This window comes from Camelus dromedarius, chromosome 1, assembly GCF_036321535.1.
Source record: "Camelus dromedarius isolate mCamDro1 chromosome 1, mCamDro1.pat, whole genome shotgun sequence".
Classification (NCBI taxonomy): Eukaryota; Metazoa; Chordata; class Mammalia; order Artiodactyla; family Camelidae; genus Camelus; species Camelus dromedarius.
Window position 1 is genome coordinate 120940418 of NC_087436.1, and position 69795 is coordinate 121010212.

At 59.5% G+C, this 69795-nt stretch overlaps 1 protein-coding gene and 1 long non-coding RNA gene across 2 annotated transcripts; both read right to left on the reverse strand.

Annotated features, from left to right (window-relative positions):
- Nucleotides 1-319: 319 nt before the first annotated feature.
- ADRA2C (adrenoceptor alpha 2C) lies at nucleotides 320-2685 on the reverse strand. Its single transcript, XM_031462847.2, has one exon. The coding sequence runs from the start codon at nucleotides 2249-2251 to the stop codon at nucleotides 872-874; it is 1380 nt and encodes a 459-aa protein (XP_031318707.2). The 5' UTR covers nucleotides 2252-2685; the 3' UTR covers nucleotides 320-871.
- Nucleotides 2686-26621: 23936 nt separating this feature from the next.
- LOC135321847 (uncharacterized) lies at nucleotides 26622-31926 on the reverse strand. The gene is made up of 3 exons (XR_010382003.1): nucleotides 31711-31926; nucleotides 28799-31087; nucleotides 26622-28492 (listed from the first exon to the last, which is right to left on the reverse strand). It is a non-coding gene; the product is annotated as an uncharacterized LOC135321847 (long non-coding RNA).
- Between the last annotated feature and the right edge of the window lie 37869 nt (nucleotides 31927-69795).

Sequence of the window (69795 nt, forward strand, 5' to 3'; positions counted from 1 at the left end):
GGCAAGGCTGGGCTGCACCGGGGGAAACCTAGACTCAGAGGTGGGGAGAGAATTACGAAGGAGGGCAGTCCCCCAGGATCTAAATTTGGCGTCAGTTTGGGGTCTCTTGATTTCTTTCGCCTCTTGGCCAGTTACAGCACAAAAAATTTGACTGTATTTTTTGTATGTGAAACAGTTTTCAACAAAGACCCCATCCAAGAGGGGTTGAATCTGGCAGCCCGGAGTGCCCTCCTCCCACACTCAGGGGAGGTCAGGTGGGGCGAGGGGCGGGAAGGTACCCCACCCCGGCGCTGACGGGCAGGCAATAGAACCCGACACGTAGGTTACAAAGGTTTATTTAGAAAAGAGTTTGGTTGTTTTGGCTGTCAGTCATTTTTGGCAAACATTTAAATACTTTCCGTAATCAAAGGTTGTCAGTGCCCTTTTTCTTCTCCCTGGGAAGCTGCCCCACTGGTCCCCAGAAGTCAGCCCTTGCTCAGCGGTGGATGGGGTGGTGGCACATGTTGGGGGAGGGGGCAGGCTCCGTTCTCACACACCTGGGAGGATGCATACCACTGCGGTCCACGGCCCTGACCTCACAGCCACACCTTGGCAGGACCCCCGGAGTGGGACCCAGGCCTGGAGCCCCAGAAGCAGCCCCTTGCTGAGGTGGGAAGGCAGAGGGGTCTCCCCTTTCTCCTTCCCCCTCCCCGGGGCCCCTGTGTTTCTCAGCCCTCGCTCCAGTCCTGCCGCACCCTCCCCTGCTCCCTGGAGGCCAATCCGTCCCTGGGTCTCTGGGAAAGCTGCTCCCACTTTCTCCTCGGGCGCCACGCCTGCCCGCCCCCTCCGCCCGGAGCTGTCCAGGGTCTCGGCGCCAGGCAGGGTGCGCGGGTCACTGCCTGAAGCCCCTTCGCCTCCGTCGGAAGAGGATGTGTTTGAAAGAGCGCCGGAAGTCCTGATTGAAGACAGTGTAGATGACCGGGTTGAGCGAGCTGTTGCAGTAACCGATCCAGAAGAAGAACTTGAAGAGCGGGACGGGCACCTGGCAGGCCTCGCGGCAGATGCCGTACAGGCTGTAGCTGAAGAAGAAGGGGAACCAGCAGAGCACGAACACGCCCATGACCACCGCCAGCACGAAGGTGAAGCGCTTCTCGCGCGCCTGGGCCACCTTGCGGCGGCACACGCTGCTGCGCGCCCGGCGCCGCCGCGACAGGAAGAATTCGACGGAGCGCGAGCTGGCGCGCGAAAGGCGCCCGCTGGGGCCTGGGGACCTCTCGGCCGCCAGCGCGCCCTGCTCGGCCGTCCCCGACCCGGGGCCCGCCCCGTCGGCACCCGAGGCTCCCTCGCCGCCCGCGCGCCGCCGCCCGCCCCGCCGCAGCGCGCCCCGGCGCCGGCGCCTCTTGGCTGCCGCGCTACTGTCCTCCGGATCCACGTCGGCCCGCGGGCGGCGCGGGAGCGCGCAGTGCCCGTTCTCGCCCGCGCCCAAACCGTTCTCCGTGGTCGGGGACGCGCCGTCGGGGCCCGCGGGCTCGCGCTTCTCGCTAAGCGTGCGCGTGCGCAACTTGGCCACGCGGTAGATGCGTGCGTAGACCAGGCCCATGATGAGGCAGGGGGCGAAGAAGGAGCCGATGCAGGAGGACAGGATGTACCAGGTCTCATCGTTGAGGCCACACTGCGGGTAGGCGGCGCCGTCGGGCTGGCGGTAGAGCGAGACCAGCGGCGGGAAGGAGATGACGGCCGAGATGAGCCACACAGCCACGATGGTGGCCTTGACGCGGCGCGGGGTGCGCTTCAGGTTGTACTCGACGGCCTGCGTTACGGACCAGTAGCGGTCCAGGCTGATGGCGCACAGGTGAACGATGGACGAGGTGCAGAAGAGCACGTCGAGCGCCAGGTACACGCCGCACCACACCTGCCCAAAGTACCAGTAGGCCATGAGCTCGTTGGCCAGAGAAAAAGGCATGACCAGCGTGGCCACCAGGATGTCAGCCGAGGCCAGCGACACCAGGAAGAGGTTCTGCGGCGCACGCAGCGCTCGGCTGGTCAGCACGGCGATCACCACCAGCACGTTGCCCACCACGGTAAAGACGATGAGGAAGCCCACCAGGGCCGCCAGCCCCGCCACGGCAGCCGCCGAGTACTGGCCCGGGGGCGGCCCCCAGGTGGACCCCGAGGCGTTGGCGGCCCTGCCGCTGCCCCCCTCGCCGGCGCCGCTCGCGTTGTGACCCGCCGCCGCCGCCGCCAGCGCCGCCGCCAGCGCCGGGGACGCCATGGTCCTCCCGCAAGCTACGCGGTCCCGCCTGGAGCCGGGGCGCAGCCGCGGCAGCTTGGGCGCCCCGCAGCCCGGGTCGGCGCCCGCATCGCCACCTGTTCGGGCGCGCCCGCCAGGGACCGCGGCGCCCAACAGCTGGCCCTCGGCCGTGGTGGCTCGGCGGGCGGGCGAGCGGCGCGCCGGAGAGCGTGGCTGCCGGGCTCTCCGCCGCTGCCGCACGCGTAAGTGCAGAGCAGGAGGCGCCCGGAGCGAGCGGCGACGCGGCGGCGGCGGGGGGGAGGGGGCAGGTCCCGGGGTCCTCGCGCGGCCCCGCCCTCGGCCCGGCTCACGGGGAGAGCCCCGGCCGCGAGCCCACGGCAACGCGGCGCCCGAGCGGGCGTGCCTGAGCTGCCCCGCGGCCCCGGCGCCCAGCCGGGGCGCAGGCTGCAGGCGGCGGCGGCCCGGGCGCTCCGCCTCCCATCCGGCCGGCTAGGGCTCGGCGGGCCGCTGTTCCTTTGGGCCCCCGCGCCCGCACGCCGCCTCTGGCTCCAACTTTACTTTCCCGGGCAGGGCGCCGGCGCCGCCGCGCGTCCTCCTGCTCCTCCTCCTGCTGCTCCAGGCAGGGCGCCCCCCGCGGTCTTCGCTCGGCCGTGCGGGCGCCGCCTCGCCTGCCTTGGCTCGCCCGAGCTGCGCCGCCGCCGCCGCCGCCGCCTCTTCCTCCGCCGCCGCCGCCGCCGCCGCCGCCGCCACCGGGCGCTCGGCGCGAGTGTCGCCGCCCGGGCTCGGCTTCCAACTTGGGTAGAGTTGCGCAGCGGGGCGGGGCGCGGGTGGGCGGGGGCGGCCCGGCGAGCAGGCCAGGGCCGCCGGCCCGGGTAGGGGGAGCGGGCCCGGGAGCCGGAGCCCGCGGCCGCCTCGGCGAACCTGCCTGCGCGGCGCCGGGGAGGAGCCCGGGGCGGTGGCGCGGGGCGCGCGCTCGGCGAGGGCGCCCCCTCCAGGGCCGCCTGCAGTCTGCGGGACGGGGCTGAGTGCCGACTGGCCTGGGCGGTGAGTTCCAGAAGCTTGCTCTAAGACGGGAGCTTCCTCGCCTCCCCCGGGCACACGCACCCGCGGGCGCGCACACTCGTACGCGCAACACCGGCGGGCTCGGGGTCCGCGGCCTGATTGGAGAGCCAGCCACTCGCAGCCTGGTGGAGGACGCGACGCTGCCTGGGTGCGCACGGGTGCTGCGGAGGGCCAGGGCCGGCTCCGACTCCCATCTCTGGTCGGTGCTCCGGGGCAGAACCATCTCCCCACCCCCGGCCGCAGTTCCCTCCTCTGCCCGCTTCCAAGCGCTGCTGAAGCATGAATCATGACGGCGGTGCCCGTGGAAGCCCTGGGCAGGCTCCCAAGCTCTGCACCCATGTTGGCAATATTTGAAGTTTAATTCTTATGCTCCGTGGCCCAGCTTTTAAAGAATGGGGGATGTTTAACCTAACCGTTTCTGACAAACGCCCCAAACTGAATTGCCCGGATGAGAGGCGGTTTTGCGTGGGTGCCTCGTTTCTGCTTAGGGGCGAGCTTCTGAGGTCACCCCCGCTTACCCAGGTCCCACGTCCCTGTGCATTCGTTCCGCAGATGCGCACTGCTGCTCCGACCCCGTGTCAGGTGCTGGTCCCCACCTCCAGGCAGCCTGAGGTCTTAGGAAGACAGACCGTGGGAAGGAAGTTGGAGTTCCCAGGCCTGGCATTTCTCACTAGGATGAACAGGAGCATCTTTTCTCCCAGCAGAGCAGAAACGCACCTAGGCCAGCGGGTAGCTCTCTGCATCCTCAGATAGGGGGTGCGGTGGGGGTTGAGGCTGGGGGAGGGAGTGGGATGCCTCTGGGTAATAGGAGGGTGACTCCGGGAGGGGTCAGAACTTCCCACCTCCCCGGGGACGCCTAGAAATGTGCCTGGCTTGAGGGCTGCACCTCTCTTTCCTGAGCTCAGAGGCCTTCCCGGGAGAGCACGCTATCTTAGCAGAGATGCCAACGTGGAGCTCCAGCACCCTTGTTAAGCAGTTACACTGAGGAAGAGGGGCTCAGGCCGGCGCTGGGCTGGAAATCAGACACTCCAGATGGCAGACCTGTCCAAGAAGGTTAAAGCTCCCAGGCCAGTCCTTGGCATTGATGCCCTTTGGGGAGCAAAGCCATGACCGTATGTGACCCAGGGAGGGTAGAGGCACCATATTTGTGAAAGACCCCCCTGGTCCTGGAGGCCTAAGAGACCCCACTGACTGGGGCGCCTGGGGGAGCATTTCGCAGGGAAGACACACACAGCTGACCCTCCCTCATTGGCACACGCTGGCCTTGTCTGTATCAGGCCTCCTACCTGAGTGCTTGTTTTCTGGGGCAGATGGTGTCACACACTGAGATGGGGGCAGTGAATGTCATCGGTGCCCTGCAGCTCCTCCCCTCCAAGCCTGGCAGTGGGGTTGTCAAAGAAGGCTTCCTGGAGGAGGTGACCTCTGAGCTGCATTTGGAGAGTGACAGAAGTTTTTAGGAAGTGAGAGGCCCCTGTTGGTTGTGCTCCCTGGGGTGGGGGTGGACTTGTCCTGGAGGCATGGGGAGCCAGAGGAAGACCCAAAACCGGGACGTGGCGGTGGTCGGATGTAGATTTTTGAGAGATCTGTCTTTCTCCCAGCAGCTGCACAGCCATGTGGGTCTCCTCCTGACCACAAGGGGTTCTCATCTTTTGAGGAGCACTTTGGGGGATGCATCCAGCGTCCTGGCTCCACTCAACACTTCATGTGTTCACAAGCAAGGCCAGCCAGCATGAGGGATTTGGAAGAAGAGGACCCAGAGCTCCTGGGGGCCCAATGCACACAGGACGTCCCACTGCCCAGGCCACAGCTCTTCAGCCAGGCCAGGCAGGAGACATCTAGAGCGCCTGGCGGGCCAAGTGACTCAGGCCCCTGGGGATGTTTGGCCCGCCTTTTGACCTCAGGCAGCAGGCATCACACTGCCGGCATAACCCAGGAGGAGGAAGGAGGAAGCGCCTCTCCCGTGGGTCCTGGGCCCAGAGCTGAGGGCGGCGGAGGGCTGGGTCCCTGCGGAGTCCTTGGGGTAGAGAGCCCGGGCTTCAAGGCGCACTGAATGCAGTCCTGCTTGTGTGCACCAGAGGCCCCAGGGATGGAGCTGTTTGCAAAGAGCTGGAGAGGCCTCTCACCCCAACACTGAAAATTAAGCTTGACAAACTGCTCCCAACTGTCCCGTAACAGGCAGAACAGCACACGCCCGGAAAGACTGCCTAGCGGGTGAGCCGCTGACGGCCAGGCCTGGCTCAGCGGGACCAGGAGGGGTGACGGGAGGGCACTGTGGGGAGCCAGGCGGTCCTGATGGGGGATGCGGGCATGGGGGAGGGGTGGGGCGTCTCAGAAGGGAAGCCACGTGGAAGCAGAGCATCCTGGGGCTGCCGAGGTGTACTTGCCGTCGTCCCACCCACAATGAGCAGGGTCCAGAGGGAAAGCTTGGTCCGGCCAGGGCCACAACCACAGGCCGTTGGGTCCTAGGACCCCTGTCATAAGGAGGAATTTGGGTGCACACCTGCTGGGCGAGGTGCTCTGTGCTCCACCAGTGGCCTCAGCTCAGGTAGATGGTTGCCTGTCTCTTTGAACCAGCTCCCTGCATACACAAATATGCGTGCACATGCACACGAATCCATACATGCACACACACGTCCATGTACACACATATCCATGTGCATCTATGCCTGCACACTCACATCCGCACACAGACATCCACAAATCTGTACTGTTCGGGCACACACCCACATACATGACACAGCACACGCACACAAGTACCATCTGTACACAGGATGTGTGTGCGTGCACGTATGTGCACCTGCAAGCAGACACATGGGCACACCCCACACACTATGCACATGCATGTATCTGCCCACATATACTAAGCACTCACACACCCATACACATGCGCACAATCACACACACAGGCTATGTGCACACGTGTGTGAATCTGTGCGCACACCTCACTTCTGCATGTCGCTGCGCACACCCACTCGTGCACCCGCACGCATGCACACACCCACACGTGCGCACGTGCCTGGGGCCGCGCTCAGCCTCCCAGGCTGCAGGGAGGTGGGGTTTCTGCCAGCCCATGGTGGGCAGCTCTTCCCAGGTTTCAGGCTGGGTTCTGCCTTGGCCTGCTCACCTCCACTGGGTCTCCTGTGTGCCCCTCAGGGTGGGCCGTCACTGGACCATGTCTCTGTCTGCTGTGGGCTCTTGGGGACAAGCCATTTCTCTGTCCCATTGTCTGGTGCGGGCCTGGCTCACAGCTCACAGTAGGGGCTCAGTCAAAGTGTGGTGGAGGGATGGGTGGCTAGCAACCCTGCAAAGGGCCTGCTGTCTTCCATCCTCCCCAGCTACGCTGATGCCAGCGGTGTAGCTGGTGCAGGCGGGGCCCGGCAGAGCACGGCGGTGCCTGAATGAGCCACTCTTGCTAGACCCAGCATCCTCTTTTGCTTCTGTTCTGTGGAGGTTGTGGACTTAAACTCCCACTTATTCCCTTACTTGCCGTCTGGCAGCCTTAGAACCTCCTGCCTCCCTGGGCCTCAGTTTTTCCATCTGTCAAGTGGGGCTATTGACTAGATTGTTCTAAGATCTGTGCTGGCTTTGCCCCCACTTGGCTTGGAGCTCCTGGAGCTGGGCTTCATGTCCACCTGCTGTCTTTGCCCTCAGTCTGTCCCTGGAGGGAGGGAAGGGCCTGGAGTCCCAGGAAGAGCCCTCCACTTGGTTGGCTGGTGTGGGAACAGAGGCAGGCAGGCCTGGCTTGCCAGACTCCACACCAAGGGACTTGTTTTCTCAGCTGGGCTGAAGGTATTTTTTTTCCTGAAATTTATTTGAAATTTCATTTTTAAAGATGGGGCAGGGAAAAATGAGGCTTGCTCCTCTCCCTCCCCCTGTGCCCCAAAGACTTCTAGAACCACTGTGTCTTGCCAGAGTGTGGCTGGGATCCACCGGCCCAGGCCTGGCTCTCCTGGACCAACCCGCAGACTGAATCCATTGCAGTATTGATCACACTGATGGGTTTGCACGGCTGAGTTCTTCCAGAGCTGCCGGAAGTCCCTCTGGGCAAAGCAGGGCTTGGGGGATGGTCCTGGACTGGCAGTGAGTGTAGTGGGTTAAAGCAGCGGGCCTTATTGAGCACCAGCTGCGAACCCCGCTCAGCCCAGGGCCCTCTGGGGTTCAGGCTTGCACCCACCCTCCACCTGTCCCGGCTGCCTTCTCATGGGTCCCCTCTGCCTGCCCAGCTCTGGGCCTGACTGGTCCTCCCTCAGGGGCTTGCTGCTGCCCAGATGCCTGAGCCTGGCATTTGAGGCCCCTCGGGGCCTGGCCTTGACCTGGACTCTGGGCTCGGGCTGACCAGGTGTCCCCACATGACCTCAGGAAGCCGCCTTCACCCTCTGAGCCAGCATGGCCTGTGGATGGGGATAACGGAGCCCCTTCCGTATGGCAGACGTGCAGGTTCTCCAGGATGATGTGTGCAGAACTCGTAGCCTGGGGTGTCCAGACATGCTTCTGCCTCCGTTGTCACCCCCTGGGCCTGGAACACCTGCTCCTGCCTCTGCCTGTCACCCACCTGAGCAGGTGGGAGGCTCGGCTCCATGCCCCTCCGTGCCCCTCCGTGCCAGGCTCATCCTCGGAACCCCACGCAGGGTTCCACGGCCCCAGGCAGCCATGTGGCGTCTCCTGGAGTCACTTCCCTGAGAAGTGTCACCTTGCAGCTTCTCCTCTGGTCACCCGCCGGCCCTTGGCACCCCTGCCCATCAGCAGTGCTCATGAGAGCCACCATTAGGCCAGGTCCTGTCCTTCACAGTCCGTGGGTGGTGGGCCCGCCTCACTCTTTGTGTCCCTTCCGGGTGTGTGCTGTGTGGTTGTCCCATCCTGTAGATGCGGGTGGAGGCCTGGGTTGCTGAAGATCCCATGTGGGTACGAGCCCAGGCCAGCGTGGTCCCCTGTCCCACTGTTGTCACGCTGCCTCCTGTCTCCTCCCGGTAACATGAGGACTCAGCTTTCATCCGGCAGACATCTGGGGGGCACCTCCTCTGTGCTGAGTGTGGACAGTGCCTGGCACCGCTCAGGCCCAGCCGAGGGTGTGAGGCACAGGCCCTGACCTCCAGGGAGATGCCAAGAGATGGAAGAAGGGGCTTCTGACCTGCTTGGAGGCTCAGGGAGAACTTTCTAGAAGGAGTAGGGGCTCTGCTCAGACTGGAGGGTATGGAGGCAGCAGCCTGTCCAAAAGGTTCCACACCAGCCATGTGCCCAGCGGCCAGCACTCACCTCCTCCTTGCCCCCTGAGGTAGGGGAGACTCTCAGGTGGCCCCCAGTTTCCTGGCCCTTGGATAGCCCCTCCTCCTGAGTCTGAATACCGTGGGGGCATCACTGCCCTGACAAGGTCCCTAACCAGTTGGCTTTGAGTTAATCAAAGGAGATTATCCAGGGTGGGCCTGACCCGATCAGGTGACCCTTTAGAAGGTGATGAAGCATCAGAAGTGCCTTCCTGCTGGCCATGAAAATGCAGCATTGATGTGAGTGGCAGCTGCAGGGGAAGGACCTGAATGACCTGAATGTGGTCTTTAGAAGTGGCGAGTGGTCCCTGGCTTCAGCCACACAGCCTCAGGGAACTGAATGCTACTGACAGCTGTGTGAGCCTAGAGGGGGTCCCTGGGCCTCAGATGAGAACATGGCCTCAGCTGACACCTTCATTTCAGCCTCCACACCATGAGTATAGGGGTCAGTTCACCTGCACAGGACTCCTGGTCCGTGGAAACTGAGGTAGTAAATGTGTGTTGTTTTATGCTGGTAAAGTTGTGGTACTTTGTTATGCAGCCTAGGTGACTGATACACCCGCATGCCTGGTTTGTTCTGGTGGAGGAGCAGTGATGTGCCCAGGAAAGGGGGACCCCTTCCCAACCCTGGGGGAAGATCATGATGCCTCTAAGCCTATTTTAAGGTGGACCCATTTCCCTTCCCCAGTGGCTGGAGGAGAGGTCACATGACCAAGTCCCAACCAATAAAACCTCTGTGATGAAAAGTGAGAAATGTGCGAGAAGACTCACTGGCTGCCTTCCTGTTTGGTCATCTGTGTGTGAGGATGTGACATCTGGAGCTGCAGCAGCTCTCTTAGGGTTAGGAGGAGCTGAAGATGAAGACAACAGGAGGAAAGAGTCTGTGTCCCTAATGCTGTTGTCCTTGAGCTTCCAAAGGAACCCACGCTGGAGCCAGCCTTTTGCCAGACTTCCCGCCAAGGGGGACACCAGTGACCTCATCGTTTAAGGCCTTTGGGGAGGAGGGTTCCGTAACTCACAACCGGACACATCCTAGCTGATTTGCTGTCCTCAGCCCTGTCCTGCACCCTTGGAGAATCATTGTGCCAGTCTGTGGTGGGAAAAATCACACACACACACAGACATCCAGACCCTGTGGCTGGGCAGCCTTACATCACAAAAGGGACTTCACTGATGGGATTAAGCTAAGGATTTGAGATGGGGGATTATCCTGGATTCTGAATGAACCCTCAGTGCAACCACAAGGGTCCTTCTAGGTGAGAGAGACTAGGGGGTCAGAGTTAAAGGAGATGTGATAACGGAAGCAGGGGGCAGGGTAATGCACAGAGCGGGCCACAAGCTCGGGATGTGGGCGCCTCTAGAAGCTGGAAAAGATGAGAGAGAGTCTCTCCCAGAGCCCCCAAGGGGAACCAACCCTGCTAGGCCGTTTTACACCTCTGGACTCGGAACTGTAAGATAATAAATTTGTTGTTAGAAGCTACTAAGTTTGTGATCATTTGTCACAACAGCAATGGGAAACGAATGCAGAGCCTGTGGGCATTTGGGGGACGAATGAAGGAGTGAATGGCTGTGGTAGACATGGTGGGACTTCATAAACTGTCAGGTTAGACACGAGGGGTCGCCACACCACAGTCCCATCTCGGTCGCGAGTCACTGTGTGATGTTGGACGAGTCACCTGCCCTTTCTGAGCTTCAGTTTCCCCACCTGTGAACTGAGGAACAGGACTCGGTGGTCTTCCTGGGCCCTTGCAGGCCCCCTGAGTCTAGGAGGGCTCTGTTGGAGCCGGGGAGTCTGGTGGAAGGAGATCCAACTGCCAGCCAGCCCTGCCAAGTCCGAGCTGGAAGGTGGGGGCTGGTGTGTGGCCACGGGGGCTGGTCAGCCCTGGCTTGGGTGGACTGGTCCAGGAGTCTCAGGCCATTTGGTGGGGAGGATGTGTGCCTCCTGCAGGCCAGCAGGTGCTGCCAGGGAGGAGAGGGGAGCCAGTCTGGGCCAGGGGGACTCAGGGCTCCTAGGAGGGCTCAGAGGTGCAGCTGACACCTGCTTGGCTTGTGCCTCTAACCAGCGGGGGGACTTGGAGCAAACGGCTTTACCTCTCTGAGCCTCCTAGTAGCATCTGAAGGATTAAGTGGGATTCTGTCAGGTGCCTAAGAAGGGTAACACCTTCGCCTGTCAGCTCTCGGGACCGGGCTCGTGGGAGGGAAGAGGCCTCAGAGCAGGGCTGATGTTAGGATTTCTTTATATATCTATGTATTGTTTAGCTTGCTCCAAGAGCTCGAGTTACTTAGGCAAATAAAAAAATTCTAACAAAAGAGAACCAGGGTCTTAACCACCGCCACACTCAGCAAGCTCTCGGCGTATCACGGGTGACATTATCATCGTGATGCTCACTGCTACCTTGTGTCCCCGCCGAGTGAGTCACTTTGCAGTGTCCCTTCAGGCTGGACCCCAACCCCGCTGGCACACCCCAGGCCGCAGGAGTGCACTGCCTTCTGAGCAGCCCAGTGCACCCCAGGAGAGCTTTGGTAGTTTGCGACATTGACAAATGGCCCCAGTGCCCCTCTGTGCCAGGCTCCATCCTGGCCGTGGGGACATAGGGCCTGCTGCGGGGGCTCCAGGCTGCCTTCCTAGGGATGTGCGAGGCCACTGGAGGGGCCGAGCAGCGGGAGGGGCTCCCTGGAGAGGGGGCTTCTACACACAGCTTTGACAGTAGTGGAGAGACTTCCTTGGACGAGCAGATTCCTTCCTGGAAACGTCCCCCACGGCCCCCAGAGGTGCCCCTTCCCCCTCAGCCAGGCTGCTCCAGCCCCCAGCATGACCCTGGACTTGGCACTGAGCCTCCCGCAGGGGCCAGGCCTCCAGGTCACCCCATCTAAGGTTCTCATCTCTGGAGAGCTCTGGGAAGTTGTCAGGATGTTCATCAGATTTGAAAGCCTCACATTTTATTTCACTCTCACAGGACCTCTGAGAGTTGGTTGCTCTCAACACCCCCACTTTGCAGATGAGCACACGGGGGCGTCTGGGGGCAGATACAACAGCCCAGGTCCCCAGGGAGCATTCCAGTCCACTGGGGCCCAGGCTCAGGCCCCCACCCCATCCAGCCTCGCTGCCACGTGGACGCCTCCACTGTGAGCACCCGCTCCAGCAGACCCCCATGGGGGCCCTGGCTCCACGCAGGGTCTTCTCTCCCCAAAGCATGCTCCCTGGGGACTCCCAGTTAACCTTGTCTGGCCGGCTGCTGGGGGCTGCTCAGGATGGGCACCCTTACTCCCAGCACCCAGAATGGTGAACGAATGAGTGAATGAATGAATGAGTGGATCGGACTTGCACAGAACCCCTCCACGAGGAAGGCTCTTGTGTTCCCACTTCGCGGTTGAGGCAGTCCAGGCCTGGGGGCCGCCTAGTCTGGCTTCTCACCTAAAGTCAAGTTCTTTCCCCTCTGTTTCTGCCTCTCAATCGCCGAGCACCAGTTACATGCTGGCATCAGAAGGGGAGACAGAGTGACGCAGATCATATCCCTAACTGTCGCCAGAGGGGACGGTACCCTAGGACGCCGCCTGCCTTGTGCAAGAGGAGCATCCAGGTTCCGCGTGCGGCGCCACGTGCTCATCGGGGGCGGCCCTCTCCATCCTGACGCCGCCCACCTCCCCTCGCGTTGCCCCCTCCTCCAATCCAGGAACGTGCCTGGTGGGAATGGTTAGGTAAACAAGAGCTATTTCATACCCATGATTTGTGAATCCGACCACAGCGGGCACGCGTTCCAAAGCTGGAGGGGGTTCAGAGAGTTTTTCTGTTTTGTTTGGCTTTGATTTTTTTCAGATAGGAAAATGCAGAAGAGCCCTTGACATGTTTGGGAAAATAAGCTAAGAATGCTCACATCCACCCTGGCCCCGTGCAGCTTCTCCAGCCTCCTATGCTGACCCCATCTCCAGATATTTCTGGAAAGCGGGGTCTTGGGCCCAGCAATGCTTGCCACTGCCGAGAGCACTGGAATGTTTGTGTTGGAACCTGGACACCGTGGGCTCGAACTCAGCGAGATCTGCTGTTTTCTTCTCAAGTTTTTCCTTCCCAGAAGGCTCTGATTAAAACCAGAAATTCGTCATGGGAGAGAACAGGGTTGGCCTGGGATTTAGGACTGTGAGTGAGTCAGGGTACAGCGGAGGCTGCTGTAACAGGGTGACCCCAAAACACAGAGGCTTGAACAAGATAGGGGTTGATTTCTCTCCACACAAGGTCTGGGCAGAGCCAGCATGACGGCCTGGCGGAGCTGAGGATCCCGGTGGCTTCCACTCCTCCTCGGCCATCCCCAGCAGGCAGCTCCCACCTTGAGGTCTCAGTTGGCTGCTCTGGGTCCAGCCACCGCCATCATTTCCACCGTCGGTCTACTCAGTGGGTGGGAGGGTGTGGTTGGCCAAACACAGGGCATCCTCAAATGGAGGTTGCACATAGTCCTTATGCTGACATCCCATTGGTTAGAATGTGGTCACATAGCCATACCTACTGCAAAGGAGGCTGGGAAATGTAGTCTTTAACAGAGCAGCCTTGTGCCAAGATGATCGTATTGAGGGTTTCCCAACCTGGGCGTCAATGACGTTTGGGGCTGGGCACCTCTTTGTTGTGGGGCTGGCCTGTGAATTGCAGGATGTCTTGCAGCACCCCGGCCTCTACCCACTAATGCCGATAGCATCCCTCAGCTGTGACAACTACAACTGTCCTCAGACATTGCCAGGTGTCCCGGCGCAAAACCACTCCTCGCTAAGAACCACTGGTCCAGATCAAGGGCCCCAGTCTGCAGTGTCCACAGCCCCGAGGCAGGAGGGGCCGCTAAGTCCGCTTCCCATGCTGCCGGTTCTCACACTGGAAGAGGACAGAGGGTTCGATTTTCACATGCAGTATCCTAATTGCTTCCTGAGACACCTGATCAAAAACACAAGAAGCGGTATGGTCGCTACGGGTTGACTTGTGCCCCCCTCCCCGCAAAAAGACATGTTCCGTCCTGACCCCTGGCGCCTGTGAAGGTGACCTTATTTGGAAATAGCGTCTTTGCAGATGTGATCAGGTTCAATGATGTCACTGGAATGGGGTGGGCCCTGATTCAACGTGGCTGGTGTCCCTGCCAGAAGAGATACAAGAAGCAGCTGCCACCTGGAGATGGAGGCAGAGACAGAGGCAGAGATGGAGATGATGCGGCCGTAAGCCAAGGAACGCCTGGGGCCCCTGGAAGCTGGAAGAAGCAGGAAGGATCCTCCAAGAGAGCCTCCGGAGGGAGGCAGCCCTGCAGACACCTTGATTTCGGACCTCCAGCCTCCGGAACTGGGAGAATTCCTCTTGCTTTAAGCTGCCCAGCCTGTGGTGCGTTATGCACCGGCCGCGGGGAACTGAAAGGTGGTCCAATGCCTGTCTGTGCGTCTGGGCTGGAGGCTTCCCAGAGCCCCCGCCCACACCCCCAGCTTGATGGGCTGTTCTGTGGTGTGGCTTCAGCGTGCCGTTTGAGCCTGCTGCACCAAGTGGATGCAGAGCGGTCAGACCCTCACATCTGGGGTCACGGAGACAGCGATGCTGGCTGGATGGACACATCCGGTCACAAACCACCACCATCGGAGCTCGTGGCCCCTCAGAGCCTGGCCTGGGGCAGGACTGGAGCTGGGAACACACAGTGGGAGGTCCCTCCTGCCTTGCTGCAGCCTCCATGCAGTAATGTCGGGTCCTCTCAGACCCTCAGTTTCCTTGTCTAGCAAAAAGGGAAAGTCAGTTTTTCCAGGGACGAGACAAACGCTGCCCCAGTGGGTGCGGCTGAGCGGGTGTGGGCGTCAAGTGGCCGCTGATGTGCTGCTTGTCCACTCAGGTGACCTGGTGACTACCTTGTCGGGCCCTGTCTTGGCCCCGGAGAGACACCCCTGAACAAAATGGGCTCATGAACCAGAAAACTATGACAGCCCTCGGGTAAATGCACAGCTCGCTTCCTCTGCTTTCCTCTGGTGTGAAGGTGGCTGGGAGGGTTGGGGTTGGCATTAGGCTGGAATTAAGATCTAGTTAGGGTTTAGGGTTAGCAGGGAGGCCGCGTTTGGACTGGAGTTTAGCTGGGGTTTAGGGGGGACTGGGGCTAAGTTTATGAACAGAATCTGTGTTGGGGGTTGTGGTTGATTTTGAGGTTTGCTCTGGTATTTAAGACCCGGTTCAGATCAGGATCAGGATTAGGGTCAGAAGGGGGTCAGGCCTGGGGTGGGATGGGCGAAGGCACAGCTGGGGTTTGAGCCGGGCCTGCCGCATCGTGCCACCACCTTGCAGAGACCAGCTCTTGTCTCCATGGGTGTCTCTGTCCGTCGGACCGCTGAGCTCCCGGGTCTCCCCTTAATCAAAGGCTCTGTAAGCTTGGTGCCTTGCCATGTCCCGGGGCTCAGTTTGCCCTCCTGAATGAGAGGCTTGGTTCTGATTTTCTCAAGGTTCTCCTAGCTCTAAAAATTCTAATTAGGTAGGGTCCTCTTTAGAAGAGCTGGCATCACGAGCGATCGTTATGCAGGAACTCATGAGTACAAAGATCAAAAATGGAGCAGAACAACAGATTAAGCAGACAGCACCGGCTCTGGCGTTACACTCAGAGGAGCTATGTGAAACCCAAAGCCTTCTGACTGCAGCGCTCATAGGAATTGCCCTGGGAGACCGCGTGTGGCTTTCACAAAAGGTCTGTGTCTGCAGGACGTGCTATTGTTCGATTTCCAGGAAACAGGAGTAATTAGATGCCTCATCCCAGATACCGTTCCAATTACAGCAGAAAAGAAAACATACAAATCCCCTGAGGAAGCAAATACCTCCTCTTGGTCCCGAGAAGGTGCACTTCCCGGTGCCACAGCAGCCCCACAATCACAGGAAGCCGAGTGCGGCCCCAGGGACGGGCGGCCTCTGCCCTTCGCCCTGGAGGAGGGGAAGGAAATCAGGTGCATTTTGGAAATTTAAAGCATCACCCCTTGGTGTGGTTGCAAAGGGAGCTGGTGTCCAGGAGGGGGTGACATTCGAGGCCCTGCCCCTCCAGGGGGGTCCCACACCTTGAAGCCTGAGGGGAACAGGACAATCGCTGGCTCCCAGGCCCTAGACTGGGGTGACATCCTCAGCCCCGAGTGACGGCCCGGCCATTCATTCTTACCTGCCTTCCGTCGTCCACCCGCGGGAGCTGCCCTGAGCCCAGACCAGACTGGGGCCTGGCCTCCTGGCTGCCCCCGGGGAGATCCTTCCCAGTGGAACTCTGAGCATGCTCTCCCTGCTGTCCTCACGGGCAGGAGAGAGTACCTAGAATTCACCTGGCAGTGCGCTTGGGCCCTGGCCCCTCCCTCACCCCTCCTGGCCTCGCACACTTCACTCCGGGAACGCCGATCGCCTGCTCGTCCCTGACAGCCCGGTGCCTCCCCACCTCCACGAGGGGTGCGGTTCATATCCACTCCTTGGGCAGAGGTGACAGACTCTTGGGTTTGTTTAGACCGTGGATCCGCCTTCCGGGTGATGCCAGCCGCAGCCAGGACCTGTGTGTTCCGACAGCCTCCTGACCCTGACCGTCCAATTCACGCAGCCTGGTGTCAGCTGGGAGCCTGGCAGAGAAGGCAAGACCGGCCAGCCTGGGAAGCCAGAGCAGGCCAAGGACACAGTCAGAGCAGGACTGATGGCAATGACCAGCGTTTCAACGACCTCTCAGACCCCGTGCCCAGGGCGCGGGATGGGACATCTCCACCCACATACCCGAACACCTGGCTCTGGGGCGCTGGGGCGCTGGCAGCGGGAGGCCTGGGCTCTGGGCTCACAGGGGAGCCCACCACAAGGGGAAGGGGGGGCAGGACGGGTGGCGTCTAGGATGGCGCAGGTGCTGGCTCCCAGGGACTCAGTGCCGGCGCTGGGTCTGACGCAAACATTACCAAAGTGACATAAGATGGGGACCGATTTCTCTGTGTTTCATCTCCACTTCAGCACTCGGGGCCCCGCCCCCCACCCCATGTCTGATGTTTCCAGAGAGAAGTCAGCAGGGACGGCCCCGTGGGACGGGGACGCCCATAGCTGTCCTGGTGTCCGTGCGGGCCTTGGAAAGCCCGCGCCCTTGTCTGCTTAAACCACCAGGAGCGGGTCTCCGTGGAAACCACTGTGCTCGGGTGTTAGCAGGGCACGGGGTGCTGGGGGAAGCTCGGCTTCCTGCTTGACTGTCGTGGGGGCTTCTGGGGGAGTGAGTCACTTTTCGGAGCACACACACCGAGGCCTGGACCTTTCACCCACATGATCTAGTCCTCGTCGCCCCCACTGTACGGAAGAAACAAAGGCTCGGGGGTGTGATGCCTCCCCCACAAGCCCAGAGGCAGAACACGAGGCCCAGAGGGTCTGGCTGGACCTGCCGCTGTTTCCCCCGGGAGGCAGGGGAGCACCCGTCCACAGCCTGGGCCCGCTGCCTGCACAGGACTGCCGAGCGGCCTTGAGCCATCACGTGCGCAGCCCGTGCCCCGTGGGTCCTCCGTGAAGGGGCGTGGTCGTGGTGCCCATCTCGGTCTGTCCCGGCAGCTCCAACGAAATCCACAGCCCTGGCGGCTCATGAACAGCAGACATTACTGTGCACAGTGCTGGGGGCTGGCAGCACAGGCCGGGAGTCAGCGCATGAGGTCATGGCCTGGGGACGTCCCTCTTCCCGGTTCGTAGCTCACAGCTTCTCACTGAGTCCTCGCCAGATGGCAGGGGCGAGGGGGCTCTGTGGAGTCTCTTCCATAGAGACACGAGTACCCCTCACAATTAGCGAATGAGAGCGCCTCCCAGGCCCTGTCACCTTGGGGGCTAGGATGTCAGCATATGAATTTGGGAGGACAAACATTCAGAGCATGGCAGGACCTCCTCAGGCTGCCGGGGGACGTCCAGTGCCAGGCACGGCGCTCCTGAAAGGCCGAGGGGAGCCCGGCCACAGCCCCACGGCAGCCGCACACCCTTCCCAGAGGCTCCTCCCCGTGGCGCGTGGAGGTGAGGGGCGCACGCCACCCGATCCGGACTTTCCGGACTTTCCAGACTTAATGCACACCGCCTGCAGTCTGTGTCTGGGGTGCGTTTTGTACAGGGTGTCCTGCAGGGTCCCAGCCTGGGGCCCAGGTGGTGGTCAGGGGGCCGGGACCTGTTGTCAGAGGCTCCAGGGAGAACGCCCCCTCTTGCCACCACACCATGTGAGGCCCGCTGGAGGCAGGAACTGGGCCGGGGGCTGGGCTGTGTGCCCGGGGCCCTGCTGCGTCCCAGGTGCCGTTCAGACACTACGGGGGTGTGTGAGCGTGCGTGTGTGTCCACGTGAGCACACGCGCCCCGCTGAGGGCGGGTCCCGGCCGCCCGCCCCGGCAGAGAGAGGGCCGCTCTCCTTCCCAGGAAGCAGGCCGACTGCCCACGGTCTGACCCCTGGGTCCCGAGAGGACCCTGCGTGACAGGTGAGGGGCGGCCCCTCTCCAGCCATGCCCGTTCCCAGCGACAAGGGGCTCCCTGCACTGGACCTTGTCCGAGGTTACTTTAAAGGAAAATGCGTCCATTTTAACTGTTGTTGCTCGCCAACAGGAAGGTGGTGTTTGGCAACTAAAAGTCACCCAGAATTGGGGATGGGAAGCAGACTTTGGTGGTGGCAGGTGCAGGGCCCCGGGTACGTACCCTTCATTTATTCGAATGCTGTCTTAGAAGCCCTCCGAGCAGAATTTGGGGTCCCTGGGCAGAGACTGGGTCCTGACTCTACCACTTCATGGCCCAAAGCCTAGGCCTCCTCACCTATATGGAGGGTGGGGGTGGGGACGCCCCCATCACAGTGCAGGCGGCACCTCATTTCCACATGAAGCCTGAGTAGGGCCCTGCACGGTGCTGTGTGCAGGAGGCCAGGAAAAGCGGTCCCCTTCCGTGTGCGCGCGCGCGTGTGTGTGTGTGTGTGTGTGTGTGTGTGTGTCTGCATCTCTCCACATGCCCGTGGAGCTGTGCCCGCAGTGCCGGAGGCGGGTGGCTCCTGGTTAGACCCACCTTCTTCCCGGCCGGGTCCCAACCCCACAGCAGCTGCTCTGAGCCTCAGTGAAGGAACGAAATCACCCACATCTCCTTATTCACTCTCTTCCTGCTGTCACCCCCAGCATTGTTGCTTGGGACAAAAGCAAACCCCCGGGATGGACACATGGTTAGAGGGATGGGTGCGAACTCTCCTGTCCATACACTTTTTGGATAAAACTCAGGCAAAACCAGCCAGTGCCTTCTCTCCCTGCCTCTGGGGTTCAAGCACCACCTGTCTGTCTCAGTTCTCAGCTGCCCTTTCGAGGGATGGTTCAAAGGCAGGGAGGCTGCAGAAGAATTCAGAACCGAGGCGTGGTTTTCTCTCCAAAAGGCTGGGTCCACTGTCTCTGGGAGACACTAACGGCTGTGTGACCCTCGTTCCGCCTCGGTCCCAGGCACCAGAGCCCCCAGCACGCTGGCCCTGTGCGGCCAGAGCCTCCCTCCCATGTCCTCGTCCCTGTGCGTCTCCGGCTCCCCAGCCACGCCGACGGCTTCACACTCTCACGCCCCCTCGTCTGGGCAGAGGGGCCTCTTCCTGCAACGCTGTTGGCTTGCTGGGGCCGCTGTAACAAACCCCACAGATGGGGGAGGGGGCTGAGCCTTGGAGATGCCGCGACCAAGGTGAAGGTACTTAAGGCCACGGGGCTGGACACTTAAGAATGGCTAAAATGACAAATTTTATGTGTACTTTATTACAATTAAAGGGAAAGGCCTTCTGCATCTCAGGTGAGAACTGGCCGACATGAACATCCTCTCTGACAGCCAGCCTCCACCAGGGACACCAGGGTCCTGGGCCCTGGCAGGGGGGACCCGCAGCTGGGCACTGTGAGTGAGCAGGCGGGTGTGAGGGGTCCCAGCTGGCTGCCCACACGTCCTCAGTGGAGAAATCTGGTAATGACCTATGTGCACAGTGCCCGGCCCCTCGCAGGAGGGAGTGCAGGGCGTGTGGCCCTCCTCCCTGGCTGTGCTCCCAGGCCCTGCTCCCAGGCTGTGCTCTGATCCAGGGGACTGGCCAGGCTCTGTGGGGGGAAGCAGGGGCACCCCAAGTCTGCCTGCCTTTCCCACAACTCCACTTAGGACCAACATCCCCTGGGAAGCCCCACCCCGAGATCCAGGGATGGCACCCAGGAGTCTGCATTTCACAAGCGCCCTGGCAGATCCCAGCTGGACTGAGGGACCACAGCTGGAGAAACTGCTTTAGAACCCCCACAGCTGGCGCGTCACCCTCACCACAGCCCAGCAGAGCAAACGCTATGAGCCCCGCCTTTAAAACATGTACAACTTTACTGAAGCGTGACTTACATAACACAAATCTTACCCATTATAAGTGCATCTCAGAACCGCTGTGAAGATGCACAGGGTCTGGTAAGTGCTTCATAAACTGCTAAGCACTGTGCACACACTGGGATTTATCATTACGGCGGATTACTGCTGTTTTTACTGCACGAGCCTTGCTATTATTACGGCGGGGCGTTCTGGCATCATTCGTCTGAAGGGCTCCTGGAGGGGCTGCTGGGGAGCAGTGCGCCTGGCTGCAGGCAGCAGAGATTTATGCGCGGGCAGTATCCGGGCGCCTCACCTTGACACAGGTGGAGAGCAGGTTGTTGCTTTATTATTATTATTTAAATTTTATTTGGAAATAAGCTCACACTGCAGCAAAATTAGGAGAATAAAAGTAGTGCAACAAACACCACACACCGTCTGCCTGGAGCCCATCGCGGCTAACACTGTATCCTGTTTGTTTTGTCCTTTGTTTCCTGCCCCCGCTTTCTCTCCCCCCTCCTTCTCGCTCCCCGTGCGGCTGCGTGGCCTCCCCCAGCCGTCCGAGCCCGGCTGCCGGCGTCGGGGCCCTCCGCCTGCAGCAGCAGAGCAGCTCTCTTACGTAACCCGGCAAGACGATCACCGCGGCGCTGGCACCTTTCTCTAATCTGCCATCAGATTCCCATTTTGCCAATCGACCTGACAACGTCCTTTCTCGCCCTCTCTCTCCAGCTAGAATCACTCTAGGATCAGAGATCGAGGTTTCTGTCTCTCGCTTTCGTCTCCTCTCGTCTGGTTCATTTCCGCGGTCTGTCTTTGTCTCTCACGTCACGGGTGCTTCGGAAGACTGCGCTGTTGCTGGGTTTTTTTTTAACAGAACAGTGCTCCTCGGGGTTTGCCTGCCGGTTCCTCCTGATGAGGTTCTCTGCTGCCGCGCCGCACGGAAGACGTGTCTTGCCCAAACTCCGTATCCGGAGCACACGGCCTCCACCTGCCTCTCGCCGGCGACGCGTGTTTGATGAGCTGGTCGAGGAGCTGTGAGCTCTGCCCGCTGCAGGAATGCTCTGTATTTCCTTGCAACTCATAAGCAGCCTGGGAAGGAGACAGTTTAAGACCATGGAAACAGTCTGCTTTTCATCAAGACCTCCCCCTGCATGTTGCCTGCATTAATGACTTGCTGATCCAATCTGAAGTTGCCAAATGTTGATTTTCCATCCCAGCGCTGCGTGCACATTTACCACTTGGCATCCAGTATCCTAGTAAAGCGACAGCTCTTCTGTCTTGTCTGTCTGTCACCCACCCGTCTACCTACCCACCCACCTGTCCCGCTGCCTGCCGTGTGTGCACGCGGGTTTGTAGGGACGGACGGATGGATCTCTGCAGCTACCCGCGTCCCTGTCTGCCTGTGTATTGTGTACGTGCGTAGGTAGGTAGGTAGGTATGTTTCTATCATCAGTATGAGCATCTGTCATCCACTGGGATCCTTATTTTGATGCTCAGATCACTCCAGACCCTGGCCACTGAGCACCCTGTCAAGCCGGCTCCTGGGTCTGGGTGACATGCCACCTTTTCCCCGCACTTCCTTACTTTCTGGCATAACAGGATGTTCTGGGCTATGTAGTGCTTTCCTGCACCAGACCTAAACGCAGCCATTTCTCCGAGAAGCCTGGTTCCTTTCTGGGGGCGATGTCTTCGAAACCAGGGTCCGGGTGCCAGGGGTCATCAACACAGGCTCTCAGACCTAGCAGCAGCAGACCCAGGAACCGTGCGTACATGTGGTCTGCAGACAGGCAGGCACACGTGCGTGCAAACACGCTCCACAGGCACGTGCAGAGACGGTGACGTCACACTGAGAACGCAGACTCGCTCCCTCCCCGCGAGGAGCTCCTGCTTCTCCCTCCCGTCCCGGGGTCCTGTCTCCCTTCTTCCAGCTACAGTGACGCCGAGGGACGTGCCCTCCCCCAGACGTGGTCCACTTCAAGGCCCCGCTGCCTGCCCCACCCCGCCCCCGGACCCGCCCCCGGTGCAGGGCGCCCAGACCAGCCCTCGGCCCAAAACCTTGGGTTTGTCTTTACCTTCTGGTGTCTCACGTGCCTGTGTCCTTTATACAGGATACAACTGAGTTTGGTTTTTTCCAGTTTCCTTTTAAGTTTATCTTCCCCTTTCTCATCCTCGCTCATTGAATAAAGTTGAGTTAATGTGTAGAACATTCACCTGCTTCCACAGGCAAACTGCACAGCGAGAGGGTACAGCGCAAGTGACAGAGCGCGTGCTCAGCACGCATGAGGGCCTGGGTTCAACCCTGGGGACCTCTATTAAAAAATAATTAAATAAATAAACCCAATTACCCCCCCCAAAAAAAAACTAAACTAAAAAAATAAAAATTAAATTTTAAAAACTGCACAGGTGTCATCAGAGGAGCGCCACACCCCACCCGCAACCTGGCAGGGGACGGATCTCATCTGCTCCTTGCTTGCTTGCCCCGAGCGTCTTCCTATAAAGACAGGCAGTCGTGTGTGCAGTTTCCTGTTCCCCTTCTTTGTTGAGCACAAGGGAGCACGCTTTTGGGCTGCTTCGCACTCAGATTTTTTTGCTTCGTAATCCCCCCTGGAAATCACCCCACGGCGCTTCTGGGACACCGCCCTCCTCCAGGCCACAGCGCCCTCCTTGGGTTCCTGTAACCTCCACCGTTTTGTAATTACAAACATGGCTGTGATGAACACCTGTGCGCCTCTGTATGTTGTGTTGTTGGGGACATAGCTTCGGGGTGAGTGCCCAGAAGTGGGGCTGCCGGGTCGGAGGACAAACCGCACGTGGATTTGTCAGACGCGGTCCACCCATCAGGGGGCACCCGCCTGCGTCCGGCTGGCAGTGTCCGAGCCTGCCTGCCTCCCCACAGCTCACCAGCAGGGCGTGGTGTCAAACTTGCGAGCTTCCGCCCGCCTAACGGGGGAGCAGTGCTACCTCAGCCTGGCTTCCGTTTGCGTCTCTCTTCATGAGAGGGCCATTTTCACATCGCCTAGGGGGGCTATCTTTCTTCCAGTTTGCCCCTTTGTCTCTATGATTTTTGTGCTTTTGTTTCTCAACTTTTAAAAGTTTTTTATACACCAGAGACATTCATCTTTTACCTATGAATTAAGTTCCAAATATTTTCTCCTTTTTTTTTTAATTGACGTTAGTCAGTTTAAAATGTTGTGTCACCTTCTGGTGTACAATGTGATGTTTCAATCGTACCTGTACACACGTACATTTGTTCTCACATTCTGTTTCGTTATAGGTCACTGCAGCTACTGAACAGAGTTCCCTGTGCTGTACAGAGAACCCTGCTGTTCATCTGTTTTATATACAGTAGTTAGTGTCTGCAAATCTCTATCTCCCAATTTATCCCTCCCCACCCACAGCGCCCCCAGGAACCTTAAGTTTGTTTTCTAAGTCTGTGAGTCTGTTTCTGTTTTGTAAATAAGTTCATTTGTGTCTTTTTTTTTTTTTTTTTTTTTTGAAGATCCCATGGGCAAACGGTCTCCTAGGGTAGCTTCCTTCTCTTTGGACTGAGCTCACTTAACGCCACTCTCCAGGTCCCGCCACACTGTGCAAGTGTCTCCTAGCTTGTCTTTTATTTTGCTTATTTTTTTCATGCAAAATTTTTTTTTTTTTGGCAGACAAATCTATCGCTATTTTCTTTGTTGGAGCTGGGTTTCAGCCACAGCTAGGCAGCCTCTCTACACTCTGCTTGCAGAAGGCTTCGCCCGCGTTTGCTCCTGGTATTTGTATATTCAAGCCGCGTACACTTTGATCTCTGCTCCTGAGTTCTTCTTGCTCCTGGTGTGAGGAATGGATGTCATTTTATCTTCTGCCAAACGATTGTCTACTTGTCCCAGCACCGCTTTGCCTGGCGGATCGTGATCGCTGTGGGGAACTGAAACACATCCTTCATCACACGCCGGACTCCCCTGCGGCGGGTCGGCCCCCTCCCCGGCCCCGTGGCCCCGGGGCGCGTGGGTCTGTGCCTGGGCCATCACGGCACCGTCTTCAGGAGGCGTCTGTGCGGCCCCGCCGCCCTGGCTCCTCGCTGCGCGCTTAGCTGTCCTTGCCTGTTTATTTTTCTACAGGAACTTTCTATCAAGCCTTAGCTTCGTGGAAAAAAAGCTCGTTGGAATTTTTATTAGGATCACATCAAATTTATGCCCCAAACCAGGGAGAACTGACATCTTGATGATGTTGGAACGCCCTGACTTTCTATTTTGGGTCTTTTTTGTGTCTTGCAGGAGGGTTTTATGGCTTCTTTCACACAGACTGTGCCCAGTTCTCGGTCAGCAGCCTGCTGAGGGCTGGGCAGCAGGGCTCCGTTCTCCGCCCAGCCCTCCCCATCTCCCTCCCATCCCTGCCCTCTGACCTGTGTGTCCACTTTGAGGGGCCTCTTGCCTCCAGCTTCTCTTTGTGTTTGGCTGATAGGAAGGCCCTCGGAGAGCACAGGATGAGGTGAGACATTGGGCTTTATCGCCTGGCTTGCTGCCTGCCAGCCCCGGTGCCTCACTGTCCATGGTTCATTTTCTTTGACTCCCTGAAGACACCTGCAGTTTCACCCTCTTCATCACCTGCTGGTGTGGGCTTCCCCCCCCCCCCCGCCTGCCTGCCCCAACCCCCAGGGTGACTGGCCCTAATAGAGCTCATCAGGATCTCCCCACGGGCATCTCTCCAGAGCCACAGGGCTGCTGAGCTGCGGGTGACGTGGTGACCGCCACATGTGCCCTTAGTGGACAGCAGCCTGCACTGGGGCAGAGAGGCTGGCCCAGCTGCACCCGGGCTCCAGCTGTACCTGGGTCTGTCCTGTCCCCGGATCCTCAGTGACCCGAGCTCATGACATCTCAGGCTGTGTTTGGTCTCAGCATCCGTAGCTGAGAGGTTGCGGTGGACTCAGACTCAGGGACACCCCTTCTTGGGGGGACCACACGTCCTCCCCATCTTTGACAAGAGCCCCTCGTGCCCGGGCTGTGACCATCCAGTCTTCAGGCACCTGCCTGCATAGGACAGATAAATGATGGCGTGGTCACCCGTGGCCACCCGTGGCCATTTGAGGGTCTGCACCGTGGGAACTGGAGTGGCCTCCCACAGCCGACCTCCAGTGTGGCTGTGGGCGAGGATGGAGGACACCTGGCTCGCGGGGCACTTGCTCCGCGGCCAGTGCCTCACACACTTCATCTTAGCTGATTCCTGAAGCCCCTCAGGATGCCCACGGCCCCCTCTCCGCCTTACTTCACAGGTTGGACAGGTGAGGAACTCGCCTTGCAGGCAGGGCCGGATTTGAGCCCAGATGGTTCTCTCCGCTGGCGTCTCTACCTGTGGGTTTGTCTCCGACATCCGCCTGTGAGGCTGAGAAGGGGGCTGGTTTTCATCTGGATATGGGGTGATGAAACTTGCGAGGTGTCCTGAAGACACCAAGTGCTGGTTAGAGCAGGTCGCTGTGCTCCGATCGAGGGCTGGAGAACTGGCCCACCACCTCCCTCCCAGCCTGTCCCGGTGACAGTCCTCGGCCCCAGGCTCCTGGTTTTCATTACTTGGCAAGGTGGCTCCAGAGGCACACGAAATGCTTGAACTGCTGAATTTCCTCCCCAGAGTCACACTTCTGGAGCTTTTAGAAAGAACAAGCATCTTACTTTTAAAACTGTGATTGTCTTTATTTTCTTTAATCTACACCCTGCCACCAGTGTTTAACATCATTGCTGCCCAGAGACCCTACCAAGGGACCATCTCAGGAGGGCAGGTGACAGCCAGGAGGTCAGGTGTCCCCAAAGAGGGCAGGTGTTCCTCAAAAGTGCAAGTGTCCCCCCAGGAGGGCAGAAGTCCTCCTTCCCTGAACAAACACTGTGCACCTACTATACACTGTGCATGCACCATGAGGGTACTTTGTAAGCCTCCCCACCCAAAAGCGGCAAATGTCTCATTCAGTTAATATCTACTGAGAGTTTATTCTAAACCAGGGGCTGTAGTGTACATCCAGTAACTCATTTGGTCTTCAAACCAACCCTCTGGGGTAGATACTATGATCATCTCGATTCCACAGATGAGGAGCAGAAGCCCAGAGAGGTTCAGAAAGTTGCCTGGAGACACACAGCGAGGAAGCATCAGAGCTGACTTTTATCCTTTTTACTGACAGTCTGCTTCCTGGGTCACACTGTCTACTGTGCTGTGTAAACTGGCAGTTGCACACTCAGGCCCAGCGATGCCCTTTGGAGAGGACCCCGGCTCCCTCAGACCAGGCGTGGCCGCCCCTCCCAGCAGGCAGCCCCGCCCCGCCCCGCCCTCTGCTGCTGCACCAGCTGGGTCACCGCAGCCCCCCTCTAGCTTGCGCCCGCCCGCCCGTCAGGCCGGAGGCGGGCAGTCCAGCCTGTCTAGGTTCCGTGCGGCCGCCCCTCTGTCCGCAGCAAGCCCAGGGAGGAGGCTCGGTGGCGAACACAGCGCACTGACGCTGGGAGAAGCGCCGGCAAAGCGTCCGTGGAAGCGACAGCTGCTCTCCTGGGTGCTGGGGGCGCCGGGCCCCCAGCAGCTCCGGGCCCCGCCTGCCCACCCAGCTGCAGAGGCCCTTCGCGCTGGGCCGGGGCTGCGCAAGGAGGTGTTTGGTCCGAGCCCCTGTGTGAGGCTAGTCCAGCTCGGCAAGGGGCGGGCGGGCCCCTTCCTGCACATGGCTGTTTGCAGGAACCCAGGGCGTCCCCTCATCCGATACCAGAGGCCCGTCCTGAGCGCTGTTCCCGCAAACTCACGCGGGATCCAGGAAGGGGTGCGGGCGGGATCCAGGAAGGGGTGCGGGCAGGATCCAGGGCCTGTCCCTCTCACGGGGAGCTTACTGTCCAGCAGAGAGTCACGGGGAGGGGACGTGGGACCGCGAATCCCAGGACACAGCTCAGTGCCAACGACTGCCCGGAGGACCCAGAGCCAGCTCGCAGGCCGGGGCCCGCGGCCACCCTGCCGGAGCGCTCCTGAGGGAGCGGCAAGCCGGGGGCTGTGCCCGCGCGGGGAGCTGGCGCCTGGTTGGGTCATCCACCTCCGAACAGAGAACTCGCTGCTCTTGGGGGCTGCTCTGCTGACCCCCTGGTTCTCCAAAGCCCCTTGCCCCATCCCTGTTGGGGCCAGGAGGGGCCAGGGACAGGCCAGGCGCCCCGGCCCCGCTGCAACGGAGGCCGGCCAGGGCCAGGAGCCAGGCGTGGGGAAAGCAGCTCCACACGAGGATTTGATTTCTTAGCTGTAATTGCCTCGTTCCCCCAAAGCAAAGGGTGGAAACCTGACTCTTGAACCTGGCCCTGTGGGCGGAGGAGGCACTGGGAGCCTCCAGATGGGGGCTGGTGACCTCGTGGCCGTGAGCCCACTTTCTCCCTGAGATCAGGACCGCCTGCAGCCGCCTGGGAAGAGCCCGCAGGGGGAGGGCCAGGCCCTACCCCGCTCCCGACGCCACGGGCAGCCGGTCGTCCCCAGGGCTCCCTTTCCTGTAGGTGAAGGGACGGTGGGACCCCAAGAGTCGTGTCTCTGGGACCTGGGGCCTCAGCCCTCACCCCGTGCCCCTGCCCCGGGCGCTGCACTACGGATGCCCTCGGGTGCAGGGGGCTAGGTGTGGCCCCGGGGTTCTGCCTCAGGCGGGCTGTGGCCTGAAGCATGTGACACTCCCTCTGCTGCGTGGCTGTGGGAGGAAATGCCCTGGTGAAGGGGAGAGGCGCCGCGGGGCTGAGGCTGGTGCTGGTCGTGCACTGACGTGGCCGCGGACGGACGTCAGTTTCCAGAGCACTTTGAGGCTCACAGCAGAAGCCTCCCTGACGTTAACCCCGCCCCTGGCACCATGCTTTCTAAATCCCTCTCACGTCCATCTCTCCAGCATCAGTGCAGATGGAAATGTAAAGCTGACTGACTGTATTCCGAACCCCAAGAAGCCAAGATAGAGGACCGACGAGGGGTTCGGGTGGTTCCGTCAAGTCCCAGCGTGCTGGAGCACCTGGGCAGAGGATGCATGAGCACCCCTCAGGGACGAGGGGGAGCAGGAACAGCCCAGTGCCCAGGACCACCCCGGGGTCATGGAGCACAGGGTAAGGGCGGGGCTGAAGACCCACAAGAACTAGGGCCCCTGACCTCCCCAATCTTTCTCTTGGTGGCAGGAGGGCCTGTGTGCATGCTGGCCTTTGGGGACCACACGGCCAGAGGGTGGGTCACAGCATCTGACTTGGAGGTGGGTTTGGCAGGAGGCGGCGTGAAAGGAAGCAGGGTGGGAGCAGAGGGAGAGCGCATGGCCTTGGGGCTGAGATGAGGCCTCCTTTGGCCCCTGAGCTCCCTGGGGGCCAGGCCCAGTGGGAGCTGTATCTTACGGCATCAGTGATTGAGCTTCTGGCCTCATAAGGAGAGACACAGCGAGAGCCTGCGGGCTTGGCCGCACTGGAAGTGAAAGACTGTGCATGCAGGAACGGCAGAGCTTCAGGTATCCGTTGGCCTGCCCAGGCCTCCCCGACACCCTACCTGCGGCGGCCGGGAGCGGCTGGGGGCCCAGGGTCGACGCTAAACCTCGAGCCACACGGATGGGAGTTCAGTCCAAACAGTTGCTGGCGCCTGCACCTCCGAGACCTCGTGGAAATTGGATGATCAGCTCTCACTGGCTTCACCGGAGTACTATTTCCTTCTCTTCTGAAATCAATTTCACCAAAGCCAAAGCTTTAGATCAGGTTAAATAGCTACTGAAACACGAGGGATGGGGTCAACCCGCCAACAGCAAGCTTTCTCTGGAACTGACGGCAGCAGAAAGGGAGGTGTCAAAGCACTGGGAGCCACAGATGGTTCCATGGCCTCAGGAGGGAGCAGAGCCATGCTTTATTCATCAGTCTCTGACACAGAGGGGTAGCAGGAAACGCTAGCGAGTGGCCGTGAGCACACGCTGGTGAGCGCATGAATAGACGGATGGGCGAATGGGTGTCAAGAAGAGAGTCTACTAACCTCCGCCGTGGGCGCGATGACGCTGGCCTTGCCTGCCTCGGAGGCGCGAACCGAGGGCCCAGTGAAGCATCCCCGCGCAAGGCGAAAGGCAGAGGAGCCGGTCAAGTCCTCGAGCAGCGGAGGGAGGAGCTTCCGCCCAGGGCGGGAGTTTTTTCAGGGGAGAGTCACAAAACTTTTCCCGTGTTTTCGTGAGGTCCCACCCCCGGCCTGGGGGCAGGAATACCAGGTGAGGCCCTAACCAGGGGCCAACGCTGGGGCAGAGGCAGGGAGAGTGAGGGGAGCAACTTCCAAGGGCACTGCTGACTCTGACCTTGAAGTCTGGCCATTGTGAGGCCCCAGAGAGCTCCCGGGCCCTCTTCTGGGGAGCAAGGGGACCCTGTGAGAGGCTGGCCATCACGCCTGGGCTAGGCCAGAGGCAGGATGCTGTGGTCTGCTGCGCAGGGTGGGCCAGGGGCCCAGGAGACGAGCGAGGCTAGGGAGGGGCCCCAGGCCAACGTGCGCTGCAGGTGTCCCGGGCATCCTGGCTGTACCACCAGGGGGATGACCAGATTTGTGCCACAAACTCTTTGGAGGGAAAGGGGCTGTGACTTCCCCCTACCTTGGGGGGGGGGGGGCTAGACAGGCAGCATCCACCAGGTAATTGTCAGCTGAGTGCAGGTGTTCCCACCGCAGCCCTGAACGGGCTCTCTGGCTGTGGCTGGTGCAGGAGGCAGCGGGCAGGGGTGCTCCAGCCACTTGCTGACCAGCCACAGGGCAGGGAGCTGGAGCCGGGGCGGGAGGAGGGGAGAGGCTGCTCCTCCTGGGCTGGGGGTCAGTGCCACACAGAGGGCTCGCCCTGGGACCACTGGCCAGCGAGTGGAGCCCTGGGTCATTGGTAACTGTGCTCGGGGCTGCCAGAAATGTGCGTTGGTCTCTGTCAGCCTCCACGGGACCTCCAGCAGGCAGAATGCCACATCTGGCTCCTTCCTTTTCTGATTACAAATCCCACTGCAGAGACTTGGGAAAACAGAAGAAGAGGCAACGAACATAAAAAATCACCTGCACTCCACCCTGTGCACTTGTGGCCGCAACCGCGGCAGAAGTCCTCCCGGGCCATGACCTGGGTGGGCAGGGACAAGGCTCTTGCGACTGATGTCAGGTCATCCTCAATCACTGTCCTTAGATTGCAAATGAACTGAAAATCCATGGTGTTCTGGAAGCATCTGGACTCCAACTACGTGGTGAAAAGTACAAATGTGGGAGAGGGGAGGTCCCAGACACCAGCTGAGAGACCCCCGACTAACTTGGGGGTCTCTGGTGGCTTGCTCCCCAGCCATCCTCTGGGACGACGGGGACAACCCCCAGTTGTGCTGCAGGGGGGCTGAGGGCAAGCACGGCCAGCACCCGCCCTGCTGCTAGACCCCCAGGGCCCCTTACTGGGTGGTCTGGGGAGCGGGTGGAGGTGGCGCCTGTGGGGCCAGCACACAAGCCCTGCACACAAGGCTCCCTTGCAGATGTGAGCATAGACCACTCCTAGAGACCCTCCTTCTCGACTGACAGGGAGAAGATGGGGGTCTGAGGCCCAGGGAGGGACAAGCTTGCCTGAGGTCACATGATGACATCAGGACCTGGCTCTGAGCATGGGGCTCACGGTGGAGGAGAAAGCCAGCTGGGCCACGTGCAGAGGGGCACGATGCTTTCTGGTGTCATCATGACTTTCTTATTCCCTGGGAAAGAAGAGATGAAAGCCACACCAGCTGGGTTTAAGACGGAGGTTTAAGTGTTTTGATTTAAACCGTCCCGTAATTGGGGAGTAGTTTGCATCGGTCAACACAACCTGCCTGGGGGCCATTCCTATATCGCCTGGACTGGACTGGACTGGACTCTGAGCCCATGTGAAGCAATTCGAGGCTGTGAGCCCAGACCACTCCCACCCTCTCTCGTCTTCATTGCGTCCTGGGGCCGAGGAGTTTGAGGAAAGGCACATTTTTGCTTCTCGGGGGTCTGGAAGGAACAGCCTCGGGGAGGGGCAGCCCCAGGCCTGTGGGCGGCTTGGACACAGCCCTGAGTCTAGCTCACCCCAGCATTCCCTACGGCCACATCCTGGGTCCACAGCCGTATCCACCTCGAGGGAGAGCGCTGGCCTGAGCATGGGGGCTGGATGGGGGGTGAGGACAAAGCACGATGACTGCCAGTCAGACTGTGGGCCTGACACTTGGGGCCCCAGCATGAAGTCTGTCTGTGCCCCTTGCCACCAGCCGAGTGCCCTCCATGGAAAATCACTCAGCACTCCGTGCCTCACTCTTCTCTCTGTAAAATGGGAGTGAAGACCTGCTTATCTCTCAGAGTGAAACACAATGTGCTTGGCACATGCTGGTGATGGAGCCCCTCTTCCCCCTCCCTGTTCGTCTCCCTTTGTCACTGTTGTCCTTACTGAGGGGCCTGGCGGGTGGGGAGAGAGGACTGGGGAGTGCCGTGCAGAGGCCACCCTGGATGTGCCCCCAGCAGGACCATCAGTCAGGGTGTGTTTGCTACGGGGGGGGGGAGTGTTTCAGTCCCCTCCCACGGAACCCCCAGAGCCGCTGTCCCCCGGAGGGGGGGTGCATGCCGGCGTGTGGTCCTAGACATTGGGACAGGCATGGTCTGAGCCAGGACGGCTGGCTCTCCCCCCTCCTGCTGCTGCGCAGGCTGGGCAGACACCCCCAGCTCCCGGCCCGCCCCCTCCCCTAAAGACAGACCCTAGCGCAGGGGTTCAGGCGAGATGCCCTCCCCGCCCCTTGGACTCCCCGGGCAGATGACAGGGCCCGAGCGGGCTCTTTCCTTCAAGACACCTTTCCCAGCAAGACGCCCAGCGGGAGGCCGGCGGCGCGCGCTGGCACATCGCGGTCGTGACAGGGTTTAAGTCGCTTCCACTGACCGCGCTGTTTGCTCACCTCTTCCTCCCGTTTCATAAATTGCGTTGCATTGTTTGGGGGGGTTGATTCTTTGAAAATAAGTGATTAACCAGACCCCTTCCTGGAGCGCCTGCCGCGCGGCTTCGGGAGACCGTCCCGCGGTGGCTGGGCAGGCCTCCCCACGGTCCGCTTGCCTCGGCGGCCCCTCGAGGGAAGCAGCAGTCCCCCCAGGAGCCTGGAGCCGGCGCTCCCAACATCGCCCCGCGGCGGAGGGCGAATGGCTCCCGGGGCCGGAAAGAGGCGGCGCCGCCCACAGCCCCGTGGCGAGGCCGGGTCGGCGCCCAGCGCAGGCACTTCACATGCGTTCTCTTACTTCACCCTTGCAAGAACGCAGTCAGGAAGGTTCTTCCCCCATTTAATCGATGAGGAAATGGGGGCTCAAAAAAGTGCCTGCGGTGAAGACAGTCGCTGTTTCCTCCCCCTGCCCGCTGTCCTCCACCAGCCTGCACCGCGCCCTCAGCCCAGCCCACCCTTGCCAGGAGGGTCCCAGCTTCCTCAGAGGGCAGAGGAGGCCGTTGCCTTGGCAACGAGGTCCTTCCGCCTCCCTGGGCAGGGCTGGCTTCATTGCCCAAAGCCCCTCCTAAGACCTCCTCTGGGGGCGCAGCTTAGCCCAGAGTCCACAGAGCCTCGAGGGACGCAGGGCTCTGGGCCCCACTCGGGGCCCCCACCCTTGGGGGCCGTGGGTGGAATTTAAAGCTCCAGAAGTATTCTTAAAAAGCACCCATGCGGCTTGGTTAAACCTCCTAAAATAATTGCAGTCAAGCAATTACTCCGTTTAAAGGCGTTTGGAGGTGTTGAGATCCAGGCTCACATTTTTCGTGATGAAAGCAAGTCCCTTTGTGCTGCGGAGCCCGGTGCGGGGGCGGCTCGGCATTGGTGCGCCCTGTGGGCGCGCCCCATGTGCCCCTCCCCTCTTCTCGGCGCCCACTCCTCCCAGCCGGGCCGGGAGCCTGAGGAAACGAGGAAAGGCAAAGGGAGGAGGAAGGCAGCACTTTCTCAGGTCCCAGCAGAGGAGGAGCCTTTGCGGGGAAGGCGCTTCCCCGATGGCACCTGGCTTGCCGGCGACTCCATCCCACTCCAGCCCCTCTGCCTTGGTCAGGGAGGGCAGCCAGGGGACTCCCTGAGGGGGCAGGCCCACCATCTCTGTGTCCCCCCACCCCCTTCCTGTCTCTCTCCCTCCTTTCACTCCTCACAAGGCACCTCCTCTGCGCTCACATTTAGAATCAGCAGGGATACAAGGCAGCCCCTGCCCTCGGGAGCTCCAGCAGAAGGACAGACCACAGGGGGTGGGGTTGTGACAAGGAGGGACGGGGTGTGGGAACAGAGGGGGTGCCTGTCACTACCTCTGGGACCCAGGGAGCCTTTCTAGAGGAGGCAGGTGAAACACAGGTGACCCTGTGGCCAGGCCCCCTCCCTCCCCCAGGGCCTGGCCGACAGAATGGGTGGAGGGAACAGACTGTGTCCTGAGTCTGAGCCTTGAGAGGCCACACTTGCTTCTGCACGTCAACCTTCTGGAGCCTCTGACCTCCCCTGTGAGGAGGGCCTGCCCGGGGGGACGGGGACAGGCACAGCAGTGCTGACGTGAGCCCACAGCCTGGAGCCCCAGCTGCGCTCAGCTCGAAGCAGCCAAGCCCTAGCCAAGCACAGGCTTGTGAGTAAGAACCAAATGCTCTGTCGTAAGCCTCTGAGTTGTGATGGTTTGTTACGCAGCATTACCGAGACCAGAGCTAACCTATGCAAAGTGACACTTGTTCTACACTGTTACATCCAGTAGGGGTGGCTGGGTGCGGAGGGCACTTCAGGCAAAGTAAAAGATGCAAACAGGGAAGGAGTGTGCTGGGCCTCAACTGGGGGTCTGGGCCCCACCTGGGCTCTAGAGGGAGGAGGGAGGGGGCATCCTCAGGGTCTGCCCCACCAGGGTGGGAGATGCACCAAACCAGGGAGACTTTCCCCTGCCCACCCCCCACCCACTGGGCTCTGTTGGGCCTTCTCCCTCGGAGCCCATCTTTTACCTAAAGACTTCTTTTTGGGGTCCCCCATCTCCTGTGATCTCCCCATGAGGAGTGTGGACTGCAGCCCAAAGTGATGAGACCCGATTCTCCACCCAGCCCCCACCTCTGGGCCTGGCCTGTGCTGTCCCCTCCATCTGGAAGGACAGCCCCCTCCTTGCCCCTCCTTCCCACAGTCCCCTCTGCCTGTGACACTCCACATCCTTCAGAACCTCGTTCACATGCCACCCTTGGTAGGACAGGTCTCCCACTGGCCAGCAGTCGCCTCAGCCTCCCGAGTGGGCAGCTCTCCACCTCTGTCCAAAGGCCTCGAGCACTTTCTGTCTCGTGACAAAATCAGGCATCGGTCAGAGTGACACTGCTGCCCAGACGCTCAGATGCTGTGCACCTGGACCACCAGGGCACGTGCAGGGTGCAGAGTCCCAGGTCACACCACCAGAGCACAGGCTCCATTTGGTCCAAAGGTGGGGCTAAACCTGGGGCCCGTGTCTGCTCAGCTGCGCACACAGAGAAGCAGTGACCCAGGCCACCAGGACGGCCGGCGGCGGCCTCACCCCCGCACCCCTCGCACACCCGGCGGGGCACACAGCGGGCTGTTTGTCCAGTGCCGCTGGCCTTCTCCAGCACCAGAGCTCTGTGCCCAGAGGACATTCCAAGCTGTCAGCTTTGGAGATGAAGAAAAATGGGCTGTTTCGCCCTTTAGAAGAAACACTCCATTTTGGCCCCATTACTTAGCTAACTGACTCCACTGCGGCCTGGACCCCTGCCTGGGACCCAGGAGGGTGGAGGGAACATAGACCCAAGGGGTGCAGGCCCGCAGGCCCTCCTCGTGGGCTCTGGACGGACTTCTGCCTGCCCGCTGCCCCATAAGCTGTCAGGCACCCCCCCCCCGCCAGGATCCCCCCAGGATGCGTCCAGGATGTGGGTCCTGATGGGCCAGGCTGCCGGGGTGGGCTGATCCCTGATACTCAAAGGCTTAAGGGTCACTGAGCCAGGGCATTAGGAGACCTCCCCTGCTCCCACTCCCCCCAGCCCTGCAGGTCCCAGCCCCCCAGGGGGCTGACCGAAGCCTGGATTCCTCCTTCAGCCTTGCTTCCTCCTACAAGAACCAAATACACTCCCCGCACACTCATGTCCTGGAGTCACAGACCCTGTCCGACCCTCGGGGCCCTGTGCACCTGTCAAGGTTACCCCTTCTCCTCCCAGCCCCGACCCCAACCACAGCCCAGGAGCCAGCAGCTCCCGCAAGGCCGTGCCCCACCCAAGACCCAGACAGTCTGCACCAGCCACGAGGCTGCTCCTTGGTGAGCTGGGGGCCGCAGGGTCACAGCTGCAAACAAGGTCCAGGTTCCCTTCCCTGGGCTCGTAAACACCAGGAGCAGACACGTGTGGTTAAATCCAAAGAACGAAATCTGGTCCCCTCCAGTTTCTAATAGCATTTGTTTTTCAAACAGCCTGCAGCCCTCAGCACGGAGAGTGGAAATTTTATGCCTTGGAAGAGAGACCTTTTACTCCCGGGCCTTAAACAAAAAAGCCTGAATCATTCCAAAACAAATTAACTCCCAATCAGCCAGCTTGTCTCAAAAGGGAGATAAAGTGGAAAGTAAACATCACTTGATTCCTTCCATGTATTTAAACATTACTTTTAACAATAAGAGCAGATATTTACACACACAGGCGTTAAAACCCGAGGGCTGAGCAATTAGCCCTGCCTTCCAAAGCACCGTTTACTGACTTGTTAAGGAAAGCACCAATTTCTCAGATAAATAAACCATTCTGAGCTCAGCTGTAAACTGATTTTTTACATTTACTTAAATTACACCACGACTATTCCAGGACATTCTTATTTTATCTCTTCGGGAGAACAGAAATGAAAGTTCTAGCTCACAAATTTGCTTTCCTTGCCTCTGCCTTAAGATGCGCTCAGTCCTCGATTCACTCATTCTCAAATCTCTCCCGCGTCTGCTGTGTCCTGGGTGCCGTGCTGGGCCCCGGGGGTGGGCGTTGGTGGGTACAACTCCACAGATCTCTCTGCACTTACTGTCCTGCTTCCAGCCCACCACAGAGACCAGAGAAATGGAAGCTACACTGAAGTCCGCGGCAGGGCCGGAAAGCGGGGCCGCGCGCCCTCCGAAGACCCAGACTGCGCGGTCCGCGTGGGTCGGAACCAAGGAAGGCCCGCCCAACACAGGCAAAGCCAGAAGGGGGAAGGCAGGGCGACCGGGAGGACACGGAGGCGAGAAAGGCCCCGCAGACACGGGGACAAGCAGGCGCAGGGGAGGTGGGCGGTGACGGGGCGGGAGTGAGCGCAGCTGGGGAGGCGCGGGCAGCGCCTTCATGAGCCGGCTGGGCTTTGGAGCAGTCAGGGAACTATTTGAGTGAAGGCTGTTCATTCTCCTGAAAATGATTATCAAGGCAATACATGACTGCAGTAAAAAAATTCAGATAATACAGAAAAGCATAAAGAAGAAAATGGAAATCACTCCAGATCTCACCACCCAGAATCTCCCCTAGCTTTTTGGTAAACGTCCTCCCAGACAGACCTCTGAATGTGCACGCAGGTTCACCAGCATCGGCGGACTCACAATCCACCTGGCGTTCCATAAGCTGCTCTTGTATCCTGGATGGCTTTCCGTGCAACAGACACAGACCTGCTCATCGCTTGAAACCACACGGTGTTCCCAGCAACGATGGACCCAGACACGAGCAGTGGGTGCCCTGGAGAAGCACGTGTAGCTTTGCCTGGCTTTTTGGGCTCACAGACAGCACTGCAGAGAGCGTCCCCCTGCACAGAGCCCTGCCCGTGGGAGGCGGCAGAGTCAGGGAGCAAACAGCCCGCGGTAGCAGGCTCTGCTCTGGGTGGCGCTGGGGGGCAGGGAGGAGCGCGGGGTCAGGTAATCAGATCGTGGGTCACAGAACCTGATCACCGTACGACGGACCATCGCAGACCCTGGGGCTCCAACATCAGAGAGGGCCTCCAGCAAGAAAGACAGAAACGCAAACCCCAACTGCCAAGGGAACTGGGAATAAACAGGGAGGAGAGGAACTCCCGGAAGAAGAGAGCGAGGCTCGCAGACGAGAAGAGACGGTGCCACCACAGAGTAAGACCATGCCCCGTAGAAACGTAGAAACGAGCGCTCGGCAGACAACAAACATTCCTGCACGTTAATTAGCTGGCGGTGGAAGATGGAGAAAGTAACAGTGAGGACACAGGGTGACGCGAGAACAGGGATTCAGAGAGAGAGCAGGTGGGGCAGAGACAGGGATGCGCGCACTGGAGGACCGTCCCCGGGAGCACGGACGCGGGATGAGGGAGGGCAGGGAGACTGGCAGCAAAGAAACGACTCTGACCCACGTTCCGGCATGAAGACCATCAGTCCGGTTCACAGGCCTCTGAGCGCTCGGCACAGGCATGCCACAGAGCCGCTAAGCGCATCCTGGTGAAATCTCGCTGCAGGGCAACAGAAGTAGGTCACAAAAGAAGACAAGGAATCAGAATGCACTAGAACTTCTCAGCTGCATCCTGGAAGCTGGGGAGGGCAGAGCGCCCGTGGCCGAGAAAGTTCACAGGCACCCAAATTCCACAGCAGCTCCCCGCCCCACCTCCTGGTGCCGGGGCCAGACAGGGACTCTCCGGTACTCAGAGGATGCCTGGCCCCTGCGCCCCTGGCCAGGACCTCTCAGAGGACGTGCGGCACCAAAGGAGATGCTGAAACCACAAGCAGGCAGACTTGGGATCTAGGAAACGGGGGTCATCGCAGGAAAGAGACTAAGCAGCTGGGAGCAGGGGAGAGAAGGCGTCTTCCCGACGGATGTTTCCAGAGAGAAAGAGGGGCGGGACAAGCCACTTGCCGCGTGAAGCACAAAGGACAGTGAAATCATGTACGCTTTGGTGAAAAGTTCAGGAACTGGTGATGGAAACACGAGAAAATGTGAACGTACCCCCCAGGGGGTGTCTGCAGCTCACCTCGGGGAGAGGGGGAGGATTGCTGATGAGACACAGTGGGGATTTGAGTAAAGAACTGATGTGTTGATGAACTTGGCTAAAAAGATTTAAGCCATAGGTTGATGAGTTGATTCATATTGAACAGTCATTTAATCCAAAATGTGATTTCCCTGCATGGGGAGGTGGGGCCTCTGAGAGAATTCAACTTGCACATCTGTCCACAGAGAAGTCAAGGGCTGGGATCTAAGGTGGACAGACCAGCATAAGGCAGAATGACGCGTCACCTGGGAACAGACGCGCCAGACAGAGTAGAGCAAACCAGACCCCAAACGGACGGAAAGCTGAGAGTCTTTGCTTCCTGGGGCAGGCGGGGAGGCAGACGCTTTTATGATACACCTTGAAGAGTGATTTGACTTTTTGGACATACTGCTTCACTGAAACGAAACGTAAGATACAGCACGGGGCGGGGGTGCGTGTGCTGACTCAGTGGCTGGTCAGGAGCATTGGTTTCCTCGGTCGTGTGGTTTCTGCCTGGAAAGAGCACCCAAGCCCAGGGTCCCCCCCCCCAGACCCCCTGGGCTCAGCTCGGCTCACTGCTGGGGGCCAGCGCCCTCGACCCTGGTTTCAGTGGTGCCAGCGTGGCCACACCCAGCGAGAGCGGAGGGAAGGAGACCCAGGGCCCTGCCTGGACCAGGTGCTGGTCTGAAGGAGGCCTGGGTGGGTGTGGACAGATGGGTCGGAGATGTGGTCCAGTGGGGAGACGGAGACCAGCGAGGACCTGCCGGCGGGAAGGAGGCTGGCGGTTCTGGTGAGACATCTGAGGCCGCGGACAGGAATGGAGGGACCCGGGACTGCAGATAATTTCTTTACCTGGTGACAAGTGGAACCCTTCCCAAATCTGGGACTAGAAAGCAATTGTGTGAATTGCTCTAGGGACAGAGTTTCAGAAACACCTCCTGGTCCCTGCCCCAAGGAGGGAGAACTGCTGGCCCGGGGGGTCCTCAGAGTCCTGTCTGCTGGTCAGAGGACAGAGGCCACCGCCCACTCAGGATGCAGAAATTGGACATAGCTCTTCCACAGGCCGTCTCCAGGGCCCACTCAGCATGCCCCGGGCCCTGCCGGCCCGCACCCGCTGTCTGAGCTCGTGCTGAGACACTGGCCCGGCGGCCGCAGCTCCCAGCCCTGCACATACTTCCCCCAAACTCACCAGCTGTCTGTGGGAATCCAAGGGCCCAGTCTGGCTGGCAGAAGCCCTTCCTAGCAGGGAGGTTTCTCCCCGGGTCAGGGAGCAGGCAGTCCTGTTGTCACACGACCTCCCAAGGGCCCCAGAGTTCCCAGCCTGCGTCAGGAGTCACTGTGGGGCGCCAGGCAGTGGGACGTCCCTAGAACATCCAGGCCCCCTGGACAGTGAGCCTAAGGCCCGGGGTTGGGACGACACGGCGGGGTGTCGGGGACCCCCTGCCCCACCGGTCCAAGAAGGTGCCCAGGGGAGAGGGTGGGGCCCTGACAAAGGTCGGGGGGCTGACCCCCTTCTAAGAAGGTTCTGGGTGTCTGGGCAAGTCCCTGAAGTGGAGGGTGGGGTCAGCAGATATCTTTGAGGAATCTGGAGCTGGGGCCCCTGGCGGGTGGGGGTGGCTGACTGTGGCATTTGAGTTATTGGTGTTACTTCAAAGAGAACCTGCAGTGTTCGCTAAAAATGCAGACTCCCAGACACCCGCTGTAGCAGCTCTGGTCCCGGAGCCTGGAGTGGGCCCCGGGATCCGCGTTTCATCTGTGTGCAATGTTGCTGTGGATCGAGGAGCCTTCTAAGCGGCTGCTCACGCTGTTCCTTGTCTGTAACACCCTTCCCCCTCCTCCTCCTTCAGATGTGCAGTGTCAACTTTGCCTTCAAGACTGAGTTCCAACAGGGCTGGACCAGGTGCCTTTGCGTGTTTCCCAGGGTCCCCCTCGTTCAGAGCAGTGACCCCACATTGTGGTCACTCCTGTTGGGTTTCCTGCACACAGTGGGGTCTCAGCAAAGGCATTGGCTGAACACATCCTTTCCCACAGGTTCTAGAAGCAGCAGTGGTAACAGCCACACGACACCCGCCCTGCAGAGCCCCAAGGCCCAGGCAGTCCCCAGCAGGTGCTTCCCTGAGGTTGGGGACACCCTCTGGAATGTTCCCTCCTGTTCATGACTCTGCAGCTCTGGGCCTGGCCCAGCAGAGGCAGCCAAGCATGGCTGGAATCGGAGCTTGGAGGCCCCGGTCCATCCCTGCCCCTCGCAGCCTCCCCAGGCCAGACGCCCACCTCCCGCAAGGAATGGGAGCCCAGAAGGGCCCTGGAGCCCCTGCCAGGAGAGCGGAAGGAACGACAGATATGCGTGATACAGCCTGCAGAAGGGCCCAGCTCCCCAGGGACGCTGGAAAATTCCCCCAGTGCTCGGAGCCAGATGGCCACTCCAGGGAATTAAGCCCAGTTTGGGTTGATCCCAAAGCCAGGACACACACCTCTCAGGGGCCCTGGAGATGTTCTGTGTGCCCCAGAGCCCCGAGAGGAGGTTGAGCACCAGTGCAGAGAGAAGGATGTGCAGGACTGGTCCCCTGGCGCCACGCCCTGAGTGTGCAGGGGAACCGAGGCAGGGAGCCTGACCCCCACAGCAGCCCCGCTGTGGGCCTCCCTCTGTGCCCGGCCCGGGTTCACGGATTGACCCCTCACAGGACCCCGCGAGGAGGTAACCATACCCCTCATCATGTGGCGGTGCCGAACTGGATCCTCCCCCCGGCAGCCTCCCCTGAGGGGGCCCTGCCCACCTGCCCACCTGCGCGCCTGCACCCGCAGTGATGGGAATGACTGCGTCCCAGCCCACCTAGCCCTCCCTTAAGTCCAGGCTGGACGCGGGCTCCCCAGACGGCCCTCAAGCCCCGACCAACTGACACGGACATTTTCTCGAGGCTGGAGGTGGGGGGAGGCAGGGTGAGCTGAGCTGGGCATCCCAGGATCTAATCCGGGCCTCTGGTCTTCCGGAAGCTGAGCCGGTGCAGTGCAGGCCGACGGCTGAGGATCTGGGGGCGCTGGAAGAGGGGACAGAGCGCCGTGCCGATGGAACAGGACTCAGCCGCTGCAGAGCCATACTAACCCTGCAGGTGGGCATCCACATGGCCTGGAGTACCCGGCAGTGTGGCCGGGGCCCCTGGGGTCACTGTCAGCTTGCCACGGGCTGGCCCTTCGCTCAGGACAGCACCTGGCTAAGGCGCAGCCCCACTGGCAGGTGCAGGACTGTGGGGAAGGGAAGGTTCTCCTTGGGGCAGCTCCTCGGGCCCCCACTGGGCCGTGCAGGGAGGGAGGAAGGGGGTGGAGAGGCCCAGGGTGCAGGACTCCAGAGCTGTTACTAGAGGCCTGTGGTGTGTTTTGGTCCCAGTAATTTCCTGGTTTAAACCCATTCATTTTGCTGACACTGTAAATGTAAGTCTGAGGCCAGGCTGGCCTGCAGGGCCCCAGCGTGTGTCCTCCGGGTGTGTCATCCATTCACTCATTCATTCACTCAACCACCAGGGCTGGAGGGAGGTCCCCACAGGGTGCAGACTGTCAGACTCGAGGGGCCCCACGCGCACCTCGGGCTGGGCCAAGGAGGAGAGAGGCAGGAGCACAGACCCCCACGGCCTCCCGCCCCCTCCCCTTGCTTGTGAGCGTCACAGCTGGCTGGCTTCACACAGCAGCCTGGAGGCTGAAAGTTCAAAATCCACGTGTAGGCGGAGCTGCCTCCCTCTGAGGCTCCGGGGAGGGTTCTTCCTTGTCCCTTCCAATCCTGGTGTCGGCCAGCATTCTTGGTGTTCCTGGGCTCCTGGCCAGACCACTCTGAGCAATCCTCCATGGTCATGGGGCCCCTCCCTGTGTGTGTCCTCCGTTCTTACAAGGGTACCAGTCAGGGGATGTAGGGCCCACCCAGCGCAGTGACCGCATCTCAGCTGTTCTCGGCCGCTAAGACCTGTTCCACACCCTGAGGTTCTGAGTGGCTGTGAGTTGGGGGTGGACACCAGCCAGCCCACTCCAGGGGGACACTGTCAGCTGACCACCTGCTCACAGCCAGACAAGCACTCCCTGCTTGAAGGGAGGGTGACTGGCACCCGTGTGCACCACGGGGACCCACTTCACACACGTCGGGAGCAGCCCCCGGACCCCCGAAGGCTCCTCTCAGAAGCCGAGTCAGCGGGAGGGACGGCGGCCCCGTCTGCAACTGGCCTGGGGCCCGGGGGCTCCTCCCCAGGTGAGCTCCTGGGGCTGCACAGCGCTGGCGGGGAAGTGCCGCCTCCCACGGGGTCTCAGACGGCCGGCCTCCCGCGGTCACCCCGTGTCTGGCCTCCCGCGGTCCCCCCGTGTCTGGTCCAGCGCATCTGCTCCTCTCTGGACCCATCTGTTCGGATGACCCATCAGAGCCTCCAGATGCCACCAATGGGGTCGTCTCAGCCACTGTGAAGCCCCAACCTGCCTTTGTTGTTTAAAACCAAGCGACCGAGCGAGGACAGGGCTCCTGACGCTCCGCGGGGACCAGGATGGGGCAGACGAGCAGTGTGTGGCCACTGGGTTGGAGGAGCTGTGCCCTCCCAAGGTTATTAGTGTTCACTCTCCAGGCTCAAGGAGGGGGCGGGGCTCCTGCCTGGGTACAGCCCGGATGTAACCCAGCGCAGGGGGGCGGGTGCGGCCGGCGCCGCAGACCCGGCGCCAAGACGCTTTCTCCACTCTGCGCGCGTGCGCACGTGCGCCCTGTGTTGATGCACCTGGAATGGGAGCCTGTCCCACACCTTCAGCACTGGACCAAACGGGACAGCTCTGGGCAAGGAGCAACGTGACCTGAGCTCTACCCTGAGATCAGGCTGAGGCCCAGCCGTCCACTCGCTTCATTTAGAGTTTTCATCTGCTCGCCAAGAGCGGGGAGCACGGAACACTGGCCGGCGGCTCGGAGCTCCCAGGGCGGGGGAGGAGCCGGACCGAGGCTAACGGGGGCATCCGCTGGGCGTGAGGCCGGTTACCAAGAGCAAAGAGCCCTCCCGTAGGGCAGAGCCTGGTTCCAGGAAAACTAGCTGGTGCAAGGCCAGCTGACCTCAGGGGGCTCCAGGGCAGGATGGCCAGGGCAGGGGGTTGATCAGGAGTAGCCCCTGGGGGACATCACCGCCCCTGGACCCTCAGCCTCTCTGCTTCCCCGCTGCTCCTGCCTCTGCTGACCAGCTCCCTGCAGCCACGTGGCCTGGGGCTGACCTGTCTCACACCCTGGAACCTCCAGAAGCTTCCACCACCTTCAGACTCAGGCAGAGGGCCGCAGCGCTCAGGGTCACATTTCCCAAGCCTCTGCCAAAGGGGCGGGTGATGCACCCGAGGTTAAGCCCCCACAGAGCGATTGTGACTTGTCTGGAGACGCCCCATGTGGCTCTGGCATCTCATCCACAGTGACGGCCAGGGTGGTGACAGCTTGGCACTGCTCCCCTTCCTCCCCAGCCTCCCCTCCCTCCTTCCTCCCTCCTTTATCCTGAGACTGCGCCTCCCACATAAGCCAGGGGCCCTAACCCCTACCTCAGGCTCTGGACTGAGACCAGGGAGGTCGGGGAGGGAGTTCCCGCCAGAGGGAACAGGCTGTGCGAAGGCTCCTTGCAGGAAGGGCTGAGCAGTCCAGGACTTGTGGACATCCAGTGGGGCCTGAGCAGTGGGGGCCACTGAGACGGGGCCTTGTGGGATACAGGGGCGGGCCCAGGCCTTGGGGACCGCCATCCTAGGTCAAATCCCTGCTCAGCCATGTCCAAGCTCACGGCAGCCGCCGTGCACATGGAGGGACAGGGCACCACCTCTCAGGGCCTCTGGGTGCTCAGAGGGGCAAGCTGGCTTGTGGGCTTCCTGGCTCCAGCTTCTCTGCACAACACAGGACCCAGGCTCCACAGCTGAGATGCCACCAGCCCCGAGGGATTTTGGCAGATGCATGGCACACCTGGCCACCCGGACCGGCTTCCAGCTCTCTTTCAGAGTCCCGTGTACGACTCCCATCACGCGGACCACCTGCTTCTGATCTGCCAGCAGCTGTGAGCCAGCCACGGCTGCCCTGAGCCTTTTCTCGGTGCTTTCAAGTTTGTTCATTGGCTTGTTTTTGTTCCTTCAGGAAACTTCTTTTGAAGCAAAGGCTAGTGAACCTTGGTGTGGAGTTCAAGTTTCGGTCAAAATAACCAACTATGGATTCACAGTGCGCTCACAGCTCAAAGGAGCAGTTCCATCCCTGCCCCAGTCACAGGGGCGTGCGCACACAGGCACACACAGCACGTGCATCTGCACTCACATGTGCACACTTACGGCTCACACTGGCGCTTGCACACTCGCCAGCACACGTGCACACTCCCGGCAGACAGGCACACACACGCAGAGGCAGGCTTGAATGGAGGTTCCCAGACCCCCCTCCCTGCCATAGGACACAGGAAGGGGGAAGAGGTTGAGCAGAGGCCCAGGGGGCAGAAAATCTGACCGAGGCTGGATCTGTATCCATGGGTTGCTGGGACCCTGGATGAATCCCTCCCACTCACCTCAGTCTCCCCATCTGTGAAATGGAATCATCTCTTCCCCCAGGTTGTCAGGGAGGCAGTTGAGAAGACATAAGAAAGTGGTTTTCCAGGTGCTGCATGCAGCGCTGCTGAGGTAAAAACCACAGGCACCCTGTGCCGAGGCCAGGAGATGGGCTGAGACCCAGCGACACGCCCAGCCCAGTTGATGGGACAGCCTGGTGCCTGCATGAGGGACCTGCTGTGTGATCTTGGGGGAGCATCTGCCCTCTCTGGGCCTCAGCAGCCCTTCACCATCAGACTAACCGCTGCTGTCTGCCAAGACAGAGCCCGGGGGTTCCGGGGCCTGTGCTGGGGCCACACAACACTCCTCTGTGCAAGGAGGGAAACTGAGGCTCGGTGAAGTGGAGGAACTGGGGACAAGACTAGAGAGTGAGGCCCCAAACCAGGGGGGCAGCTCTCAGTGTTTGTAAGAGTGGTGGTTAACGGTATCTGCCCACCTGAGGGGTGGTCTGACATTTGGCCAACATGACTCTGCATGTGTCCGCCAGGCAGTTTCTGGATGATCTTAGCTTTTGGGTCAGCAGCTTGAGTAAAGCAGACAGCCCTCCCCAGGGTGTTGGGCCTCTCCTGGTCACCTGAAGGTTGTAGAAGTCAACGCAGTTACGAAATACCTTCGCAGCAACACCTGGATGAGTGTTTGAATCACTGGGGATTACGACCTGGCCAAGCTGACACATAACTGACCGTCACACAGGCTTGGACTCAGGAGCCCTGAATCTCAGGACCAGCTGCCAGGGTTTGTGCAATTTGAAGTCTGATGCTCTATGTGTGGCCTCAGTTTCCTCATTGGTAAGTGGGAGAGTCTGTCCCTCAGGGAATCATCCCTGAGGGTCTGCCCTGCGTGGGGATAGCAGGGGAGAAAAGACCTAGTCCCCACTCTGGTTCAGGGACGGCCTTCTGGGTTTTGACGTCTGCAGAGGAGTCTGAAAGGCAGCCCAGGTGGGGAGTGTGCGCCAGGTAGCTGGGTGAGGGAGGAGCACAGAGAGCTGGAGGAGGGGCAGCAGGTTCTGCTGTCCAGGGAGAGGGTACTGCCCCCACCGCAGCCTTCCCCCTGTTGGGGGCGTGGCCTGGCGCTTGTCCTCTCTCCCTGACACCTGCCCAGGTGTGCAGGTGGGGAGGGAAGGGCTTGTTCTCAGCCATAAATTCGATCGTGTGATTTCCTCCCAGAAGCTGCCCAAAGACCACAGCATGACTTTCTGGCTATGCTGTGAAGACCCCAGCCGGAAGCTCACTGGAACCAGAACCCTCCCACCCCAGGGGGGAGGGAGGACATCCCGGTGAGTCAGGCCTGGCTGAGGTCACAGACACTAGCCAGAGGCCTGCTCTCAGCAGCAGCGCCCCCATGGTGACCCCAGGACCCCATGGTGAGTGGATCTGTGCCGGGGTGTCCCCTAAAGCAGCAGCCTCACTGCTCAGAGCGAGTCTGGGGTCAAACGTGCAACGCTTCTCATCACACACACCCGGGAGGTGGGTGATCAAACAGAGCCACCATCTCCAACAGCTGGGCAAGGCGCCGAGACGGAGTGGTCTGAAAGCACCACCGCCAGGGCCTGGCACTTGGGGTTGTGCTCATCCATCAACCCATCCACCCATCCCTCCATCATCCACCCACCACCCACCCATTATCCATCCATCCATCCATTTACTAAACACATCTTGAGCTTCTGCTGCGGGCCAGACCCTGTCCAGGTTCTGGGGAAATGGGAACGAGCTGGCCTGACAGGTTCCTGTCCCATGGAGCTGACCTGAGGAGGTAAGGAGGGAGCAAACAGTGATCTGATAACTCGGTTTATCACCAAGAACAGCAGATGGGGTTCCTTTGCCTGGCTAGTGTCTCTGTTCCTGTCCCCTTCCTCACTGTAACAAGCGTTGTCCAGCCTCGAGGGGCGCATGCCTGTGTCCTACTCCAGGGGAGAGCCTGGGTCTCCGAGGAGCCCCACAGCCCGCACCCGGCGGGCCAATTAAACTCTGCGTGTGCCGCACGACTGCACTTGTGGGAAGACAGCGATGAATTCCACGGCCAAGTGCTTCGCCAACATTCATTTTATTAATTCTTCTCTCAAAATGTCAAATCGCTCTGAAGCAGGCTCCCTGTCAGACACGTGGCGGGGCTGTTGGAGGAGAATTTGGGAAGAGCGAAGAGGCAGAAGAGCTCGCCACAGCTGAGACAGGACCACCCTCCTGGGGACCCTGACGGGCCACCCGGGGATGCAGAGGAAAGCCGCACAGACTGGGGTGCTGGGAAGATCTGGAAGCTTCCCTGGCCACCCCCGGGGGGCCACGGCTGAGGAGCCGGCACTGGGGCGCGCGGGCCAGGCCGACCCCACGTGGGACCCCACCCGGCCCTCTCCAAGCCCCAGGTCCCCGGGAGTAAACCTGGGCTTGGCGCAGCCTATACTGTCCTCACGTGAGGCAGTTAGCAGGACCCCATTCACCCCGATGTCTCAGCTGCCGAGTCCAGCCTGGAGTCCCACCAGCGGGGGAGACCGGAAACTTCCCTCTACCTCCTGCTCATATTTGCCAGTGAGCGCTCAGCTGGAAGGGGGACCCGGGCACACGTGACCTCTGCCCCCTGCCTTAGCGTGGCAGGCAACTGAGGCTCCCCCCAGCCCACCCCACTGTGTGCTGAATAAGGAATAAGCAGATCCTGGCAAGAGGAGAGGTTGGTGACCATGGAAACGCGAGCCTCCCGTGAGCTCAGATTCCCCAGGGGCGGGGCAGGAGCTGAGGCGAGGGGAGGGGCGGGCAGGCTCACTGGGGGAGGATCAGGGTGACAGAGCCCTCTGGGAGCACTGAAGGTCCCGGAGTCTGGACGAGCTTCCTCCTCGGCCTGTGCTTCCTGGCGTCATGGCCCTGGTCCCTGAACTGGCTTTCTGTCCCCTCTAGTGCCTGCTCTCGACTGGGGAGCGGTCTGACATCTGTGGGTGGCCCTCAGGCTGGGCCCGGAGTTGGTCCACATTTACGGGCAGTGATGGACGGGCCACTCAGATCTGCCTCCCTGTCCACGCCTGCATCCAGCATCACTGGTCCTCGGCTCCTAGAGATGCAGGTATGAAGGGGCTCCAACCTCGTGCCCTTGTCTAGGGGTGAAAAAAGACATCTAAACTAACATTTACAATGCAGGATGCTTTCATGGAGAGCAGGTGTATCAAAATTTACCCCGCACAGAGGCAGCAGCTACAGCGCCTGCAGGATTCGCTCCATTTCTCAGCCAAGTCCATGCACAGCCCGAGGCCCGGGCAGTGGCCAGGAATGACTGGGAACAGGGCTCACCATCTCTGACCCACGCAGGCTCCTCTGAGAGCTCAGGGCCTCCTGGAGCCGCCCCACAGCCCTGGACGCCCGCCCCATCCTCTCCCCCTTCGCAGGTCCCAGACGGGCATCGCCGTCTGAAGGCTCTCGGTGCCCCCTGACCCCTGGTCTTCCACAAGCATCACCCAGTAAGTCTCTGGCCCTTCTGACTCCTTCCCAGAGCACCCAGACCATCACAAGAAGTGAAGGGGTTCCTGGCTGGAGCCTTGCTCGCTACTGGTCATATCTTCCTTACCCAAGACAGGCTTCCCGGACACCAGCTCTGTGCCAGGCGCTGCTAAGCGTGGAGGACTGCGGCTCTCTGTTCACTTGGGGATTTTTCTTATGTTACCATAGCTTCTATTTTTTGCACTTCGATTTAAACCTATTAACCATTGAGGAAAAAAGAGAGCGAGAAAAGGCTGCTTCAGGCCTGTTTCTCTGCTGCTATGGATCACTCAAGGACCAAGTTTTGGTAGAAAGACAACGAGGCTTGTGCTGAGTGAGGAAACACACTGGGGAACCACTGGCATGCAGAGGCTGCCTGTCTCAGCCAGGTCCTTGAGAAAGCAGAGCCTGAGGCAAGGGTTAAATTGCTGCCACTTCCCACGAGAGGTACAAGGCCAGGACGGCAAGGGTGGGGGACGGGGAAGCGAGACAAGGAAAGATATTCGTGGCTGATGTTCCCCTGCGCTGGCCGCCCCCCGACAGCGAGCAGAGGGAGGCTGCAGATGCACTCGGTCAGCGCGGGGGATGGGGCGTCTCAGCTCAGGCTGCACGGAGGACTCTCACGCGGGATCGTCCACGGAGGGGGAGCTGCCCACCCTCCTCTGCCTCCCAACCCCTCGGCACTGGGCGCTGACCCCCGCGCCGTCTGATTGCACCTCTCAGCCTCTCAGCGGCCACCCAGGAAGCCAGCCCCTGTGATCTGAGGTGGGGGGCTGCATCGGATGGTGAAGGGCTGCCTGGCACTGGAGGGGTGCCAGCCTAGAGACAGGGGGGTGCTCAAGGGCTGAGACGTGGGCAAGGCTGTCCCCACGCACTGTCCCAACCCCGCCTCGGGGCATCCTGGGGCACAGGGGAGGCCCAGCCGCATGAGGCCCCGGCACCCCTGGGAGGGTGGCACCGCTTCTCTGACCTGCACAGTGTGTGCAGCAGAGCCCTGGGGGGGGCGGTGAGTGTCTCCAAGCTGCTAACAAATTACCACAGACGGGGGGGGGGGGGCTTATGACAACAGAAATTTGTTTTCTCACACTTCTGGCGCCAGAGTCCCCAGTGAAGGTGTCAGAAGCTCTAAGGGAGGGTCCTCCCTGCCTCCTGCAGCTCCTAGGGGCTCCGGGTGTTTGTGGGTGAGTGGTCGTACCACCCCAGCCTCCACTCCATCTTCACATGGCCTCCTCCCTCTCTGCCTCCTCTGTGTGTCTCTTGTAAGGACAGTTGTGGTTGGATGTAGGGGCACCCCGGTGATCCGGGACAATCTCAGCTCGAGCTCCTTAACTAATTACATCTCAGCAAGGATGCTTTTTTCAAATAAGATCACATTCTGAGGTTCCAGGGGTCAGGATATAGACCCGTCTTTGGGGTCCCCCGTTCAACTCGCGCAGCATGAGCGATCACAGAGAGGAGACCTCGGACCCCAGAAGGAGAGCCCAGGGGTCCCACAGTGTGCTAACTGGATCTCGTCTCTAGATAAAGGGCGAGGAACGGTGGAGGAAATGGGGCTGAGACCCACGTCACCAGGCGGTGCGGATCAGCAGGATGGGGCGGCTTACCCTGGACGCAGAGAGGGGCTAGGAGAGCAGGGGCCTCCCCCCCATCCCTGCCCGCGCCAGCCTCGCTGGCGGTGGACCACACCACGAGGCTGCGGGAGGCGTTGTCCTTCTGGCTTGGGGACCCCCGGGGCTCCCGTCCTGCCCCATGACCACGGGGGCCTCGGACTCCAGGCTCCAGTCCTCATCTGTAAAATGCGGGTCATCGTGATCCCACCAGTGCGGCTCTCCCAAGGAGTGAGTGAGCTAAAATACACGGAAACTTCTGGACAAGCGTCCCGTTCATGGGGAGGCATGTGGTGGGCCCCCTGGGAAAGTCAGCTGTTGTTGTCATGAAGGATTTGGAACCCTGCTCGGTGCGTTGACCTTGAGCATGTCCTGTGCAGACCCCAGGGGCCAGGTGGGGGACCCGTCAAAGCTGGCAGGAGACACAGAGTAGAGCAGCCCATTCAGTGACGAGGCTGTCAAGGGGGCCGCCGTCAAGGGAGTCGCCTTCTCGGAGCAAGGCTGTTGGGGTCCAACAGACACTCCCATGGGAGAGGCAAAAAGCAAGCTCGTGGCTAATGGGCCAGGGGCCAGAGTGAGGCCCCACAGTGTCCTGGCTCGTCTGGGGCCTGAAGTGGCTGGGCTGCAGGACTGGTCCAAAGGCAGCCCTGCCATGCGGTTTCCGCCCTGACTTGGGACCGGGGTAGGGGGTGGGGGTGGGATGGGGGTGACGCCACATCCGAGCCCCGCAGTCCATGGCTCCCGACCCTCCACTCATCCCCACTGGGAGCCTGCGGGGGCCCAGGGTCTCCCCCTGCCCCCAGCACCCCACCCTCCTGGTGCGCCACGGCTGTGCAGCCCAGGGCTTCCCGGGTGGAGGTCTGCTCTGTAAATAAGAAGGCAGATCATCAGGTCGCCACCTTGTTCCCTTTGGTGAAGCAGGTCCCTGGGTGGGCGGCGCACTCTCTTCGCCTGTTCAGCTGCCAAGCTGACTTCTCAAACCTCCTCTGCAGGAACATCCTAATTGTGTTAGCCTCCATTTAAGACTTCCGTTCAAATACGTGAGAGTCCCAGCCCTTGCCAACCTGCCGGTGTTCTGGGCAAGCCCGTCCTGCGTGCTTCCACCAGAAGATGCATCAGGGAAGTGGGAGGGAGGGGGAAGAGGGCTGGGGGCCCCAGAGACCCCCTCCTCCAAGCCGGGATGCTGCTGGGGCACTAAACGCACGCTTGCCCCCACACAATCTGCTACACCCTGTGGGGCAGCTGCTGTTACGATCCCTGTTTTAGAGTCCATGAAACAAGGCTCAGAAAGGGTAAGTCACACGCCCAAGGTCACCCGGCTTGGAAGCAGCAGAGTGAAGATTTAAGACAGGTCAGTCTGACTTCCAAGCAACACTCTTTGTCTCCTGTATTCACAGGAAGGAGGGGCTGCAGGCAGCCCTCAAGGACCCTGGGGAGTCAGCATGGAGCTCTGTAATTAGGTTAGGAAGTAATAATTATGCAAACCCTGGTGGGGGACTTGGTTGACTAGAAATTCAGGTCGAGATGGCCAGCCGGCCAGCCGGGGAGGCATCTGGGCCTCCTTCCCTTGGAGGCGCATGTCAGCAGCATCGGGGCGAGGCTCCGCCTCCTCCAGGCCTTGGAACGTGACTCTGGCTGCTCCTGGGTGATGTGCCGGATTCTCTCCCACCAGCCAGGAGGCTCCACCCCCTGCCCCGGGGCCTGGGGGAGAGGACCCTCCTTCACACACTCGTCTGGGTCCCTCTTAGCACAGAGCAGCGTTGTTGGGTGCAGGCTGGCTTTCGAGACCGCAGTGTGGTCAACTGGTCGGGAGTAGAGTACCCCTCCCCCCACAGGGCAGATGATGGCCATGGTCATGACCGCATTGTTCCTACTGCATCATCGCCCCCATCCCAGTGCAGGGGCAGGCAGGGCCTCGACACTCTTGCTGAATAAATGTCACAGAAGGAAACCCGGAGACGTGAGTGGCAAGAGCTTGTGTGTGTGTGCCAAAACAGCCCACTCTGGGCTGCCTCCACGACCAATTCCATTTCCAGCCTATAGTCCAGTGGCTGCCACGTCCGCCCCCACCCCCAGGAGCTGATGCCATCAGGGAAACTCTTCAAGCCCATACTCCTCTGGGAATATCACCTTGTTTACACACAGATAAGGCTACTCGGTAGCCAGCTGGATATTGATCGGGATCCTCAAAGCACATGACTCAGTGTGCAGTTCTGACCTTTGACCTGATGGGTAAATACGGGCAGCCTGCAAACATGTGTGAGCACCTGGGCCCTACACAGGGCTGGGACGGGGCAGGCGGGTGTCCCACATGGATGGATGGTGGGTGGACTGGTGACGAGCAGGCAGATGGGTAGACAGGTGAGAGGACGGACAGATGGGTGGGATGGGTGGTAGCTTTGTGGATGTGTTAGTGGAAGGCTGGGAGAGAGGACTGCAGCTGAGTAGCTGGACGGTGAATCATACACAAACAAGTGAATGCATCGTAGATGGTGGGTGACTGGATGGGCAGAGGGTGGCACGGATGGATGGGTGGGTGGATGGGTGGGTGGGTGGACGGATGGACAGACGGAAGGAAGGGTGAGTGGACAGAATGGCCTGTGGGTTATAGATGGCGGATGGAGGGGGAGGGATCATAACTTACACACGCTTTTTAAAAAAAAAAAACAACTGGAAAAAGCCTGAGGGAAGAGGTTGCAGCATCAAAACTGGGTGGATGCTTGAACATTCTGAGCACCACACATGAATAAGAATGGAGTGAGGATGTGTGGCTTTCCAAGCAATCACCTGAGACATGGGCCCAAGAAGGGGCTGAGGGGCCCACAGTCCAGCCAGAGGGCTGCCACCAGCCCAGCGGAGGTTCTCCGCGTGGTGCTGTCCCTCCACCATGTCAGGGCCATGGCTCCCACCTCTTTGCCCCTCAAGCCAAGCACATAGAAACCACTGGAAGCTCCATCCTGGCCTGGGCTTGAGACCCTGGGTCAGAGGCTCCAGGCGGCGCCCACAGCACCCTGAGCCAAGTCTCCGCGGAAGGAGGCAGGGAGAAGGTGATAAGGGAGAACTGAGGGCTGGGCCCCGCTCCAGGGCCCTCGGAGTACAGGTGGAGGTGGTGCTGTGCCCAGGAGGGGCTGGCAGGGTGTCCCTCCAGAGAGGAGCCCCGTAGCGCTCAGTCCCTCTAGTGTGGGTTGGTCCATGGCCCCTGGACAGTACAGACATCCAGACATCACAGTTCCCATTGTGAAGGAGGGAACACCTCCGGGAAGTTCCAGGAGAGGAAAGACTTGTCCCAGGGGCCCACCCGGTCCTGGCGGCGGCCACACTCAGCCGGGTCAACGCAGTGCAGGTGGACGCGGAGGGGAGCGTGTGGGGCCTGGCAGGGAGGGCCCCGGGCTGGAGCAGGGGCCCAGGGCCTAGCGTCCAGGTTCACAGGCTCTAAGAAAGTAACAGTAACAGTAACAACAGTGCCTGCGGGGTGAGTGCCCCGGTTCCGCCTCTTCTCGGCTGGAGAGACCTTGGCTCAGGCAGACGCTCATCACAGCGCACGCCTGGGAGCCGCCCGCTGCACACAGGCCCGGGCTGGCTGCGCGCAGGGGCAGCCCCGGGCAGGCCCGCGGCCACGTGGACTTGGCCCTCTCCTCTCCACCCACAGCTTCGCTCCCAGCCTCGCCTCTCCAACCCAGAGTAACCTGAGTAAGCCCCCACCAACCTTCCTCTGCCCTGGTCTCTTCCCCTCACCCTCCTGTCCTCTTCCAGAACCACACCACAGAAGGTCCTCGAGTTTGGGTCCCGGCGCCTCTGGACACCCCCGCCGCATGACGAGTGAGAAAGAGTGAGGAAGGGGCAGGTCAGGGGCAGAGGCTGAGCCTCCGGGAAATGTCCAGGAGGCAGGTGGACACTTGGGTCTGAGGCTCCAGGCCGTGGTCAGTGCTGAGGATGGAGAGGTGTGTCCCCAGCGTATCCGGGGAGGTGGTGCAGCGAGGCCAGAGCCCTGGGGACACACTGTTGACAGCCCTGGATAAGGGGTGGATGGAGGGGGGGCTGGAAAAGAGACAGAAGGGGGAGGAGAGGCAGGGACAGGAGACCGCACCTAACGCAGAGGCTGCCCGCAGCCCTCGTCGCCTGGATGAGCCACGTTCAGGAGAAGCGCAGGGTTCTTCCAGAAATGAAGGCAGGAAGGATGGGCACCAGGTCCCCAGGAGTTCTGGGGGGCGTGTCCTCGCGCAGAGACAAAGGGACCACCCAGGATGGAGTCTGTCACACCCTCCCTCCCACTGATGCCCTGGTCCTTGGACCACATCCACCCTTGGCACAGGCAGGCGGGACCGAGCCCCTGAGGGGTGGCGGGACCCGGAGAGCCTGGGAGGGCTGCGCTGGGAGACGGGCTGACGCGAGGACGAGACCCAGCAGCACGCTCCTCGGGACGGGGACGGGTCTCTGCTCCGCATCCCTGTGGTGGTGCCACCATCTCCCCACACAGCCCTTCCCCGGGGCAGCTCCGACGGTGACCCATTTGCTCCCCCAAAACAGGCTGGAATCTGCCTGCAGGTATTTTCCGTCCTGGCTCAGGCCTCTTCCTGACACCGGGTGGCTCGATTTAAGCCTCCTGCTAGGTCAGCAGGTTTGCAAACCACAGGTCTCTTCAATTTCTTTGGGAAAAAAAATAAATAAAGACAAGAAAACTGTTTTCCAAAGTACTATCCTTCTTCCCGGTCATAGCTGCGGTGCCTGGCTCCGGCCCGGGGCCTGTGGGACGACAGGTCCTGGTGGCTCGGCCCCAGGGAGGGGCTTAGGCGTCGCAGCCCGGGGTCACCTGCTGTCCCTCCACGAGGACTGGGCAGCTCGGGGGCTCTGGCCGAGCCGGGCAGGGCAGGAAGTGAATCTCCACCCCCTCACCCTCCAACACGGCAGGCGGCCCTGGACAGCAGCGTCCGTCCGTTCGAGGAACAGCAATGGACACTGACTTGGGGGGTGAAGCCGGGCGTCTGGAGGCCTCTCCGAACTGGCTAAGCCCCCACCATCAAAGGGCCTTCCCTGCCACCAAAGGTCCGGAGCCCATCAGGAGACAAGTCCACTGGCCTGGCTATCCCAACCCACTCTCACGGAGTAGCCGCAGCTGGACCAGAGCGCCCCTCCCTCGGGCGTGCAGCTGCTTCTCCTCCTGGCCATGCAGGCCCCGCCGGCCCCGGGGCTCCTCCACCCGAACTTTGGGGAGCACGTGTCTTCGGTTCTTTGGGCTTTGTACCTGTGGGTGGAATTGCTCAGAATAAGAGGGTTTTAAGACAAAACACCAACAGTTCGTCAGGGTGGGATGAGGAAGATGGAAGTTGGGGCGAGAGGACAGGGACTTGGGTGTGTGCGGTGGGGGAGGGCCCGGAGGGCGGCGGGCGGGCGGAGGGCGGAGGGCGGGGCCTGCTCCCAGCGTCCAAGTTCCTGGTGAGAGGCAGGTGCCCGGTTCTCTCGGTTAGTGGGACTTCCATAAAGTCACCACCAACACCGAACCACTGCTCCTGGGGGCGTGCAGGAGAGGGTCCTGCCAGCTTCTGGTCACAACATGTTCATCAGCCCGTCAGCACGGAACCTTGTTTTGTGCGTGTTCCTGCTCAAAGACGGCTTACCGCAGATACACGCTGATGCAGCGCCCCGGGCTCGGGTCCCGCGCTGCCGTAACTCAGCGAGAACAGAGTTCATCTCCACACGCAGCTCCTGGCCACACAGCCCACTTCTCACACTCAGAACATCCCTTCATCGCACGACCTCAGGGACATCTTCAACTGCGAAATCACCAACCAAAACACAGAAAGGCAAAAAGCACAGCACTAAGTAGACCACGAGAAGGATGCTTGTTTACAGCATGAGCTGACACGGAGGACGGCGTGCCTCGGTCCCCGTCAGCCAGCGGTGTGTCCGCCGGGCCACACTGCATTGTCCACCAGTGACCCCTAAAGAACCACGAGTATTGGTTTGGGGGTTTCAAATGCACTTCAGCGAGTAGGTGAGTTCACAAATACAGAATCCACAAATAGTGAGGCTGGCCGTGAGCGAGGCTGTGAGTGAGGGTGGCGAAGGGGTTAATACTCCCGCCCGGCCTTCCCCGTCCTGCTCCCTGAGCCAGGGGCTCCCTGCCTCAGGCCTCCAGCCAGACGTGACCAAAGGGAAGCACTGGTCGGCAGGGAGGCAGCTACTCACAGTCAAGGTGGGGTAGGGGCAGACCTGCCCCAGCCGAGAAGCCCGGTAACCTTAAAAACTCTTCCTACAAAGACACCCGGAGGAAGCCTGGCTGGGGCGGGGGCGGGGCCGCCCACAGAGCAGGGGAAGAGGTGGGACCGCTCTGCGGGGGGCTCCCCCTCCGGGAGCAGAGCTGATGACCAACTAGTGGGCCAGCCGGTCTCACCGCCCCCACCAATTCAGAGTCCAGTCAGGAAAAAGGGGAAAGAATGGATACTCTCCCCAAAGCAGAGTTCCTTGTTCAAGAGCTAAATACCACAGAGACATCTCCGCTGAGACATGGCAAAATAAATTCTCTCAGGCTGCACGGCCTCCCGTCTGTTTCTTTCACCAGCCCTGTTAGGAGCTGTTTCCAACAGCTGACACGTGAGATTGTGCTAGGTTTTCAATTTGCCCAAAAAAGCCGAGCCAGGATGTCCCCACACCACCACCCGCAGGAGGGCATCTGGGGAGGGGGACCTTGCAGTCCACACTGGGCTGCGTGTCCAGCCTCGGGCACCGACCAGCCAGGTCTCTGCGGTGAGTCTCTTCATGTCTCTGCGCCTCAGGCTGCTCGTCCATAAAATGCAGATTCTGTTAAGCAGCTATGGGAAGTCGGTGACATTTAGGGTGCCCAGCCGATAGCATCAGTGGGTGTTTCTGGATAATTCGATGGGACGCAGCCTTGGATCTAAGCCCCTTACATTTATGCCTCACTGTGTCCTTGCAAGACCTCCAAGTAAGTGCAATGACGATTCCCGCTTCACAGGAGGGGAACCCAAGGCAGAGAGCAGGTCTCACTTGCTGTCCCGGCAGCCTGACTATCTGGCTGTCAGGTCTGGAGCTCTGTAGCGGAGATGTGCTTGGAACTGGGGGTGGGTTCCTAATGGAATTCCTGAGGGTGGAGGCAGAGGAGAGGACCAAGGCCTGGGGTGAATGGAGGAGGGAAAGGACGTCCCATGGACTGAGGGTTGGGTGAGGTCCCAGGAAGAGCCAACCTCGGGCGAGTGGTCCCGGGAAGCCCAGAGACCCTGGGGAGCTTGTGCAAAGCATGTCCAACCGCCCCGTTCACCTGGGACTGGAGGGGTCCTGGGACATGGGACTATCTGTGCTAAAACAGGGACAGTGCCGGGCAAACCAGGACAACTGGTGCCTGGCAGTTAGTTTCCACGAGCCCCTGGAGGCAAGAGGAAGCGGCGAAGGCTGAGGCCGCCTCTTCCCCCACCGCCTGCCTCCCTCCCCGCAGTTCTGACAGAACGCTGCCTTCTGGGAGGCTGTCTCCTCAGCGGGGTTTATTTCCACCCACCGGTGGGATAACTACAGGGAAGAGTGAAAAAAGTGAAGTTGAAGGAGCTGCAGATTAGAGGAAAGTGCCGACCACTTCCCTCGAGGCCCTCGGTGCATTTAAAGGGAGCTGAGGCCAGTGGTACCTTCCCAGCTCTGCACAGAGGGCCCGTTAACTGCGCTGGGCAGGAGGCAGTTTTCCCTGCCCAGCCCACAGAGGCAGGGGATTTCCAGGAGCTTCGACGGACAGGGTGACCGCCCGCGGACCCCAGGGCAGCCGAGGTTCCCAGCCCGGAGCCCACGCTGGCCCGTCTCCCTCAGGGCTGGCACGGTTGCCTCCTCTCCAGGTCTCGGCTGACGTCACATTGACCGTGAGGACCTGCTGGCACAGTGAGAACCACACAGGGTCTCTGACGTCCCCCGAGGGGGGAAGGAGGCTCTCCCTGGAGCCCCCACCCCAATTGCTACAGAAGCCCCTCACCCTGGTGAGCGGAGCCCTCGAATTCCCCTCCCCGCCCACCCCTCTCCTGACTGGTGGAGCCCAACGGGGCCACTGGAGGCCGGAGTCTGAGCTCTGCCCAGAATGTTCTGGAAGGCAGCTGCTCCCACCTTGCTGCCTGCCGCAGTGCTGGGGACAGCCTCGTGCTGCCCTCAGATGAGCCGGGGCACCAGCCACAGGGGGCCTTGGGGGCAGGGCCGGGTTCCAGGATCAGCAACTCCTTGCAGAACCACTGCCTCCCCGACTCCAGTCGCGGCCCCCACCCTCTTTTTTTCCTTTTTTTTAACTAATAGACTTTATAGTTTGGAGCAGGTTTAGGTTGACAGAAAAACTTGGCAGAAAGTCTGGAGTTCTCGTGCACCCCTCCCAGCAGCCCCCCGAGTGCCCCGTCTGACAGTGCCGTGGTGCACTCGTCGCCAGTGTGGTCCCTCGACACTGGCTGCAGCCCGTGGCTTATAGCCGGTTCCCTCTCTGTGGTTCGAATTCTGTGATTTCGACAAATGTCCTGTGCCCCCCTTTACAGTTTCACATGGAATGGCTTCACCGCCCTAAACCTCCCCTACGCCCACCCATTCGTCTCTCCTCCCTCTTCGGGGGCCCTTGCCACCCAGCACAGGGGGACCTGGGCCAGGACTCAGGCCTGGGAAGAGAGGAGGGCTGGGTTCGAAAGGCAGGAATGGGGGACTCATTTTGTGAATGGGGAGCCGAGGTCCAGACTAGGGGAGCTTCATCCAGAGTCAACAGCCAGCGGTGCGGGTTCCTGCCAGCAGAGACATCTCCTCCACTCCAAACACCAAGCATCTTGGGCCTTCATGCAGGAGGGAGCCCCAACCCCTGGGAGGCCCCTGAACCATGACCTTGGGGGACCCAGGCTGGCCGGTAGGGTCAGCTCTGGAACCAGACACCACCCTGCCCTTGGGGAGCTGTGTGGCCTTGAGCTGGCTTCTTTCCCTCTCTGGGCCTGCTTCCTCATCCGGAAGTAGGCTCCTTGGCAGTGCTGAGTGCTCCTTGGTGGTGCAACTTGAAAGGAGATAAGATTGCCCTGTGCTGTGTTGTCCCTCCCCCAAGGGAGGCCCACCTGGAACTTTGCAGGGAGAGGAGGAGCCTGGATCACCAAGGCTGCTAACCGCAGAGGCTTTCTGTTTCCATGGCAACCTGGAGCCTCACTCAGAAAGGTTTTGTGGAGAATTGTAGGGCTCTCGGTGGTGCTGGTGGTGGGGGCAGGGCTGGAGGGGGGAGAGGGCGGGGACTCAGGGCCCAACTGAGTCCTGATCTGCCTGGGCTGAGTCCCTACAGGAAAGCGCCCGTGTGCGAAGCAGCAGGCTCTGTCTGCAGGCTGGGCCTCCTTTGCCATTCGAGGGAGGAGCGGGTGTTGGAGTTAGGAGGCAGGAAGGGGGACCCCCAGCAACATCAGGGAGCCTTAACTTACCCTGGCTCACCTGCCTGCTGGGCAGAGTGCTGGCCTGCCTGGTCTGTTCCCTCCCACAGCCTCCTGGGAGGCCAGCATCATCATCCCCGACCCAATTTTTGTAGGAGGGAATGGGCTGGACTAGAAGCCCAGTGAAAGAACCACCTCAGGGTGGGACCGCAGAACCACTGTCCCGAGTGCCTGCCAGGGCCTAGAGCACCACCCTGGGGGAAACTGGCAAAGCTAGCATCTCTTGAGCCCCGACTTTGCACCCAGGGAGCAGAGCCACATTGTGTGCCAGAAAGGACAGACTGCCAGAGAATTCTGGGGGTGCCTAGAAGCTGAACCAGAACCAGAGCAGAGAAGTGATAGAGAATCAGATTTTTCTCTGAGAAGCAGTGAGCTCCCCGTCCACAGGGGGATCCAAGCAGAGGCTGACTGTGGGGAGGTTCCCACGGCACACAGTGGTTGGGCCCCTTCAAGCATTCCTCTAGGGAGTACAAGGAGCCCTATGATAACTTCTAGGGATCAACCCTTTGAAATGGCTTGCTGAAGGCGCCCCAGGCCCAAGCAAACAGGGCACTGCAGACAGGCTCCAGCGTGTAGAGTCCCTGACGTCGGCAACCCCCCTAAGAAGGAGGAGAAGGGGTCCCGCCCCAGCCTGCACGCAGACGGGCGCCTATACACACACCCCTCTCCCCATTACACACACCCACAGAAACACATCCCCACCTACGCTCCTGGGGAGTCACAGTTGGGGGATGGCTGACCCCCAAGGAAATCTGAAGATCTGGTGGCAGAGAGCACTGGGGTTGGGGGCAGAGGCAAGGCTGAGAGCAGACGTCACCAACTGTACAACCGTCCCAGGGCCACCGAGTCAAGACGGGCCGAGCCCTGCGCTGCTGGGAGACATTCCGACTGGGAGGTCCTCAGGTTCCCGGTTCAGATCTGAGGCTCACACCTCAGCAAATTCCACACAGCCCAACTTGAGCCAACTCAACCCAAATTTAATTTAGTGCAGTTCATTTCATTTCAATTTAATCCAAATCCAACTCAATAGAAATCCAAATTTATTTCATTTTAACTCAGCACAATCAAAATTCAGCTCACCCCTAACCAATCTGCCTGATTTTGAAGGAGCAGCACCTCCTGTGAGGGAGTGTTCAGAAATCACCCCCCAAACCCAGTGCAGACCACGCACCTGTCTACCTGCCTCGGTGGAGTACACACTCTGGGTCACCCCAGCCCTCTTCCTTGGCAGAGTGCAAACCGGGAAGACAAAGGTGGGATCTTTCTCGTTGCTGCCCTGTTGTCATCTCCTCCCCCTCCTTCTCCTTTTCCTCATCATCATCACCACCATCATTATCTTCACCATCTTAATCACCATCCTCGTCATGTTCTATCATCACCATCATCATCACCGTTACTACCTTCATCATCAACACCGTCATCTTCATCATCATCATCCCATCACTATCATCTTCATCAATATCACCATCATCATCAACATCACCACCTTCATAATCAACACTATCACCATCATCATCACCATCACCACCACCATCACCACCACCATCACCATCACCATAATCATCAGTATCATCATCATGTTCTATCGTCATCATTGTCATCTTCATCTTCTGTTGATTCTTCATTACCTCCTCCTCCTCATCATTTTCATTGTCATGGTCTTTTTCACTGTCATCTTGGTCTTTGTTGAGCCTTTATGGTTGGCCCTCTGAATTCAGTTTCCACATCCATGGATTCAACCAACCACAGGTCAAAAATATTTTATAAAAATTTCAGAAAGTTCTCCCAAAGCAAAACTAGAATTTGCCAGGCACTGGCAACTATTTACATAGCAATTACATTGTCTTGGGTATTACAAGTAATCTAGAGATGATTTAAAGTATATGGAAGAATGTGCCAGGTTATATGCAAATACCATGCCATTTTACATAAAGAACTAGAGCATCCACAGATTTTGGCTATTGGTGGAATCCATCCCAGTGGATACCAGGGAACAAGTGTCCCTGGAACAGGGCTGTGAGGACTTTCCAAAGACAGCTCTTCCATACTGATAACAACAGAGATAGGCACCATCATATCCACTTCACAGGAGGGAAAACTGAGGTGCTGGGGGAGAGGCAGTTTGCCCCTAGGCATGCACTAGCGAGTGACCATTGTCACGTCTGGGAGCAAGATCCAGGCTGGCCAAGTCCAGGCCTGCCCCTAACCCCTGAGCATCCCTGCCCGGCCCTGGGGGGAGCGCCGGCTGCATGCAGTGGGGCTGCCACCTGAAGCCTCCTGTCGGGCTGCAGCTCCCCGGACCAAGCCCAGGGCTTAGGCCTCCCTGGACGCTCTCTCCCTCCGAGTGCGAGTGCCCGGAGCTGTCCCTCCTGAAGAGCAGCCCCTCCCTGCAGCTGGAGCTCTGCAGACGGTGCCTGCTGCACTCGCGGCTCCCTGTCTGGCCTGAGTCTCCCTGCTGAAGGAGCCCTGGTCCCTGGGCTGACTCCTCACCCGCCCCGCACGCTGACGGCCTTTGGGTTGGTTCTTATCAAAATCATTAATAATTTCAAACATTCTAAAGAGGCCTCTGTTTCTGCAGCCTCCACAGCAGAGGCCTGAGTCCACTGGGATGCACTGAGATTTGGCAGAAGGTTGGGTTGTCAGCGCCCGCGTCACCTGGATCCCTTGCGGGGACTGCGGGCGTCCAGGGGCAAGGGCAGCATTTTACACCTCGGAGAGGCCCCGCCCCGGCAGCCGAGCGTCAAGGCTCCAGAAAGTTCTGTTTGTTGAAGGGGTGCATGAGTGGGCGGGTGGAGGGGTGACTTGATTTGTTAAAATGAAATTATTTTATTATTATACAAATAATCTATGCTCAGTGTGGGAATTTTGGAAAATACAGAAAAATTAAAAGTGAAAAAAGAGAAAGCAGCCAGGCCTCGCCTCCCCGGGGAAGCCTGCCGGGGCGCTCGGAGCTGCTTCCTCCGCACAGGCTCCTCCGGCGTGTCTGCTTTCTGCAGCATCTTTTGCACTTCACATTTTCCAGCTTATTAAATATTCATTGAAATTATGATGTTTTTTTAAAAATCTTATTATGGAATTTTTCAAACATATACAAAAACAAAGAGACTTACATAATGAACCCCCAGGTAGCCACCCTCAGCTGCAACAATTATCCATTTTTTGCCAATCCTGTATCCTCTATTTCCACCTCTCTTGTATTTTATCGTTATTTTTGGTGGAATACTGTTACGGGTTAACATGTGTCCCCCACGCCAAAGGTATATCCATGTCCTAACCCCTGGTACCTGTGGATGTGACCTTTTTTGGAAATAGGGTCTTTGTAGACGTAATTAGTTGGGTTCAGATGAGGTCGGACTGGTGTAGAGCTGGGCCTAGTTCTACTGGTGTAGAACTAGCCAGCATGACTAGTTTCCTTATGAGGAGAGGCGATTAGGACACAGAGACAGAGGCACGGGGTTGGGGGGCGGCCACGTGAGGACGGAAGCAAAGGCTGGGGCGACGTGGATGCAGGCCCAGGAACACCGAGGATGGATGGCCAGGGACCACCGGCAGTCAGAAAAGGAAACAAGAGAGCCTGCCCAGAGTCTCGGGGCAGGGGAGGGGGCAGGGGGCGGGCCCGGCTCGCGCTTGGATTTCAGACTTCTGGCCTCCAGATGCCTAAGAGAGTAAGTCTCTATTGTTTGAACGGCCCGGTTTGTGGCCCTCGGCAGTGGCAGCCACAAGAAACCGATACAAACACTTTAACGCAAACCCCAAGCATCAGAAAGCGTGAGCTGAAACGACTGCGTGGTATTCTATCCAATATCTGCGCTGCGCTAAGGACGTGATAAGGGGGTGGGTGGCAAGAATGTCGTGAAAGGAGGTACAGAGTACTAATTCAACCCCGTGTCTATTGTGAACGTTTTGCCGACAGACGTAGAAAGAAGTCAGAAAGGAAGCGCATCGAAACAACGTTCACACCCCCATCGACGGGCTTCAAGTTTGCCAAGCTCTCACTCCTCGCCAGGCCCACGGCAGGTGTTTTAATGTCGTGTAGTATGGCCCACAACCCCACGAGGTGGATGCTATTATCCTAATTTAGAGATGGAGAAGCTGAGCTCAGAGAAATTAAGGAATTGTACAAGGTCTCCCTGCTGGTATGTGGCCAAGGGAAGATCCAAACCGGGAGGGATCCAGCACTTTCTATGTCCCCATGGGCAGCAGGAGGCTGGCCTGTGTGTCTCTGCAGACGGAGCCCAGAGCAGAGACACCAGCTCAGGCCGGACTCTTGGTTCCTCGACCCCTTCTCCTGATGTGGCCATCCAACCCTCCAGCATCCCCTCCTTGGACGTATCCTGGGTTTTGCATTAACATTAAATTTACACCCTCCAGAGTCTCACATTCAAGCATCTCCCTATTCTCACAGCCTCCAGTCTTCCCTCTCACACAGGCTGGTGGCCCCATGACCACGCTGGGACTCACAATCCATTATCCCCATCACCGTTAAAGGGCCCTCACTTCCCTCGTTACTCAGCTGAGTTTCCACAGTCCAACACCATAATCTCTCCTTTACAAGTGTGCACTCGTGCGCAGACATACACACACCTTCAGCTCTGTTATCCCCCTCTCATTTTATTGCACTCAGCTACCAAAACCCCCACAAATCCAGCTCTCCACCTAACCTGTAGGTGCTTTTGATCACGAAAAAGAGAAGACACAAATTACCCAATATCATGAATCAAAAAGGAGGCTCACCACAGACCCTACAGACACGAGGCGTGTTACAAGAGAACCCAGTGAACAGCTTTGTGCCGATGAATGTGACAGCTCCGATGGAATGTACCAAAACTGAAAGACACAAATTGCCAAAACTAACCAAAGTGTGTTTGCCGGAATTGAACAATTAAGAAAATGGATGGTGGATGGTGGGAGCCGGGTTCCTCTGTGTGTGAGAAGTGACAGATACGCAAGAGGAGGCTAGAATGATCCACATGATAACAGATTGGAAGGTGCATAAGAGCATGAACTCATATTTAGCTTAATATAGATACGCACGGTTACATATAGGAACAGTCAAAGGCGCGCGCGCGCGTGTGTGTGTACGAGGGTAACTAAAAATCTGTGCATCTCCTTGTTCTAGGAGACGCCCCTAGAGCACTCCCAGAGGCAATGCCTCCCCAGCAGCAACAAGCACCCAGTGCCCCATTCTTGGTTTTTAGTGTTGCTCTGCGGTAAAAGGGACCAGAGCTCCTCAGAGAAATGATTGATTCTATCCGCCCCCCCAAGAAAGTAAAAATGTGCTCAAAAACAGACACCACTCACACACTGAAGGGGTTCAGGCAGAGGGAGCCACTGAAAGCATCCCCGACGGCCAGACCTGGAAACATCTGGGCAGAACTGAAGCACTGGATTATAACCCAACACCCACGAACCCACTGACAGGAACAACATTGCTCAGCTTATCTGTGCTACCCGGGACCAAAACCAGGCAAAGGCCGCACGAAAAGAAAACCACTGGCCAGCAGCCCTCATGAACACGGACACAGAAACCCGCGGCTGAGCATCAGCACGTGCACTCGGGGTGAATGACGAGGTACACGTGGTGAACCTCCGTGAATGGGGACATCTGTCCCGAGCGCGGGAAGCTAGCTCAACATTTGGAAACCATCCAGCGTAATCCACTGCTTCAACAGACTAAGGAAGAAAGCTGATAGGATCATCTCAACAGATGCAGAAAAGTGAGTATTACAGATTCACATCTGTTCACCATGAACACTTTCTGAAACCAAGAATAGGTGGGAATGTCTTCAACCTGACGAGGGGCATCTGTGAAAAAACACACAGACCACATCACACTTCATGGTAAAGGAAGGTTACATCTCAAAAGAAGGTGGTGTTGAGCAGGGATGGGCAGAAAGGCCAATGCAGGGGAACAGAGCCTCCACGTGGGATCCAGAGGCGTCCGTGGCAGCAGCGGGTCACCAGTCTGTGCGGGGAGGCTGGGCCCTCTTCATAAATGGTGCTGGCAAAATGGCCAACTGTGTACAAAAGAATAAGTTGTTTTCCTTTTTCACAACAGACACCAAAAACCTCAAATCTAGACAGTTTAAAGATTTAAATATGAAAGACAAAACATTGAAACTTCAACAAACAAAGGAAAATCATTTTCATAACCTCAAAGTCGGTAAAGATTTCACAATAAGCCACCAAGACCAGTAACCACAGCAAAATGATTAACCGACTTGGCTCCACTTCAGTAACACATTCTGTTTACTAAAATCCAACGTGTATTCTCCACATTAAAAAAAAAACACACATACTGAAATATTTACAAGTAAATGAGGAGAAATCAACGTTTTGATGCAAAATGGGTCCAAGCAACTATGAAGAAAACGAGACACTGGAAAGAAAGTGACAGACGCCACTCACTCCCTGCAGCCCACGGAAGCCAGCCAAGGCTTAATAACCAGAACATACAAAGAACGCTTGGGAATCAACAAGAAAAGAACAGCACACGATGGAACAGTGGAGAAAGGTGGGAATACAGAAAAGGAAATACAAATGACAAACACTTTCCCGTTATGAGCTCACCCCCTCGCAAATCAGGAAATGCCAAGTAGCACAGGGAGGTACCATCTCCATCGGAGACCTGCCAGGTAGCAAAAGGTGAGACACAAGACCTCAGGAAGGGCTGAGGCCGCGGCTCGAGGCCTCAGGCTCCGCCGGAGGGAGTGTGAATTACACGCGGTCAGCTCCTGGCAGTGGCGGTTTCCACCCTGTCACCTGGCACACCTTGAGCAGGTGTCTAATCTTGCCAAGAGCCTTCGCTTAGCGGCTACCATGTGCCAATGCTTTCAACATAGCTTCCCACGTGACCTTTCCAGAGTCTATAAGGTGATCATCACTTTGGAGGCGAGGTGGGGCAGCAGCAGAACAGTCCAGCCCAGGTCACCCGGCTAGAAGGGGAGCTGGTGGCTGAGCAAACCCCGGCAGGGGCTCCGAAACCACCCTGCCCGCCAGCGGGGTAGATGCTCAGGCGTACTAGGCGCCCGCGCCCTGGAGATAAAAGCAAGCCGTTCCTCATCCCGGAGGCAGCATGCAAATGATCACATCACTCAAATACGTTACTTTTCGAGTGGGTTAGAAACACCTGTTCCTTTATCATCGCGCAGAGTAATCAGCTCAAGTGCAAGGCTGGATGCCGACTTGAAAGAGGAGTGGGGCCTCCATCTGGCAGCTCTCGGTCAATTGCCTTGCCGTAGGGGCTCTGTCTTCCCCACAGTGAAGCCGAAGAGCCCCTTACGAGTACTTAACAGTGGGTGCAGAAGCATGGACCCCTGCCCTGGGCGCTGGGGACCCAAAGAAGAAACAGCCCCTGAGCCTGGGGAGACACCAAGGAGAGACTGCCTAGCAGGTGGGCCTGGGTCTCTGTCGCCGTCCTTGCCCTGCGCAGTGCGGGTCCATCCCCAGCCCAGCTGCCCGCTTAGACGTCACAGGCGGGCAGGGCTGGGGACCACCCCTCTGCACTGGTCTTGTGCTGGATGCCAGGTAGTTCTGTGCAAGGACACCCGATGTCAGTTCTGCACCACAGCAGAGGAGCTGGGGACCTTGGCTGCTCACTCAGTCTCACTGCGCCCCAGCTTCCTCATCCGAGGACCCACAGTTACCGGCACACGGGCCACTGGCTTAGTGCTGTGGCTTGAAGTAGCACCTACAGGCAGGTCACCCTTAGCCTGGACCTCCCCCCAGACCCCACCCCTGCCACCAGCTGCCCCATGACATCAACGGAGCTCCAGATCTCGCCCACCCCCAACCTGCTCCCCCTGCCTGAGTCCGCCAGGCCAGCCCAGACTGCGCTGACAAACCACACGCATCCCAGCGGCTTAAGACCAGAGAACACGGCTTGTGTTCCTGTCTGTTCATTGTGTCACATGAGGACCCAGGCCAACGGGCTTCACTATGCACTGGCTCTTAAAACTGCTGCCTGGAAGGACACACATGTCCCTCCCTCTCCATGTCCCTGGCCACATGTCCCGTGACCACGTCCAACATCCACAGGGGGAAGTGTAGCCCGCCCTTAGGGAGGCGCCGTGTGTGTCTGTGGCCGTCAGCGCCGTCACCACAGGCATCCCTGACCACTGCCTCACATCCACCTCCAGTCCTCAGAAAACCCCACTGGCTCTGCTTCAAAGCATGTTTGGAATCCCATCTTTCCTCCCTCCCTCCTCATCACTGGCTGCCCTGGCCCTCATCCTGTCCAGGCACGGCCTCTCTCGCCACAGCACCGCCGTTGCCCCTCCTAGCTGGTCCCACTGCTTCCTTTCTGACCCAGACTTGGTCCAGCTCAGCGGCTGGTGTCCTTTAAAACCTAGATCAGAACATGTCACCTCTTGCTTAAAATCCCCCAAATGTTTCAACCAAGACGTGGTCCCTGTGGACACCTCCTGCAGGACACCTCTGCAGGGTGGCGCAGTGCACCTCAGGTGTGGAAGCGTCCCCACCCGGCAGGGCCACCGCTGGGAATGGACCCGGGGAGGCCATTAAGGATGCAGGAAAAGATGCAGCCACAGGACCAGGCAGCGCAGCTCTGAGAGAGCAGTGCCGGGGAGGCCAGGGAGTAACAGACGGCAGAGCCTCCAGCGCTCTGCAGCCAATGATCCAGCCACATGACGTGATCACGCAGCGTGGCTGAAGAGCAGAAGGTCCTCCAGAACGCAGACCTGCAGGCCCTCTAGGTGACCTTGTATGAGCACTGCAAGGAAATGCAAGATTTTAAGGAGGGAGATGCAGGCAGTCTGACAGGCAGTGCTGGGGCTCCGCTAGTGATGGTACTCAACCAGGAGCCCCTGCAGGCAGCCCACAGCTTTGGGGCGCTCCCCTGCAAGCTGTGGTTTTCCCATAACTGTGAAGAAGGTGCCCACCCCACACTTGCCACGAGCCCCTTCCTCCAGGCAGTGTCCCCCTGGCACCTGCCTGCACCCCCACTCCAGGCTGTGCCCCTGTCTGCACCTGCCTCCTGCTCAGCCTCAGAGCAATGAGGGCCAAGCTGTCATGCCCACCTGGGGCACAGCAGAGGGGACAGCAGTTGTCTTGGGCATCCTAGGATCCTTTTGAGTTACTGGCAAAACCTGTGACTCCTCCCCAGAAAGCACACAGCCTGGAGACGCCAGAATTCTCTGTGATTCTGTCTCTGCAACACCCTCTGCCACGCAGCAGCAGGCCCCCGGGGACCCGGAGCATGGGGCTGAGAGCCACCTGGGGACCTGGACAGCGCGGGGGTGGAGGAGCGCTCCCTGGGTGTTGATGCTGTGTGGGCTGCAGGGCTCCCACCCATCCTCCACGTCTGTCCGCCCAGCCCGATCCCCTGCATTTCAGAGCCGGGCAGGGCCCTCGGGCGAGGAAAGGTTCCCCCATGAACCCAAATCCAAATCACCTAGCCTTTCCTGGGAGCCCAGAAAAGAGGCTGCCAGGCACTCGTTCCCCACCCTTCCCGAGCACAGCAGAGCCATCTTCCCTGCTCTAAACTTCCAAAGCCGAAGCCCGCTTCCCTCCCGCTCACTTCCCAGGTGACAGAAGATAGGATGGGCCTTAGGGAAGAAGAGCAGTCCAGCCCTGGTGCCTCTGCGGCAGGCGTCTCCAAACAGCCCAGAAGCACGGCCAGCTTTCACACCATGTCTTGGTGGTTTGTCAGGTTTGGGGGTTTGAAATAACCTCCTCGAATTAATTATTCCATGTAATTGAAGCATGAAATACACGAAAACGACTCACACAGACAAGCCCATGGGGCAGTGCCAGGGCGTCTTCCCCGCAGCATCAGGGTCCCGAGAGGCGTGGTTCTGAATTGCTCTGTAGAATTCAGACTGACTCGGATGCTGCTGAATTTATCTGAATTCTTCCCCAGTGTTAGACATGCAGGTGGGTTTTCATTTTTTCCACCAATAATGAAGCTCGGATGGTCATCTCTGTTGCATACTTTTTAATAAACCAGGACCACAGAGTATCAACATCGTTTTTTTCACAAGGCCCCGATGCTTGTAATTGATGGCGGTGCTGTTCTGTGGGTGAACTTGTGTGTGTGGCCAACGCCCTGCCCTGGGGCGTTTGGGCCACCTGTGAGGGATCCCTGATCCTCAGCAAAGGAGGACGCGTGGGGCGGGACCCGCCCAAGGGGAGCTCTGGTCCCAGCGCGACTCCACGTGCACACCGACAGGTCCCTCGCCTCTCGGCCCCTCCCGCCTGAGAACCCACCACCTGCCCCACTGCCACAACACACTCCCTGACACCCCACTCACAGGCCTGCATTGGACTTGGCCCCCACTCCTCCTGGAGGCCTTCCTGAGCACAGACATTAGTCAGGTACATCCCCAAGCCAAGCTCCCGGTCACCCATGCTTCTTCCACCAAAGCACTGGGGACCCAGGTGGAGGTGGTCACACCTGCCTCTCCTCCTGCCCCCACCACAGCCATTGACCCCCTAAATCCAGGCTCCAGGGTCCCTGTGTCCTCTGGGCCCATCTCAGGGCTGCCCTGACCTCTGGGGAAGTCGGCGGAGTGGTCCTCCTGCCTCCAGGGGTGTGTGGGAGGCCACAGTGCGTGTGACAGAACCCTGGTGCCACAGGAAGTCAGCCATGCGGTCCCAGTGCCCTCCCCTCCGCCACCGCATGGACATCAGCCCATCTCCATCATTCAAGACACACAGACCAATCAATGAGCACTTTGGTATGGCCCAGTGGCCACAGCCCGTCAATCCCACGGCCAAGCAGTGGGACCCCTGCCCGGCCCCCAGGCTTAGCCCCTCCTGTGTTTGTCTGGGGGTTTTTTGATTGACATAAGTTGTACATTTGCTTGTTTAGATTTGACTTAGTAATCAATATTTTAAAACCAGGACATTTTTCTAACCATCCAAGTTTCTGCCTTCTCTTGAAAAGTCTGCAGCTTGGCCTGCTCTGGTCCTGCACTCCACCCGGCATGGTTGCCTGGGAAACAATGAGGGGACAGGGGAGGGGTGGGCAAGGAGGGCGGTGCTGCTGGAGGCTGTGCGGGAGCCCAGTGACCTTGGGGC

What these genes read in the sequence shown, in the direction of transcription:
- ADRA2C (XM_031462847.2), bottom strand. Translation starts at nt 2,251, where the DNA reads ATGGCGTCCCCGGCGCTGGCGGCGGCGCTGGCGGCGGCGGCGGCGGGT.